Raw genomic sequence first — 69,121 nt, 5'->3', positions numbered from 1 at the left:
CTGAAGGGCACTGGGGACCCCCAAAAAGAGAACCAGGGGACCCCCCCAAATTGCATTGGGGACTCTGGTGTGGGGGGACACCCCTTAAGTCCATCAGGGACCCCAAAGTCCAAGGACTTCCCCCCAAATCACATCGGGGACACCCCTCAAACCACATCAGGGACCCCTGGAGTCTGGGGACCCCCCCAAAACCTTCCCAGGGACCCCAATACCTCCCCAGGGACCCCCAAAAAAGGGGACCCCGACATCTGGGCCCCATCTGGTGGCACCCAGCCCTGCGTGACAACAGCGGGGGGGCACAAAGGGGGGGTTCACGGGCAGCCCCCTGCCCTAGGGACACCCAATGTCACCCCAAAACCTCCCCAGGGACCCCAAAACCTCCCCAGGGACCCCCCAAGGTATCAGGGACCCCCCAAAAAAGGGGACCCCAGCACCTGAACCCCATCTGGTGGCACCCAGCCCTGCGTGACAACAGCGGGGGGGCACAAAGGGGGGGTTCACAGGCAGCCCCCTGCCCCAGGCAGACTCAATGTCACCCCAAAACCTCCCCAGGGACCCCAATACCACCCTGGGACCCCCCCAAAAAACAACACCCGGCATCCGGGCCCCACCTGGTTACGGGCAGAGCCCTGCGTGACAACAGTGAGGGGCACAAAGGGGGGGTTCACAGGCAGCCCCCTGCCCCAGGGAGACCCAACGTCACCCCAAAACCTCCCCAGGGACCCCAATACCTCCCCAGGGACCCCCCCAAAAAACAACACCCGGCATCCGGGCCCCACCTGGTTACGGGCAGAGCCCTGCATGACAACAGTGGGGGGCACAAAGGGGGGGTTCACAGGCAGCCCCCTGCCCCAGGCAGACTCAATGTCACCCCAAAACCTCCCCAGGGACCCCAATACCACCCTGGGACCCCCCCAAAAAACAACACCCGGCATCCGGGCCCCACCTGGTTACGGGCACAGCCCTGCGTGATGACAGTGGGGGGCACAAAGGGGGGGTTCACAGGCAGCCCCCTGCCCCAGGGAGACCCAACATCACCCCAAAACCTCCCCAGGGACCCCAATACCACCCTGGGACCCCCCCAAAAAACAACACCCGGCATCCGGGCCCCACCTGGTTACGGGCAGAGCCCTGCATGACGACAGCGGGACGGACGGAAAGAGGGGGTACGGGCAAAACGGTGCAGACCATCCACTCGGGGCGGGCGAATTTGGGGTCCATGCCCAGGACGAAGCATTCCTCGTCCGAGATGCGCTTGAAGATCTCGTGCACCCGCTCGGGGCTGAGCAGGATCTTCTTCTCCTGCGAATCCTCGTTAACGTGCTTCCACTCGGCGTAGAGCTCCAGACCCGAGCGACGGATGCGGGGCTGGTATCGCCCGCACCCTCCGTGGCCCTGCGGGGGTTAACGGGGAGATGGGGGCATTAACGGGGTGACGGGGGGCATTAATGGGGGAGATGGAGGCATTAATGGGGGAGATGGAGTCATTAATGGGGGAGATGGAGTCATTAATGGGGGAATAATGGGGTCACGGGGGCATTAATGGGGGGGTTGGATCCAGGGCTGGTACCGCCCGCACCCTCCGTGGCCCTGCGGGGGTTAACAGGGAGATGGGGGCATTAACGGGGTGACGGGGGGCATTAATGGGGGAGATGGAGGCATTAATGGGGGAATAACGGGGTCACGGGGGCATTAATGGGGGGGTTGGATGCAGGGCTGGCACCACCCGCACCCTCCGTGGCCCTGCGGGGGTTAACGGGGAGATGGGGGCATTAACGGGGTGACGGGGGGCATTAATGGGGGAGATGGAGGCATTAATGGGGGAATAACAGGGTCACAGGGGCATTAACGGGGGGGTTGGATCCAGGGCTGGTACCGCCCGCACCCTCCATGGCCCTGCAGGAGTTAACAGGGGGGTTAATGGGGACATGGGGGCATTAACGGGGTGACAAGAGCATTAATGGGGTATTAATAGAGAAGATAGAGTCATTAATGGGGGAATAACAGGGTCACGGGGGCATTAATGGGGGGGTTGGATCCGGGGCTGGTACCGCCCGCACCCTCCATGGCCCTGCGGGGGTTAAGGAGGGGGTTAATGGGGAGATGGGGGCATTAACGGGGTGACAAGAGCATTAATGGGGTATTAATAGGGGAGATAGACTCATTAATGGGGGAGTAACGGGGTCACAGGGGCATTAATGGGGGGGTTGGATCCAGGGCTGGTACCGCCCGCACCCTCCGTGGCCCTGCGGGGGTTAACGGGGAGATGGGGGCATTAACGGGGTGACGGGGGCATTAACGGGGGAGATGGAGTCATTAATGGGGGAATAACGGGGTCACGGGGGCATTAATGGGGGGGTTGGATGCAGGGCTGGTACCGCCCGCACCCTCTGTGGCCCTGCAGGGGTTAATGGGGGGGTTAATGGGGAGATGCGGGCATTAACGGGGGAGACAAAGTCATTAATGGGGGAATAATGGGGTCACGGGGGCATTAATTGGGGCATTAAGGTGGAAATGGGGGCATTAAGGGGGTATTAATGGGGTCACAAAGGCATTAAGGGGGTGACAGGAGCATTAAGGGGGTATTAACGGGGTCACAAAGGCATTAAAAGGGTGACAAGGGCATTAAGGGGGTATTAATGGGGGGCTGGATCCAGGGCTGATACCGCCCGCACCCCCGTGGCCCTGCGGAGGCATTAACAGGGGTGAGGGGGGCATTAATGAGAACGTGGGGGCATTAACGGGGACCTGGGGGCATTAACGGGGACCCAGGGGCATTAACGGGGGCATTAATGGGGGCCCAGGGGCATTAATGGGGGCATTAACAGGGACCCACTGGCATTAATGAGGACCCAGGGACATTAATGTGGGTGTTAACGGGCACCCACGAGCATTAACAGGGACCCAGGGGCATTAACGAAAGCATTAATTGGGACCCGGGGGCATTAATGAGGACCCAGAAGCATTAATGAGGGCATTAACAGGGACCCACGGGCATTAATGGGGGCATTAACGATAACCCAGGAGCATTAACGAAAGCATTAATTGGGACCCAGGGGCATTAACGAGGACCCAGGGGCATTAACGAGGACCCAGGGGCATTAATGGGGGGCATTAACAGGTACCCAGGGGCATTAATGAGAACCCAGGGGCATTAACGAAGGCATTAATTGGGACCCAGGGGCATTAATGAGGACCCAGGGGCATTAATTGTGGCGTTAACAGGAACCCAGAGGCATTAATTGGGACCCAGGCGCATTAATGAAGGTATTAATTGGGACTCAGGACCATTAATAAGGACCCAGGGGCATTAATGGGGGGCGTTAACAGGGACCCAGGGGCATTAATGAGAACCCAGGGGCATTAACGAAGGCATTAATTGGAACCCAGGGGCATTAATTGGGACCCAGGGGCATTAATTGGGGTGTTAACAGGGACCCAGGGGCATTAATTGGGACCCAGGGGCATTAATTGTGGCATTAACAGGGACCCAGGGGCATTAATTGGGACCCAGGGGCATTAACGAGGGTATTAATTGGGACCCAGGGGCATTAATGAGGACCCAGGAGCATTAACGAGGGTATTAATTGGGACCCAGGGGCATTAACGAGGGTATTAATTGGGACCCAGGGGCATTAATGAGGACCCAGAGGCATTAACGAGGGTATTAATTGGGACCCAGGGGCACTAATGAGGACCCAGGGGCATTAACAGGGGCTTTAATGGGGACATGGGGGCATTAACGGGGGACCCAAGCTCGTTAACGGGTATTAAGGGATACAGGGACATTATTGGGGGACACGGGGGTGCCACCACCCCCACACCCCAACTTGGGGGGCCACAAGCCGCTAAGAGGGACAGATGCCACCCCAGGCCACCTCTGAGGGGACATTCGGGTCCAGAGGGGGACACCCACACCCCGGGGGGGGGCGAGGGGAGATTTTGGGGTGCTGGAGAGGATTTTGGGGGGCAGCAGAGGATTTTGGGGGGCAGGGGGGGGGTTCCCCACCTTCTCCTTGGTGAGGTCCTCGTCACCCTCGGGCTGCTCCACCCCGAATTTGTGGTCCATCTCCTCGCCCCCCTCGCAGATGTTCTTCCCCTTGCAGAGGTCGTAGACGTGCGTCAGCCGCTTCTTGGGCTGCCCCTTCGATTTCCCCAAAATATCCTTGATTTTGGGGTTGTTCTGCTCCGAAAAAAGACAGTTTGGGGGTCACAAGAGATTGTTTTGGGGTCACAAAGGGCTATTTTGGGGTCACAAAGGGCTATTTTGGGGTCACAAAGGGCTACTTTGGGGTCACAAGGGGCTTGGAGCCATCCCAACGCGGTTCCCCCATCATCTCCAGGGTTCCAAGGACCACCCAGCAGGTGACAACCCCATGTCCCCCCGACTTTGTCACCTCCTCTTTGTGTCTCCCCCCAACTTTGTCACCTCCTCTTGGTGTCCCCCCAACTCTGTCACCTCCTCTTGGTGCTCCCCATCCTCTTTGTCACCTCCTCTTGGTGCTCCTCATCCTCTTTGTCACCTCCTCTTGATGTCCCCCATCTTTGTCACCTCCTCTTAGTGTCCCCCCCAACTTTGTCACCTCCTCTTGGCATCCCCTATCTTTGTCACCTCCTCTTAGTGTCCCCCCCAACTTTGTCACCTCCTCTTGGTGCCTCCCCCCAACTCTGTCACCTCCTCTTGGCGTCCCCCCACTTTGTCACCTCCTCTTGGTGCTCCCCATCCTCTTTGTCACCTCCTCTCGATGTGCCCCATCTTTGTCACCTCCTCTTGGCGCCTCCCCCCAATTTTGTCACCTCCTCTTCATGTCCCCCCCAACTCTGTCACCTCCTCTTCAGGTCCCCCAACTTTGTCACCTCCTTTTGGTGCCTCCCCCATCCCAGCAGACCCCAAACTGGTCCCAGTCCCCAACTGGGAACCCAAGACTGATCCTCCTGAGACACCACCCACCGCGGAGGGAAGGGACCGGCGTCACCACGCCTTCGGGGTGCCACCACGGAGCTTTTTTTGGGGGACAGAGAGGTGAGAGATGAACCCCGCCACCATCCCCAATTTGGGGGGGCCGTGGTGACCCCCCCCAACACCGGGGGGTTGGTTTTTTTGGGGGGGGTTCCTCACCGAGTCCACCAGCAGCTTGGAGCAGAAGAAGCAGACGCAACGCAAGATCTTCATGGTCTTGCCCAAGAAGCCCACGTGGAAGACGGGTTTGGCCAGCTCGATGTGACCGAAGTGGCCCGGGCACTCCGTCATGTTACCTAGAGGGGCACCCCGTTATTTTAGGGGGGGTCCTTGGGATTTGGGGAACCCCCCCCCATGGCATTTGGTGGGGGAGATCCCACCAGAAGCGTGGCCGGGAGTTGAGGTTGAGGTGAAGCCTGCGTGGGTGGGGGGTGGGGGGGGAATGGGGTGCTGGAAGATCACCCCCAAAAAGGGGATCCCCCCCCCCACAAAAGGGGCACCCCAAAAAAAATAAGACCCCCCAAAAAGAGAAGGACCCCCCCTCAAAGGCCCAGAGCGGGTCTATATTGAGGGAAGGTGGTCCTGCAACTTGGGGGGAGGGGAAATGGGGGGGCTGTTGGGGATCACCCCCTTTTCCAGTTGTAATATATGACCCGGACGATTCCCCTCCTCCAAAAAATGGGGCTCCCCTGAAAGAAAAGGGGGACCCCCAAAAGATGGGGACCCCAAAATGTCCCAGAGTGGATGTGGATGGAGGTGGGATGCTCTTGTGCGAGACTAAGAAATTTGGGGGGGGGAAAAAAGGGGTGCTCCAGGGTATCACCCCCTTTTTCCTCCCATAACACTGAGGAGACCCCCCCAAAAAAGAGCAGCCCCCCCCAAAAAGTCTCTCTACACAGACGCACCCCCAAATCCCACCCCCCTTCCCCAGGAACGCACCCCGATTTCTCCATGGGGTTTTGGGGGTTCGGGGGGGGGCCCCCCACTCACCGGCGCAGGTCTGGCAGCGCCCCGTCCTCTCGATGACGCCTTGACGGGGGTCCATGAGCCCCCCCAATTTGGGGCGTCCCCCCTCTGTCGTTTCGGGGTACTTGATGCCCCCCTCGGTCACCGACATCCGTTTCTGGGGACGGGGGGGAAGAGGGGGTGTGAGGGGAAACTGAGGCACATGGGGAGCCCCTGGCGCCCCCCAATTCATCTCCTAAGCACCCCAAAGGACCCCCAGGGCACCCCAAAAAACCCAAATACATGGGGGCACCCCAAGACACCCCCCCCAGGTGACCACAACCCACCTTCTAAGCACCACAGGGACCCCCAAAGGGCTCCCCGACACCGCTGGTCACCCCAAGTCACCCTCTGGGAACCCCAAGGCAGCTCCTGGGGACCCCCATGTCCCTTCCCAGGCTCCCTGGACACCCCCAGGGACCCCAATACCATCCTAGAGCACCCCAATGCTCTTCCAGAGCCCCCCGGGCACCCCCAGGGACCCCAATATCCCTCCAGAGCACCCCGGGTCAGCCCAGTGCCCCTCCAGAGCACCCCAATGCCCTCCTGTGGCTCCCTGGGCACCCCAATATCCCTCCGGGGCACCCCAATGCCCTTCCAGGAGCTCCCTGGGCACCCTCAAGGACCCCAATGTCCCTCCAGGGCACCGCAGGCCACCCCAGTGCCCCTCCAGGGCACCCCAATGCCCTTCCAGAGGCTCCCTGGGCACCCCCAGGGACCCCAATGTGCCTTCAGGGCACCCCTGGCCACCCCAGTGCCCCTCCAAGGCACCCCAATGCCCTTCCAGAGGCTCCCTGGGCACCCCAATATTCCTCCGGGGCACCCCAATGGCCTTCCAGAGGCTCCCTGGGCACCCCCAGGGACCCCAATGTCCCTCCGAGGCATCCCTGGACACCTGAGTACCCCTCCAAAGCACCCCAATGCCCTTCCAGAGGCCCCCTGGGCACCCCAATATCCCTCCAGGGCACCCCGAAGTCCCTCCAGGTGCTCCCTAGGCACCCCCAGGGACCCCAATGTCCCTCCAGGGCACCCCTGGACACCCCAGTGCCCCTCCAAGGAACCCCAATGCTCTTACAGAAGCTCCCTGGGCACCCCAATATCCCTCTGGGGCACCCCAATGCCCTTCCAGAGGCCTCTTGGGCACCCCCACGGACCCAGTGTCCCTCCAGGGCACCCCTGGACACCCCAGTGTCTCTCCAAGGCACCCCAATGCCCTTCCAGAGGCCCCCAGGGACCCCAATATGCCTGCAGGGCACCCCAATGCTCTTCAGAGGCCCCTGGAAACCACAGGGACGCCAACGTCCCCCCAGGGCACCCCTGGACACCCCAGTGCCCCTCCAAGGCACCCCAACGCTCTTCCAGAAGCTCCCTGGGCACCCCAATATCCCTCCAGGGCACCCCAATGCCCTTCCAGGGGCTCCCTGGGCACCCCCAGGGATCCCAGTGCCCCTCCAGGGCACCCCGGGCCACCCTAGTGTCTCTCCAGGGCACCCCAACGCCCTTCCAGAGGCCCCCGGGCACCCCCAGGGACTCCAAGGTCCCTTCAGGGCACCCCAACGGCCTTCCAGAGGCCCCCGGGCACCCCCAGGGACCCCAATATCCCTCCAAGGCACCCCTGGCCACCCCAGTGCCCCTCCAAGGCACCCCTGGACATCCCCAGGGACCCCAAGAGCCCTCCAAAGGCCTGTGGGTCCCTCCAAAGACCCCCTGGTGACCCCCAAAGCCCCTCTGGAACACCCCAACCTCCCCCTCTTCCCCCTGCCTCACAGCGCCGCCCCCGGCCTGCGGGGGGCGCTATACCCCGTCGGGCACCGCCCGCCCCCGGGGCCTCTCTGTCCCCCCCTCTCGGTGCCCCGGCGCCATTTCCCGCCGCCGTCCCCTCTTCCCCCCCCTCCCTCCCTCCCTCCCCGTTCCCGTCCCTCCGGTACCATCTCGTCGGGGCTGAGGATGCCGAACTGGACTCGTTTGATGGTGCGCAACGGGCAAGCGCTGTCGCCCGAAGGCGGCCCACCGTGCATGGCGCCGGTTGGACTTCACACACCGCTTCAGCTACTCAAAAAAACAAAACAAAAAAAAAAAACAAAAACAAAAAAAAAAACCACCCCCTCAGCCGCCTTAACGGCCACAACCCGCCGGGGGAACCGGCCCCGCGGCGAATCCTTCCCCAACAGCCCCGGCGCCCCGCCGGGAGCCCCCTCCCCTCGCCTCCGGCCGCTCCGCGCTCCCCGGCGCGACTGAACCTTGAAGCCGCCCGCGGCTCCTTATATAGACTCGCCCCCTGCGCGAGGCGGGCCGCGCGCAGCGGCAAGGGCGGGAAGGGGCGAGGTCGGAGCGTACCAAGCAAGTGAGGGGGGGTGAGCGGCGCGGGGGACGCCGGGAGAAAGGCGGTGGAGAAGGGAGGGGGCAGCGGACCCCGTTACCGTCCCCGGGGGAAGCGGAGGGGGGAGCGGGAGGGGCGGCTGCTCCGTGTAACCCCGGCGGGACGCGCCGCCGGCGGCCTCCCCCCTTCGCCGCGGTGGGACCGGTTCATGAATAATTCATGAGGCGGTGCCGTGGAAAGCCCCGCCCCCAGCGCCCGAGAGCGGCTCGTCCTGCCTCCGAGCGCCGCCGGAAGTGGCCGGAGATTGCCGAAGCACCGCCGGAAGTGGCCGGAGATTGCCGAAGCGCCGCCGGAAGTGGCCGGAGATTGCCGAAGCGCCGCCGGAAGTGGCCGGAGATTGCCGAAGAGGCCGGAGATTGCCGAAGCGTCGCTCCGGGCCGTGGCCTGCACCGCGACCTCGCCCGCTCTCCCTCCCCGCGCCGCCGCTCCCCGGCCCGGCCGCCGCCGCTGGGAAAGGCCGTGGCTTGGGCCTACCCCTGGGGGGGGTGGAGGGGGAACGAGCCCAAGAGCGGCGGGAGCGGCCTCAGGGACGGCGGGGAAGGGTTGGGGGGGGGCAATGGAGGGTCTGGGGGGGCAGGGAGGGGGGATTTAGGAGAGCAGGAGGGTTTGGGGAGCAGTTAGGGGCGAGAAAAAGGGGTGTTTGGGGGGAGCAAGAGGGTTTGGGGGCAGGGAGAGGCGAGAAAGGGGTATTTAAGGGGAGCAGGAGGGTTTGGGGCACGGAGGGGGGAAGTTTGGGGGAGCAGGAGGGTTTGGGGGGGCGGTTAGAGGCAGGGAGGGGGGATTTGGGGGGAGCAGAAGGTTTTGGGGGGCAGGGAGGTTATTTTGGGGGGGCAGGAGGGGTGGGGGGGGCAGCTGGGGGAGGAAAGGGGTATTTTGGGGGCAGGAAGAGGCCAGAAGGGTATTTTGGGGGGCGGGGGGGGGGATTTGGGGGGCAGTTAGGGGTGGGGGGGTGTTTTGGGGAGCAGGAGGGTTTGGGGGGGCAGTTAGGGGCAGGGAGGGGGAATTTGGGGGGCAGGGAGGGGGGATTTGGGGGGCAGTTAGGGGCAGGGGTGTGTTTTGGGGAGCAAGAGGGTTTGGGGGGCAGGGAGGGAGTATTGGGGGGCAGTTGAGTGCAGGGAGGGGGGATTTGGGGGAGCAGAAAGGTTTGGGGGGCAGTTAGGGGTGGGGAGGGGGGATTTGGGGGACAGTTTGGGGCTGGGGGGGTGTTTTGGGGGAGCAGGAGGGTTTGGGGGCCAGGGAGGGGGGATTTGGGGGAGCAGGAGGGTTTGGGGGCCAGGGAGGGGGGATTTGGGGGAGCAGGAGGGTTTGGGGGGCAGGGAGGGGGGATTTGGGGGAGCAGAAAGGTTTGGGGGGCAGGGAGGGGGGATTTGGGGGGCAGTTAAGGGCGGGGGGGTGTTTTGGGGGAGCAGGAGGGTTTGGGGGGCAGTTGAGGGCAGAGGGGGGATTTGGGGGAGCAGAAAGGTTTGGGGGGCAGTTAGGGGTGGGGAGGGGGGATTTGGGGGACAGTTTGGGGGTAGGGGGGTGTTTTGGGGGAGCAGGAGGGTTTGGGGGGCAGGGAGAGGGGATTTGGGGGTCTCTGACCTGTCCCCCCGCCCTGTCCCTGGTGGGATCCTGTCACCGTCACTGGTGGGGTCCCCAGTGGGGGTCCCCACAACCGCTCGTCCCAGAGGTGTGACACGGGGTGCACACCCGGGACGAGGACGGTGACGCTGTACAGCGAGGGGGGACACTTCTCCCTGGGGGGGGGGGGTACAGGCGCACGGTGCCGCCTGTGCGGCACGGCAGCACACAACGGCGTGTGCCACTGTGCGACACAACGCAACCCGCAACACGGCCTGACGCACAACGTGACGCACAACACAACCCGCGACACCGTGCAACGCGGCCTGACGCACAACGGGACGCACAACACAACCCGCAACACTGTGCAGCACAACCTGATGCACAGGACAACCCACGACACCGTGCAATACAGCCTGACACGCAACACAACCTCACGTACAACACAACCCACGACGCCGTGCGGCACAGTGTGACGCGCGACACAACCCGCAACACCGTGCAGCGCAGCCTGACGTACGCCGTGATGCATAATGCAACCTGCGACACAGCGCAGCACACCCTGACGCACAATACAACCCACAACACTGTGCAGCACAGCCTGATGCACAACGTGATGTACAACACAACCCGCAACGCGGTGCAACGTGGGCCTGACGCACAATGTGACGCATAACACAAGTGGCAGTGCCATGCGTTGTAGCTTGACATGCAACCCAACCTGCAACACCCGCGCAGCACAGCCTGACGCACCAGACAACCCACAACACCGTGTAGCGCACCCTGGTGCGCAACACAACCCACAACACCGTGCAACGCAGCCAGACACGCAACACAACCTGATGTACAACGCAACCCGCAACACCGCGCAGCACAGTGGGATGCACAACGTGACACTCAACGCGACCCACACCACCGTGCAATGCAGCCTGACGCACAACACAACCAGCAACGCCTGACGTGCAACACAACCTGATGTACAACACAGCCCACAACACCGTGCAGCACAGCCTGACGCACAACGTGATACACGACACAAGCGGCAGTGCCGTGCAGCGTAGCTTGACGCGCAACACAACCCGCAACACCGCGCAGCACACCCTGACACACCAGACAACCCGCAACACCGTGCAACACACCCTGATGCGCAACACAACCCGCAACACCGTGCAACACACCCTGATGCGCAACACAACCCACAACACCGTGCAACACAGCCTGATGCACAAGACAACCTGATGTACAACGCAACCCACAACACTGCGCAGCACAGCGTGATGCACAACGTGACATGCAACACCGTGCAACGCAGCCTGACATACAACGTGACGCACAACACGCCGGCAGTGCCGTGCAGCATAGCTTGGCATGCAACACAACCCGCAACACCGCGCCGCGCAGCCTGACGCACAACACAACCCACAATGCCACGCAACACAGCCTGACGCACAACACAACCTGATGTGTAGCACAACCTGATGTACAACACAACCCACAACGCTGCACAGCACAACCTGAGACGCGACACAACCCACAACCCCATGCGGCGCACCCTGGCGTACGACAACACACAACACCGTGCGCCACAGCCTGACACACAGCACAACCCACAACGTTATGCAGCACAACATGACGTACAACCCAACCCACAACACCATCCAGCACAGCGTGACACACAGCACAACTGGCCGCATGACACAACCTGCAACACCGTGCGCCACAAACGGCTGCACAACGCAACCTGCAACACCGTGCGCCACAAACGGCTGCACAACGCAACCCGCAACACCGTATACCACAACCGGCCACACAACACAAGCTGCAACACTGCACCACAACCGGCCACACAATGCAACCCGCAACACTGTGCGCCACAACCAGGCGCACAACGCAACCCGCAACACCATGTGGCACAGCCTGACGTACAACAGAACCCATGACACTGTGCAACGCAGCCTGACATGCAGCACAACACAACCCACTGCACCACACAACCCACAACGCTGTGTGGCACAGGCTGACATACAACGCAACCTGCACCACCGTGCAGCACACCCTGACACACAACACAACCTGCAACACTGTGCAACACAGCTTGACATGCAACACAACACTGCACAGCACAGCCTGACACACAGCACAACCCACAACACCGTGCAGCACAACGTGACGTACAACACAACCCGCAACACCGTGTGCCACAACCGGCTGCACAACACAACCTGCAACACTGAGCAGAACCGCCTGATGTACAATGTAGCCCACAACACCGTGCAGCACAGCGCAGCTGGCAACGTGGTGACAATGTGACACAACGCGACACAATGCAGCGCAACACCAGGAACGCAGCGCTACAACTCGGGCCCCAACACACACGCGCGCACACACACGGAGCTGTGGGCTGTGGTACGCCCAGCCGTGTACGTTGTGCCACTGGTTGTGTTTGCCATGTGTGCCGTTGTGTCCCCGGTTGTGTCCCGTTGTGTCCCCGGTTGTGTCCCCAGTTGTGTCCTGTCATACCCCAGTTGTGTGCTGTTGTACCCAGGTTGTGTCCCCGGCTGTGTGCCGCTGTACCCCCGGTTGTATCCCCATCTGTGTCCCCAGTTGTATCCCCCAATTGTGCCCGTGGCTGTGTGACGCTGTACCCCCAGCTGCGTCCCCCGGTTGTGTCCCACTGTACCCCTGGTTGTGTCCCCAGTTGTGTGCCCCCCATCCCCCCGCCTGTGTCCCCCGGTTGTGTGCCGCTGTACCCCCACCCCACCTGTGTCCCCCGGTTGTGTCCCACTGTACCCCTGGTTGTGTCCCCGGCTGTGTCCCTGGTTGTACCCCACTTTGTGCCCCCAGTTGTACCCCCCAGCTGTGTCCCCCTGTTGTGCCCCGATTGTGCCCCCCGCTTGTACCCCCCAGCTGTGTCCCCTGGTTGTGTCCCCAGTTGTGTCCCACTGTACCCCTGGTTGTGTCCCCGATTGTGTCCCCCCGTCCCCCCACCTGTGTCCCCCAGTTGTGTCCCTGGTTGTGTGCTGCTGTACCCCCCACCCCGACTGTGTCCCCGCCTGCGTCCCTGGTCGTGTCCCACTGTACCCCCGGTTGTGTCCCTGGTTGTGTCCCCCCGTCCCCCCACCTGTGTCCCCCGGTTGTGTCCCCCCGTCCCCCCGCCTGTGTCCCCGGTTGTGTCCCCCTGTCCCCCCGCCTGTGTCCCCCGCCTGTGTCCCCTGGTTGTGTCCCCCCGTCCCTCTGGTTGTGTCCCCGGTTGTGTCCCCCCGTCCCTCTGCCTGTGTCCCCCACCTGTGTCCCCGGTTGTGTCCCCCCGTCCCCCCGCCTGTGTGCCCCGGTTGTGTCCCCCCGTCCCTCTGGTTGTGTCCCCAGTTGTGTCCCCCTGTCCCCCCGCCTGTGTCCCCCGGTTGTGTCCCCCCGTCCCTCCGGTTGTGTCCCCGGTTGTGTCCCCCCGTCCCCCCACCTGTGTCCCCCGCCTGTGTCCCCGGTTGTGTCCCCCTGTCCCCCCGCCTGTGTCCCCCGCCTGTGTCCCCGGTTGTGTCCCACCGTCCCCCCGCCTGTGTCCCCCGGTTGTGTCCCCCCGTCCCTCCGGTTGTGTCCCCGGTTGTGTCCCCCTGTCCCCCCGCCTGTGTCCCCTCGTTGTGTCCCCCCGTCCCCCCGGTTGTGTCCCCGGTTGTGTCCCCCCATCCCCCCGGTTGTGTCCCCGCCTGTGTCCCCCCGTCCCCCCGGTTGTGTCCCCGGTTGTGTGTCCCCCGTCCCCCCGGTTGTGTCCCCCCGTCCCCCCGGTTGTGTCCCCGCCTGTCTGCTGCTGTACCCCCCCCCCCGCCTGTGTCCGGTTGTGTCCCCCCCCCGTCCCCCCGCCTGCGTCCCCTCGTCTCCCCGTTCCTCCGCCGTTACCCCCAATGGGGGGGACCCCCCCCCGCTTCCCCCCCTTCCCCGTCCCCCCCACCCCCCGTGTCCCCCCCGTGTCCCCCGTGGCGTGGGGCGGGGGGGGGGGGGGGGGGGGGGCTCCCTCCCACCCGGGGCCCAACGGGCGCCGCCTCCATCTTGTGCCGCCGCCGCCGCCACCGCCGCCGTCGCGACATCAACCGGCCCCGGGACAGGCCCCGGTAACGACCCCCCCCCCTCCCTCCCCGCCACCGGGACCCCCGGGGGGACCCGGGACCCTCCCCTGGACCGGGACCCCCGCCCCCCACCCCCGGGGGGCACCGGGACCCCCCCCCCCCCACCCCGGATCGGGCCCTGTCACGGGATCGGGACCCCCCCGGTACCGCCCCCCCCCCCCCCGGTGAACAGGGGGGTCCTTATGGGGCTGACGGCCCCCCCCAGCCCCCCCCCATTACCCTGGGTCCGCCCCCACCCCCGAAATCCCCCCCCCCGACCCCCAAAATGCCCCCCCCCGGGTCCTCCAAAGTGCCCTGGGACCCCCCAAAGTGCCCCACCCCCCCCGCAAACCCCTCCATGACCCCCCCCGCACCCCCAAAATGTCCCGACCCCCCCCCTCGGGACCCCCCCTTGGACCCCCCCAAATGCCGCTGGCCCCCCAAGACCCCCCTGCGCGCCCCCCAAGTGCTGCTGGGATGGGATGGGGGGCTCCGCACCCGGGGTTAGGGGGGGTTTGGGGGTGCAGCCGGGTGCGGTTGTGCGTGTGCGACTGTTGGGGGGCGGGAGGGGGGGGAACGGCTGCGTGTTTGTGCGGGCGGTTGCATGACTGTGCGTGGGCGTGTGTCCGTGTGCGGTTGTGCGTGTCAAGCGTCCACGGGCGGTTGTGCACCCGTGTGCGGTTGTGCATCCGTGTGCGGGTTGTTTATCCGTGTCCGGTTGTGTGTCCGTGCGTGGTTGTGCGTGTCAAGTATCCCTGTGCGGTTGTGCATCCGCCTGCAGTTGTGAGCGTGTCACGTCCGTGTGTGGTTGTGCGTCCGTGTGTTGCTGTGTGTTGTGTCCACGTGCAGTTGTGTGTTGCGTCCGTGTGCGGTTGTGTGCGTGTCAAGTGTCCACGGGCGGTTGTGCACCCGTGTGCGGTTGTGCATCCGCGGGTGGGTTGTTTATCTGTGTCTGGTTGTGTGTCCGTGCGTGGTTGTGTGTGTCAAGTATCTGTGTGCGGTTGTGCGTCTGTGTGCGGTTGTGTGTCTGCGTGTTGCTGTGTGTTGTGTCCGTGTGCGGTTGTGCATCTGTATGCGAGTGTGAGTGTCATGTCCACGCGCAGTTGTGTGTCCACGTGTGGTTGTGTGTGCCAGCTGTCCGTGTGCGGTTGTGCGTCTGCATGGCGTCACGTGTGGGTCGTGTGTCCACGTGCGGTTGTGTGTTGTGTCCGTGTGCGGTTGTACATCCACGCGTCGTTGTGTGTGTCAAGTGTCCGTGTGCGGTTGTAACATCTGTGTGTGATTGTGAGCGTCCTCTGTATGTGTGTAGTTGTGTGGTTGTGCATCTGCGTGTGGTTGTGAGTGTCGTGTGTCCGCGTGTGATTGTGCGTCCGCGTGTCATTGTGTACGTTAAGTGCCCGTGTGCGGTTGTGTCTGCATGTGCTTGTGTGTTGGGTCCGTGTGTGGTTGTGCGTCCATATGTGGTTGTGAGTGCTGTGTGTCCATGTGCGGTTGTGTGTTTTCGTGTGCTTGTGTGTGTCAAGTGTCCATGTGCGGTTGTGCGTCTGCGTGTGCTTGTATGTCGTGTCTGAGTGCGGTTGTGTGTGTCAAGTCTCTGTGTGCGGTTGTGCATCCATGTGCGGTTGTGCATCCACGTATGATTGTAAGCGTCGTGTTCACGTGCGGTTGTGTGTCCGTGTGTGTTGTGTCACGTTGTGCACACACGTGAGGGGTGTCAGGGTGTGGGTGTGAGTGCCGGTTGTACCGTTGCGTGTGTGTCAGTCTCCCGGCCCGGGCATGAGACACGCGTGTGCGATGGTTGTGCACTGCTTGTGCGCGCAGGGTGTGCGCACGCGGTTGTGTGCAGGTGCTGTGCGCCTGTAGCCCGTGCGCGCGCGTGTGAGCGTGGTCTTTGCTTGTGCGTGGTGGTTGTGTGGGTGTGCGTGTGCAAACACGGTGCACGTTTGCTCTGTGCAGGGTGTTTGTGTGCGCTGTGGGTGTTGCGTGTGGCGTGTACCTGCGTGCGCTGCGTGTGTGTGTGCAGTGCGGGTGTTGCGCGCGTTGCGCGTGTGCACGGCCTGTGCACGGTGCGCGCGCCGCGGACGTTGTGTGTGCGTGTTGTGTACGTGCGCGGACTGCGTGCGCTGTACGGGTGTTGCGTGCAGCGTGTACACGCGTGCACTCCGTGCGTGCGTGCGGTGCGGGTGTTGTGTGTGTTGTCTACACGCTGCGGCTGTTTGTGCGCAGGGCGGGTGTTGCGTGCTCTGTGTGCGTGTGTGTGTACTCTGTGCGGGTGTTGTGTGTGGTGTGTACACGTGTGCACACCGTGTGTGCACAGTCCGGGTGTTGTGTGCGTTGTGTGCACGGTGTGTGTGCGCCGTCCGGGTGTTACGCGCGTTGTATGCGTTGTGTATGTGCATGCACTGCGTATGCGCGTGCAGTGCAGGTGTTGCACGTGTTGCGTGTGTGCGCGGCCGGTGCCCGGTGTGCGCACACCGGAGGTGTTGTGTGTGTGTTGTGTACGTGCACGGACTGTGCACGCTGTGGCTGTTGCGTGTGTTGTGTATGTGCTGGCGCGTCCAGTGCAGGTGTTGCGCGTGTTGTATATGTGCCCACACTCCGTCTACGTGTGCGCTGTGGGTGTTGCGTGCACAGCGTGTGTGTGCAGCGCGGGTGTTGTGTGCTGTGTATGTCCGTGCGCTACGGCTGTTGTGCGCAGCGCGGGTGTTGTGTGTGTTGTACACGTGTACGTGCTCCGTCCGCGCGTGCGCGCTGCGGGTGTTGCACGCGTTGCGTGTGCGCACGGCCCGTGCACGCTGTGCGCATGCTGTAGGCGTTGTGGGTGTTGTGTACGTGCTGTTGCGTGCAGCGCGGGTGTTGCATACGTGTACGTGCTCCGTGGGCGTGTCCTGGGCGTGTTGCGCGTGTGCATGGCCTGTGCCCGGCGTGCACACGCTGCGGGTGTTGTGTGCGCTGCGGGTGTTCACGCACAGCGGGGGTGTCCTGTGCACAGTGCGGGTGTTGTGCGCGGTGTGCGTGCGTGTGCAATGCGGCTGTTGCGTGCGTTGTGCGTGTGCGCGGCCTGTGCACCGTGTGGGTGTCGTTGCCGCGACACCGCCTGTGCCCCCTCCCCCTGGGTGTGGGTGTCGTCCCCACCCCACCGCCTGTCGCACCCCCCTTTCCGCCTGTACACGCATGTGACTGTCCCCTGCGTCACCCCCGCCCCCGGGCCGGGGGGGTGTCCCCAGTCCCTTGCGCACACTCGGGTGACGCGGTGACACGTCCGTCACCCGCGTCCGCCTGTGCGTGTCACCCGCCTGACCCCACCCTCGCACCCCCCCCCCCAGCCTCCTCTGCCGCCGCCTGTTCCTTTAACAACACCCGACGCAAGGGCTTGTGGTAGGAAGGGGGCCTCGTGACATCACTCCCAGCCCAGCCAATGAGCATCCAGGTGAGCCCTGACGTCTGCATTCCCCGCTATTCCATTGGCCCACGGGGGGTGTGACATGGGGCGGGGTCCCCCTTTTTCTCTGCTCCCTCATTGGCTGCAGGTGAAAGGTCTTTCCCCTGGCAGGACCTTGGGGGGAGGGGGAGGGTTGTTGGGTGGGGGGAGGGGTGCTGGGGGGGGTTGTTTCCATGGCAACAGTTGGGTGACATCTTCTCCCCCCCCCCCCCCCCCATCACCACGGTGTCCTCCATCACCGGGGATGCCACCGCCTGTTGCCTCTCGGTGACGGTGACGTCCCCGTCATCGCCGGATGGAGGTTGTCAGGCAGCTCTGGTGGTACTTTTGGGGGGGGGGAGGGGTAAAAGAAGGGGGGAGGGGTTGGTCGTCCCCCCCCCGGTGACACTTGGGGTCCCCTCCCCGGTCACCCCTTGGGGTGGGTGGGGAAGGGGGACGGGGGAGTGTCCGGGTGTTTCCTTGCGGGGTTTTTCCGGTTGACGGAGGGTTTCCGGGGTGGGGGGTGGGGGAGGGGGGGTGTGCACGGGGGGAGGGGGTGTGTGCATGGGGGAGGGGGATCCCCTGAGCCTGTACCACCCCCCCGCCCCGGTCCCTGTAGGCCTCCGGCTGTAGCCGCTGCGTCAGGTTGTTCCCCTCCCCCTTGACCCCACCCCCGCTGTCATCGGTTGTACCCAGGGTGTCCCCTCCCCCGCCCCCGTCACCTCCTGTCCGACTGTACCCCCCCCCCCGCCGCTGCATCCCCTCCCCACTTGGCACAACCCCTCCCCCCACCCCGTGTCAGTCGGCGCCTCCCCCACCCCCACGACTGTACACCCCCCCTCCGGCTGCGTCTGCCTGTGCGGGACACATACACCTTCGTGACATCACTCTGACAACTGATGATATCATACCATAGCTGACACGCCCCCCCTCCCCCGCGCACCCCTGATGACATCACGCCTGCACGTCCCAGGAGAGCTTTACCCGGCTGTACCCGTCACCATGGGGCACAGGCGGCTCCCCTCCCCGTGACATCACGCCTGTCTCCTCTGTGGTGATGATGTCATCATACTGTACGCCATGTCCCCTGTCCCAACCTCCACATTCCCATGACATCATGTGACCCATGTCACGCGGTACCCAGAGACGCACACCCCCACTCCCATTTTGTCACCCGCTTCCATTTTGTCATCCACTGCCATTTTGTCACCCGCTGCCACTTTGTCACCCGCTTCCATTTGGTCACTCGCCACCATTTTGTCACCCGCTGCTATTTAGTCACCCACCACCAGTCACCCTCTATTTTGTCACCCGCTGACACTTTGTCACCCACTGCCATTTTTTCACCCGCTTCCATTTTGTCACCCGCTTCCATTTTGTCACCCACCACCATTTTGTCACCCACTGACACTTTGTCAGCCTCCACCCTTTTGTCACCCATTGCCATTTCGTCACCCTCTATTTTGTCACCCGCTGCCATTTTGTCACCCGCTGACACTTTGTCACCCTCTTCCATTTTGTCACTCGCTGCCATTTTGTCACCCACTGCCATTTTGTCACCTGCATGTACACGCATTGTACAACCAGGCTGTGACTCCCCCCATTGCCTCTGACTGTAGCTTCCCCCTCCACAACAACCGACTCTTCCCAGCACAACCGGAGGCAGGAGCCAGGACTGAGGTGCCCCTGCCTGTCCCTGCCTCGCTACAGCCGTGCCTGGCTGGTGCGGTGATTGCGCGCTGTAGTCACGTCACACCTCACACACCCGCGATTGTGATGTGACGTGGTTGGGACCTACCTGTGGGCAGCCTCCGGGAACTGCAGGCAGCCTGCTGGGTGTACTGGGGGGCACCGCTCCGCCTGTACCTGCCTTGCTTTATTGCCCCCTCGACTGTAACCAGGATGCACTGCTCTGCCTGTACCTGCCTTGCTTTATTGCCCCTCCGACTGTAGCCAGGATGCACTGCTCCGCCTGTACCTGCCTTGCTTTATTGCCCCTCCGACTGTAGCCACGATGCACTGCTCCGCCTGTACCTGCCTTGCTTTATTGCCCCCTCGACTGTAGCCAGGATACACTACTCCGCCTGTACCTGCCTTGCTTTATTGCCCCTCCGACTGTAGCTGGGTTACAGCGCTCTGCCTGTACCTGCCTTGCTTTATCACCTCTCCGACTGTAGCCAGGCTACACCCCTTTCCCATCTCTGCCTGGCAGGGGTCCTGAGTCTGCCTTCTGCCTGTTGCTGCCTGACAACAGTCGTACGGCTGGGTGTTTCCCAAGCACCCCAGCTCCCCTGCCCATCCTCAGCACCCCGGGTACCCCCATGTCCGGGTGTTCCTGCCTGGGCCCCCCCAGCACCCTGTGTACCCCCGTGTCCGGGTGTACTGACCCCGCTCCGTTCCCGCCCCTCCCCCCCCAGGAGGCCCTGCCGGCTGTGACCCCCCACCGAGGACCCCCGGAGCAGCAACACCTAGTCCATGAGGCCTCCGCTCACAGGTAGGGGACACCCCGCGCCGTTACCGTGGCAACCCTGCCTCGACCACCCCCATGTCTCCACGGCAACCCTGCCTGATCTAGAACAGCCCCCCCCCCATCGCCATGGCAACCGTGCGATCTAGAACCCCCCATGGCAACAGGCTGGATCCCGCCCCACGGCGCCGTGGGGGGGTGCTGAGGGGCCCGATCCTGCCCCACGGCGCTGAGGGGCCCGATCTTGCCCCAGGGCACCATGGGGGTGGTGCTGAGGGGCCCGATCCTGCCCCAGGGCACCATGGGGGGGTGCTGAGGGGCCCGATCCTGCCCCAGGGCGCCGTGGGGGGGTGCTGAGGGGCCCGATCCTGCCCCAGGGCACCATGGGGTGGTGCTGAGGGGCCCGATCCTGCCCCAGGGCGCCGTGGGGGGGTGCTGAGGGGCCCGATCCTGCCCCAGGGCGCCGTGGGGTGGTGCTGAGGGGCCCGATCCTGCCCCACGGCGCCGTGGGGGGGTGCTGAGGGGCCCGATCCTGCCCCAGGGCGCTGTGGGGTGGTGCTGAGGGGCCCGATCCTGCCCCAGGGTGCCGTGGGGTGGTGCTGAGGGGCCCGATCCTGCCCCAGGGCACCATGGGGGTGGTGCTGAGGGGCCCGATCCTGCCCCAGGGCGCCGTGGGGGGGTGCTGAGGGGCCCGATCCTGCCCCAGGGCGCCGTGGGGTGGTGCTGAGGGGCCCGATCCTGCCCCAGGGCGCCGTGGGGCACGGGGGCCGCATCCTGCCGGGAATGGGGGGGAGGGGGGGGCCCGGATCCGTCGTCGCCGTGGGGCGCGGGGGGCCGGATCCTGGCTCGGGCGGCGACGCTGGCCCCGGTCCCGGGTGGGCGAGCGGCCAAGGCGGCTCCAGCTCCTCCGACGAGCCGGGGCCTGGGGGGGGGGGGGGGGAAGGATCCGGCCGCTGCGCACATCCGGGATCTCCCGGGATCCGGGGGGGGCCGCGCCCTGCACCAGGTAGAGCCAGGCCCCCCCCCTCCCACCCCCTTCCTGCCTTCCCTCCCACTGGATCCCTGGGGATCCCCACGGCCGGGGGTGGATCACGGGTGGGGGAGGGGGGGGGTGGAGGCAGCCGGGCCGAGGGGGGATCCCACGGGAAATGGGGGGGGAGCGTGTGTGGATCCCAGCTGTGGGGTTGGGGGAGATCCCTGCCCGGATGGGATCTGGGATCTGGCAGGATCTGGGGGGCTGGAGGTGAGCTGGGATGGAGCTGGGATCTCCCAGGATCTGTGGGGCTGGATCCCAGCTGGGATGGAGCCGGGATCTCCCAGGATCTGTGGGGCTGGATCCCAGCTGGGATGGAGCTGGGATCTGCCAGGATCTATGGGGCTGGATCCCAGCTGGGATGGAGCTGGGATCTGCCAGGATCTATGGGACTGGATCCCAGCTGGGATGGTGCCGGGATCCCCTGGGATCTATGGGGCTGGATCCCAGCTGGGATGGGGCTGAGATGTGCCAGGATCCGTGGTGCTGGATCCCACTGCAATGGAGCTGGGATCTCCTGGGATCTGTGGGGCTGGAGCTGAGCCGGGATGGGGCTGGGATCCCCTGGGATCTATGGGGCTGGATCTCAGCTGGGATGGGGCTGGGATCTGCCTGGATCCGTGGTGCTGGATCCCACTGCAATGGAGCTGGGATCTCCTGGGATCTGTGGGGCTGGAGCTGAGCTGGGATGGGGCTGGGATCTGCCAGGATCTGGAGGGCTGGATCCCGGCTGGGATGGAGCTGGGGTGTCCCGGGATCTGTGAGGCTGGAGATAGGTGGGGATGGGTCTGGGATCTCCCAGGATCTGGGGGGCTGGATCCCAGCTGGGATGGAGTTGGGATCTCCTGGGATCAGTGGGGCTGGAGCTGAGCTGCGATGGAGCTGGGATCTCCTGGGATCTGGGGGGCTGGATATAGATGGGATGGGTCTGGGATCTCCTGGGATCTGGGGGGCTGCATATAGATGGGATGGGTCTGGGATCTCCTGGGATCTGGGGGGCTGGATATTGGCGGAGATGGAGCTGTGGGGCTGGAGCTGAACCAGGATGGAGCTGGGATCTCCCAGGATCTGTGGGGCTGGATCCCAGCTGGGGTGGAACTGGGATCCTCCAGGATCTGTGGGGCTGGATCTCAACTGGGATGGATCTGGGATCACCTGGGATCTGTGGGGCTGGATATTGGTGGAGATGGAGCTGGGATCTCCTGGGATCTGTGGGGCTGGATCCCAGCGGGGATAAGTCTGGGGTCTCCTGGGATCTGCGTGGCTGGATCTCAACTGGGATGGATCTGGGATCTCCCGGGGTCTGTGGGGCTGGAGCTGAGCTGGGATGGGTCTGGAGTCTCCTGGGATCTGGGATCTCCCAGATCTGGGGGGCTGGGCATTGGTTGGGCTGGATCCTGGATCACCTGGGGTCTATGGGGCTGGAGCTGAACTGGGATGGAGTTGGGATCTCCCGGGATCTGTGGGGCTGGGTGTAGGTGGGGCTGGAGCTGGGATCTCGTGGGATCTGGGGGGCCGGGTGGTCACGGGGGTGGGTTTGGGATCCCTGGGGACCTGGGGATCTGGTTGTTGCCGGCAAAGGAGCTGGGATCTGCCGGGATCTATGGGGCTGGATCTCGGCCGTGGCAGGGCTGGGATCTCGGGGGGGGATCCCCTGGCCTTTGGTGGGATCCCTTGGTGGGATCCCATGCACTTGGGGGGATCCCTTGACCCAAGGGGGATCTCATGACCCTCGGGGGGATCCCTTGGCCCCATGATCCCTTGACCCAAGGGGGACCCCATGACCCTTGGGGGGATCCCATGATCTTGGGGGGGATCCCATTTGGGGGATCCCTTGACCCCGGGACCCATCCCAGACCCCCCAGAGGTGCCGTGGGGCGGAGCAGGGAATGCTGGGAAGGGGGGGGGGGTCGGGGGGGGGGTGTCATTAAGAGGGAGCCAGTAACGACCTGGGGGGGTTCCGGGGGTGTGGGGCAGGTTGGGGGGCAGGAGGGGGGTCCTGGGGGGGTGTGGGGCAGGTTGGGGGGCAGGAGGGGGGTCCTGGGGGGGTGTGGGGCAGGTTGGGGGGCAGGAGGGGGGTTCTGGGGGGGTGTGGGGCAGGTTGGGGGGCAGGAGGGGGGTCCTGGGGGGGTGTGGGGCAGGTTGGGGGGCAGGAGGGGGGTCCTGGGGGGGTGTGGGGGAGGTTGGGGGGCTGGTGGGGGTTGGGGGGCAGGTTGGGGGGCAGGATGGGGGGCTGGTGGGGGTTGGGGGGCAGGTTGGGGGGCAGCCCTGGGGATAGCGGTACCGCGGGTGGCACTGTGGGTCACACCGTGGGGCAGCCCCACGGCTGTAGGTCACGCCGTGGATCACACCGTGGGGCAGCTGTTGCGCTGTAGGTCACGCCGTGGGTCAGGCCACGGGTGACACCGTGGGTCGCACCGTGGGTCACACCACGGGTGACACCGTGGGTCGCGCCGTGGGTCAGGCCACGGGTGACACCGCGCCGTGGGTCGGGCTGAGGGTGTCACCGTGGGTCGCGCCGTGGGGCAGCCCCAGGGTTGCGGGTGATGTGGGGGATGACGCCGTGGGTCGCGCCGTGGGTCGCAGCCGCCGCGGCTCCCGCAGCCATTTTAGCCGCCGGCCGAGGAGGCCCCGACGCAAAATGGCTCCTTGGTGCCGCGGGGGGGGGCGCGGGGGCTGGGACGCGCCGTGGGGCTGGGACGCCGTGGGGTAGGGACCCTCAGCCCCACGGCGCGGGGGGGACCCTACCCCACAGCCTGGGGATGCCCTGCCCCACGGCACAGGGGGGCCACCAGCCCCACGGCATGTGGGGGTCCCTGCCCCACGGCACGAGGGGGCCACCAGCCCCACGGCGTGGGGAGACCCTGCCCCACGGCACGGGGACCCTCGCCCAGCCCCACGGCACGGGGACACCCTGACCCACGGCGTGGGGGGGCACCAGGTAGCCATGGTGGGGAGGGGGATGTGTGGGGCTGGAGGGGGGGGGATATGTGGGGCTGGGGGTCCCATGAGCTGTGGGGCTGGGGACCCAGATATGTGGGGCTGAGGGAACCCTAAATTCAGGGCTTGGGGAACCCCAATATGTGGGGCAGGGGAACCCCTAAACTGTGGGGCAGGGGACCCTGATCCGTGGAGCTGATCTGTGGGGCTGGGGGACCCCGAGATCTGGGGCTGGAGGTGAAGGTGGGGGGGGGGAGCCCTGTGCCGTGGGGCTGGCTGGGCCATGGGGACCCCCAAACCCCCACAGACGGGACCCAGGCCTCTGGGTGACCCCATAGACAGGACCCCAGTGTCCAAGTGACCCCAAAATAGGGGACCCAGGCATCCGGGACCCCCCAAAATAGGGGTCCCAGGCATCCAGGTGACCCCGCAGAGTGGTGTCAGCCCCATAGCGAGGACCCAGCTGCCCAAATGTCCCCAAAGAGGGGTCCCAGGTGTCCAGGCACCCCATAGAATGGACCCAAACATCTGGGCACCCCATAGAAGACCCCTCAGTGCCCAAGTGACCCCAAAATGGGGGACCCAGGCATCCTGGCCCCCCAAAATAGGGGTCCCAGGCATCCAGGTGACCCCGTAGAGTGGTGTCAGCCCCATAGCGAGGACCCAGCTGCCCAAGTGTCCCCAAAGAGGGGTCCCAGGTGTCCAGGCACCCCATAGAAGACCCCTCGGTGCCCAAGTGACCCCAAAATGGGGGACCCAGGCATCCAGGTGACCCCGTAGAGTGGACCCAGGCGTCAGCTCAGCCCCATAGCGAGGACCCAACTGCCCAAGTGTCCCCAAAGTGGGGTCCCAGGTGTCCAGGCACCCCATAGAAGGGACCCAAACATCTGGGCACCCCATAGAAGACCCCTCGGTGCCCAAGTGACCCCAAAATGGGGGACCCAGGCATCCTGGCCCCCCAAAATAGGGGTCCCAGGCATCCAGGTGACCCCGTAGAGTGGTGTCAGCCCCATAGCGAGGACCCAACTGCCCAAGTGTCCCCAAAGAGGGGTCCCAGGTGTCCGGCCAGCCCCATAGAATGGACCCAAACATCTGGGCACCCCATAGAAGACCCCTCGGTGTCCAAGTGACCCCAAAATGGGGGACCCAGACATCTGGGCCCCCCAAAATAGGGGTCCCAGGCATCCAGGTGACCCCGTAGAGTGGTGTCAGCCCCATAGCGAGGACCCAGCTGCCCAAATGTCCCCAAAGAGGGGTCCCAGGTGTCCAGGCACCCCATAGAATGGACCCAAACATCTGGGCACCCCATAGAAGACCCCTTGGTGTCTAAGTGACCCCAAAATGGGGGACACAGACATCCGGGCCCCCCCAAAATAGGGGTCCCAGGCATCCAGGTGACCCCGTAGAGTGGACCCAGGTGTCAGCTCAGCCCCATAGCGAGGACCCAACTGCCCAAGTGTCCCCAAAGAGGGGTCCCAGGTGTCCAGGCACCCCATAGAAGACCCCTCGGTGCCCAAGTGACCCCAAAATGGGGGTGCCAGGCATCTGCCCCCCCCCTCCCCCCCGCTCCCCACTGATCCCCCCCCCCTCCCCCGTAATCTCGCAGGTGGGCGTCGCGGGGATGGCTCCGGTCGTGGAGGTGTCGGACGCCGGGCATTGCCGTTCGTTATTGGTGGAGTTAAACGAGCAACGGTTGAGGGGTCAATTCTGTGACGTCACCATCATCGCCGAGGACACCAAATTCCGTGCTCATAAAAACGTCTTGGCCGCTTCCAGCCCTTTTTTTAAACAAGCTTTGGCCGAAGAACCCACCTGCCCCACCCCCGCCCAAGTTTTAGAGCTTCCCGGCGTCCAAGCCGGCGTTTTTTCCGACGTCCTCAACTTCATCTACAATTCCCGCTTGGCCGTCCCGTCGCAGGCAGCTGCCCGCGAATTGGGGGCCGTTGGCCGACGGTTGGGTATCTCTTGCCTCCAAGGATTAGAAATGGGGACCCCTAAAGAGATGAACGGCTCTTGGACCCCCCCGGTAACGGGGGATCCCCGTTCTCCCGTCGCTCCGGTTGATTTAACCTGCCCGCCGCGTTCCAGCGATACGCCGACCGTCGCCGAACCGGTGACGGCGTCGGCGTCGTCGTCGTCATCGGCGGCGTCATCGTTGCGTTGCGGGTTGTGCGGGCGAGGGTTCAGCACGGCGGCGGCTTTGGGGTTCCACGCCAAACTTCACCGCGGGCGCCGGGGTTTGGCGTGCCGGCATTGCGGGAAAAGCTTCATCCACGTCAAGAGGTTGCAAACCCACGAGGTCCTCTGCAAAGACGGCCACGACGGCGACGCCCTCACCCCCGACCCGCCCCCGCCCCCTCCCCCGCCGCCCAAACAAGGTAAAAAAGCGTTGCTTTTACGTCACCGGGCCTTAGAATTAATCCCCGAACAGGAACCGGTGGTGAAAGTGGTCGACGGTCACGTGGTTTACCTGTGCGGGGTTTGTCAACGTTCCTACATGACGCTCTCCAGCCTCAAGCGTCACGCCAACGTCCACTCCTGGCGGCGCAAATACCCTTGCCGTTATTGCGACAAGGTCTTCGCTTTGGCCGAATATCGCACCAAACACGAGGTTTGGCACACCGGCGAACGCCGTTACCAGTGCATTTTCTGTTGGGAGACCTTCGTCACCTACTACAACCTCAAGACCCACCAGAAAGCCTTTCACGGCATCAACCCGGGGCTCATCTCCTCCGAGAAGACCCCCAACGGCGGCTACAAACCCAAACTCAACGCCCTCAAGCTCTACCGCCTCTTACCCATGCGGGCGCACAAGCGACCCTACAAAACCTACAGTCAAGGTTTGGTGACCGATGGAATCCTCTTACCGACGGCCAATCCGGTAGAGCCGTCGGCTACCGGCGGGGTTTTCCCATCGCCGAGACCCGAACCGGCTTCGGTTATCGCCTACGGGCGACCGTCGGCGTCGGTTATCGTTCATAGCGGACGGCGGCCGCTTCTGTTATCGCCTATAATGGGAGGGCGGGGGAGGCGGCGGCGGTGCCGGCGGTGCCGGCGACGCCGGCGGCGGCGCCGGCGGCGAGGCCGATGAAGAAACAGGTGCTGCGGGATTACATCGAGGCGCAGCGAGCGGCTGGGGAGGCGCCGGTGGGTGATAGCGGGACGGCACCGACGACCCAACCGTCGCCAGCCGCCGCCGGTACCGCTACCACCGCCGCCGCCGCCGCCGCCGCCGGTCGTACCATGACCTACGTGGCCAAACCGGCTTACGTGGGGACGGCGGGGGAGAGCCGGGCGGCGCCGCTTTGCCAAATCACCGTCCGCATCGGCGAGGAGGCCATCGTCAAGCGGCGCATCTCCGAGACCGACCTCCGGTTGGAGACCACCGGAACCGGCACCGGCACCGCCGCCTCCCCAACCACTCACCGTCGCGCCGCCGCCGTCGCCGCCGCCTGTTCCCGCCGGAGCGGTGACGATGACAGTGACGCCGAGGACCGTCTTTGGCGGCCGTATTACACCTACAAACCCAAACGGAAGACAAGCGGCGGCGGGACAAGCGGCGGCGGGACAAGCGGCGGCACAAGCGGCGCCGTCAAGGCGAAGAAATCCCGTTGGCGCCGCAAGTTGCGCTCGTTACGGTGGGCGGCGGGTGACGGCGAGGAAGGTGACGGTGACGCACGGGCGGGGGAGGGGCACCGGCGGCGGGATTGGCAACACCCTTGCCGGGTGTGCGGGAAAACTTTCACGGCTTTGAGGAAATTACGGAAACACCAACGGGGACACGAGGGGACGTCCGGCGGGGGTGGGGGAGCGGGGACAACCGGTCCCCCCACCCCCCGCGTGGGGCGGCGGCCATCTTTGCGCTTCGCCTGTAGCCGCTGCGCCAAGGTGTGCAAGACGGCGGCGGCGCTCAGCCGGCACGCCAAACGGCATCAGGCGGAGGCGGCGTCCCCGCCGCCGTCACCCGCCTCGCCGCCGACTGTCATCGCCTACACCCCGCCGGCGGCGGCGGGGGTGAAGGAGGAAGGGGGAGGGGAAAAAGGGGGTGTCCCCTTCCCCCGCCGCCCGGCGGCGATGATGTCACCGTCCCCCCGCCGCTCTCCGGTACCGGGGGTGACGCGGTGCCGGGTGACGAGGGGGTGTCACCGTCACCGGGTCCCAGCGGGGGTTACCCGGTTCAGGAACAACCTTTGGCTCTACTGAGGAGGGGGGGGGACGCCGAGATTGGGGGAGGGGGAGGAGGGGGGCAAAGGGGGGGACCCCCCCGCCCCCCTCCCCCGCCCCCCAGTTTCCCCCTCCCCTACGGCCCCCGGCTGGTGGCCGCGTACCCCTACCCCTTCCCCCTCCCCCTGGCCCTCAACGTGGTGCTCCCCGAAAACGAGGGGTTTTTGGGGGGGGGAGGGGGGGGAGTCCCCCCACCCCTCCCCCCCTCTGTACCCCCCACTTTTGGCTTCCCCGGAGGGGGAGGGGAGCGACCCCGTAAAGCGGGGGGGGGGACTTGAGGGGGGGGGGGAGGGGGAGGGGGGTCCTGCCCCATGGGGGGGGGGGGCCCATAGCATGTGGGGGGCCCTATAGGAGGTTTGGGGGCCCTATAATAGGAGATGGGGGGGCCCCGTAGCATGGGGGGGGCCCTATAGGAGGTATAGGGCTCTATAGGAGATGGGAGGGCCCTATAGGAGGTTTGGGGGCCCTATAGGAGGTATAGGGCCCTATAGGAGATGGGGGGGCCCCGTAGCATGGGGGGGGCCCTATAGGAGATGGGGGGACCCTGCCCCATAGGGGGAGGTGGGGGGGCCCCGTAGCATGGGGGGGGCCCTATAGGAGGTATAGGGCCCTATAGGAGATGGGGGGCCCCATAGCATGGGGGGGGGGCCCTATAGGAGGTATAGGGCCCTATAGGAGATGGGGGGGGCCCCATAGCATGGTGGGGGGCCCTATAGGAGATGGGGGGGCCCTGCCCCATAGGGGGAGGTGGGGGGGCCCCATAGCATGGGGGGGGGCCCTATAGGAGGTATAGGGCCCTATAGGAGATGGGGGGGCCCCATAGCATGGGGGGGGCCCTATAGGAGGTATAGGGCCCTATAGGAGATGGGGGGGGCCCCATAGCATGGTGGGGGGCCCTATAGGAGATGGGGGGGCCCTGCCCCATAGGGGGAGGTGGGGGGGCCCCATAGCATGGGGGGGGGCCCTATAGGAGGTATAGGGCCCTATAGGAGATGGGGGGGCCCCATAGCATGGGGGGGGGCCCTATAGGAGGTATAGGGCCCTATAGGAGATGGGGGGGGCCCCATAGCATGGTGGGGGGCCCTATAGGAGATGGGGGGGCCCTGCCCCATAGGGGGAGGTGGGGGGGGCCCCAAAGCATGGGGGAGGGGCCCATAGGAGGTTGGGGGGGCCCTATAGGAGATGGGGGGCCCCAAGCAGGGGGGGCTCCAGCCCCATAGGGGAAGTGGGGGGCCCTATAGGAGATAGTGGGGGGGCCCCGTGGGGGAGGGTGGGGGTCCCTCTCTCCCATAGGGGGACACTGGGGGGGACCCCCCCCCTCCATTGGGACTTGGGGGGCAGCGGGGCCCCCCCATAATGCCATGGGGTGGGGCTGGGGGGGGGGGGGGCAGGATCTGGGGGTGCCAGGGATCAGGGACCAGTATAGGACTGGGGGAGCGGGGCACTGGGTATACTGGGGGGGGCTCCCAGTCACCCCAAACTGGGGGGGGGGGATGGGATGGGGTCTGGGGCCCCCCCACTATAGGGGACACCCCCCCCCCCCAGTTTAGAGCAACCCTGCCAGTATAGGGGACCCCCCCCAGTATAGAGGACCCCCAGTATATTGGGGCCCCCCAGTATAGGGGAACCCTCCCGGTATAGGGGACCCCCCCCAGTATAGGGGACCCCCCCCAGTATAGGGGAACCCCAGTAGAGTGGGGCCCCCCCAATATAGGGGCCCCCCAATATCCTGGGACCCCCCCAGTATAGGGGAACCCCCCAGTATAGATGCCCCCAGTATAGTGGGGGCCCCCCCCAATATAGTGGGCCCCCCCCCCCCCAGTATAGTGGCACTCCCTGGGGCCCCCAAAATAGTGGGGACCCCCCCACCAGTATAGGGGGACCCCCCCCCAATATCTGGGGGGCTCCCCCCCCCAGCAGGATTTTGCACCCCCCAAAACGCCCCCCTCCCCCATAAGGGCCCCCCCTCCCCCAATAAATCAGGGCCCCTCCCCCAATAACGCGGGGTCCCCCCCCACTATCCCGGGGGCCCCCCCCCCCCCCCCCCCCAAAACCCGACACCCCTCCCCCCCTTCCCCTCCCCCCCTTGGCACCTTATGGCATCGCAGTGACATTCCAGCGCGTGTCCCCTCCCCCGGCGTGCGAGGGGCGTGCGAGGCCCCCGCGTCTTCCTATGGGGCGGGGGGGGGGGGGGGGAGGGGTCCTCGTGCGAGGGCCGGGCGTGCGAGGGTGGGGGGGGGAGGGGTCCTCGTGCGAGGGCCGGGCGCGCGAGACGCAGCCTCGTGCGCCGCACGACTGCGCCGGGCCCTGTCCTCGTGCGACGGCCGCCCTCGTGCGACGCCCGGCCGGGCAAGGTGGATCCTCGTGCGACGCCCGTCCTCGTGCGACGCACGACTGAGCAACACCCGTCCTCGTGCGACGCACGATTGCGCGAGGTGCGGCCTCGTGCGACGCACGGCCGGGCAAGGTGGATCCTCGTGCGACGGCCGCCCTCGTGCGACGCCCGGCGGCGCAACACGCATCCTCGTGCGACGCACGACGGCGCGAGGAACGCCCTCGTGCGACGCACGACCGAGCAACACCCGTCCTCGTGCGACGCACGACTGCGCGAGGTGCGGCCTCGTGCGACGCCCGACTGAGCAATGCGCATCCTCGTGCGTCGCACGGCCCCCCCCCCCCCCCGCCCGCCCCCGCGCGAGCCCCCGCCCTCGCGCCTCGCACGAGCGTGCACGGCCGGCACCGCCCTCCTCGTGCCACGCCCGTGCCACGCCCCGTCCCCGTGCAAGGCCCCGCCCCCGCCCCGTGCAAGGCCCGTCTTTATGCAATGCACACACAACCCCAACCCCCCCCCCCCCGTGCAAGGCCCAGCCTCGTGCGACGCACGCCCGCGCCAGGCCCCTCTCACGCCCCTCCCCCCCGCCCTCGTGCAAGGCCGCCCCCACGCTACGCCCGGCCGTGCGAGGCCGTCGCCACCCTCCCTCCCTCCCCCGCCCGCCGCGTGTGCGAGGGGCGGCCTCGTGCGAGCCTGGTCCTCGTGCGAGCCTGGTCCTCGTGCAAAGCCCACGGTCAAGCGAGCGGAGTCCTCGTGCAAGACTCGTCCTCGTGCAAGAGCCGTCCTCGTGCAAGGACGGGCCTTGCACGAGGCTGATGCTTGCGTGAGCCCAATCCTCGTGCGAGGCCGATCCTTGTGCAAGGCTCGTCCTCGTGCGAGTCTGATCCTCGTGCAAGGACCGTCCTCGTGCAAGGCTCGTCCTCGTGCAAGGCCCATCCCCGTGCGAGGCCGATCCTCGTGCGAGGACCATCCTCGTGCAAGGATGATCCTCGTGCGAGGCCGATCCTCGTGCAAGGACCATCCTCGTGCAAGGACCGTCCTCGTGCAAGGACCATCTTTGCACGAGCCCCATCCTCGTGCAAGGACCATCCTCGTGCAAGGCCGATCCTCGTGCAAGGCCCGCCCTCGTGCGAGGCTCCACCCCGCCCTCCCCCGTGCGAGCCCCCTCGTGCACCTCCCCCCGCCCCCCTCCCCCCCCCCCCCCCCGGCCGCGGCCCCCTCCTCCCGTTTGCACTTTCGTGGCCGCGTTTGCTACTGACTGTCCCCCAGCCCCGCCCCTCCCCCCACCCGTGTCCCCCACCCCCCCCACCCGTGTCCCCGCCCCCGACCGCACTTTAGGGGGGACCCGCCCGGAAGGAAAAAAAAAAAAAAAAAAAAAACAAAAAAAAAGGCAAAAAAAAACAAAAAAAAGGCAAAACCGAGCAAAAAAGGGGAAGAACGGAAAAAAAAAAAGAGATAAAAATAAGGGGGGGGAGGGGAGGGGAGGGGAGGGGGCCCCTGGGGACAGCGGGGACACCGGGGGGCACGAAGGGGGCGGGGCTTCATGGGGGACGGCCCCATGGGGGGGGGGCACCAATGGGGACGGCCCCGTGGGGTGCAACCAATGGGGTGGCCTCCATGGGGGACGTCCCCCTGGGGTGCAACCAATGGGGTGGCCTCCATGGGGGACGTCCCCCCTGGGGTGCAACCAATGGGGTGGCCTCAATGGGGGACGTCCCCCTGGGGTGCAACCAATGGGGTGGCCTCCATGGGGGACGTCCCCATGGGGTGCAACCAATGGGGTGGCCTCAATGGGGGACGGCCCCCTGGGGTGCAACCAATGGGGTGGCCTCAATGGGGTGGCTTCAAGGAGGTGGCCACCATGGGGACGTCCCCATGGGGTCTCACCAATGAGGTGGCCTCAAGGAGGTGGCCACCATGGGGACGTCCCCATGGGTTGTCACCAGTGGGGGTGGCCTCCATGAGGTGACCCCAATGAGGTGGCCTCAATGAGGTGACCTCCGTGGGGACGTCCCCATGGGGTGTCACCAATGGGGTGGCCTCCATGGGGGACGTCCCCCTGGGGTGACCCCAATGAGGTGGCCTCAATGAGGTGACCTCCGTGGGGACGTCCCCATGGGGTGTCACCAATGGGGTGGCCTCCATGAGGTGACCCCAATGAGGTGGCCTCAATGAGGTGGCCTCCATGGGGATGTCCCCATGGGGTGTCACCAATGGGGTGGCCTCCATGGGTGCTGTCTCCAATGAGGTGGCCTCCATGGGGACGTCCCCCTGGGATGTCACCAATGGGGTGGCCTCAATGGTGGTGACCTCAATGGTGGTGACCTCAATGAGATGTCCCCCCATGAGATGACCTCAATGGAGGATGTCCCCATGGGGTATCCTCGAGGAGGTGACATCCAATGAGGAATGTCCCCAATGAGGTGACCTCAATGGGGGATGTCACCAGTGGGGTGTCACCCATGGGGTGTCCCCAATGGAGTCCCTCAATGGGGAGGGGTCCCCTTGGGTGTCCCCCATGGGGGTTGGCCCCTCGGTGGTGGCCCCAGTGGGGAGGGGTCCCCTTGGGTGTCCCCCATGGGGGTTGTCCCCAAATGGGTGGCCCCGTTGGGGAGGGGTCCCCTTGGGTGTCCCCCATGGGGGTTGTCCCCAAATGGGTGGCCCCGTTGGGGAGGGGTCCCCTTGGGTGTCCCCAATGGGTTGGCCCCTCGGTGGTGGCCCCCAGCGGGGAGGGGTCCCCAGGGCGGTGGCCCCAGCGGGGAGGGGTCCCCGGGGGTGTGGCGGGGTGGCCCCGCGGTGGCCCCGCGGCGGCGGGCGGTGGCGGCGGTGACAAATGTCCACTATTTATCTGCATCAGTGAGTGTTAGAGACGCCAATAAACACCGTAGAGCTGAGGTGGCCTGCGCGGGGGCGGGGACACGGGGACACGGGGACATTGGGGACATTGGGGACATGGGGGGAGATGGGGACATGGGGGACATGGGGACATTGGGGACATTGGGGACATTGGGGACATGGGGGGAGATGGGGACATGGGGGACATGGGGACATTGGGGACATGGGGGGAGATGGGGACATGGGGACATGGGGACATGGGGACATTGGGGACATTGGGGACATTGGGGACATTGGGGACATGGGGGACATGGGGACATTGGGGACGTTGGGGACATGGGGGACATGGGGGACATGGGGACATGGGGGACATGGGGGAACATGGGGGACATTGGGGGACACTGGGACATTGGGGACATTGGGGACACGGGGACATGGGGGAGATGGGGACATTGGGGACATGGGGGACATGGGGACATGGGGACATTGGGGACGTGGGGACATGGGGGACACTGGGGACGTGGGGGGAGATGGGGACATTGGGGACATTGGGGACATTGGGGGAGATGGGGGGAGATGGGGACATTGGGGACATTGGGGACATTGGGGACATGGGGGGAGATGGGGACATTGGGGACATTGGGGACATGGGGGGAGATGGGGACATTGGGGACATGGGGACATTGGGGACATTGGGGACATTGGGGGAGATGGGGACATTGGGGACATGGGGGGAGATGGGGACATTGGGGACATGGGGGGACACGGGGACATTGGGGACATGGGGGACATTGGGGACATTGGGGACATGGGGGAGATGGGGACATGGGGACACTTGGGACATGGGGACATGGGGACACAGGGGATGGGGGGGACATGGGGGAGATGGAGACATTGGGGACATTGGGGACGTGGGGGACATTGGGGACACTGGGGGGACACTGGGGACGTGGGGGGTGTGGGGACACGGGGGGGCACAGGGTGGCATTGGGGACACTGGGGGGGTCTCGGGGACGCTGGGGGGGGGCACTGGGGGGTGGTGGCACCGTGGAGATGGGGGGACACGGGGGGGGGGGGTGACAGGGGGGGGGTCCCCAAAACCAACCCCCCCACACGGAGCAGCAACAACCACAATTTATTGTACACGGGGGGGGGGGGGCGGGGCGAGGGGGCGGGGCCTGGGGGGAGGGGCACGCCCAGACCCCTGGGTCCCCCATAGACCGAAAAAGGGGGGCCCCCCTTTTTTTGGGGGGGAGGCCAAAGGGTCTTGCTGAGTTGGGGGGGGGGGGCATGAGGTGAGTTTTGGGGGCCCCCCCCCCCCAGGGTGGCACCGAGCTGGGGGGGGGCCCCTGAGGTCTGGGGGGGGGGGGTGTGCCCCAATTTGGGGGGGGTTTGGGGGGAGCTCAGGTTTTGGGGTGTCCCCCCTCTTCCTTGGGGGGGGGGATTTGGGGGGAAGGTCGTTGGGTTTTGGGGTGTCCCCCCCGGGTGGTCCCAATTTTTGGGGGTGCAGCACAGGGACGCCCCAGTGGGACCCCAGTTTGGGGGGGGTCCCCTCTTTGGGGGTGCAGCATAGCGATACCCCAGGGGGCCCCCCAGTTTTGACCCCCCTATTCCAGATACCCCAGGGGAACCCCCCCACTTTTGAGCCCCCCCATACCCCAAGGAGGGGGACCCCCACTTTGAGCCGCCCCCCCATTCCATACACTCTAGGGGGGTCCCTACTTTCGACCCCCCCATACCCCAGGATGGGGGACCCCCCACTTTTGAGCCCCCCCCCATTCCATGCACTCTAGGGGGGTCCCTACTTTCGACTCCCCCCCATACCCCAGGGTGGGGGACCCCCACTTTTCAGCGCCCCCATACCCCAAAGAGGGGGACCCCCACTTTTGAGCCCCCCCCCATTCCATACACTCTAGCGGGGTCCCTACTTTCGACCCCCCCATACCCCAAAGAGGGGGACCCCCACTTTGAGCCGCCCCCCCATTCCATACACTCTAGGGGGGTCCCTACTTTCGACCCCCCCATACCCCAGGATGGGGGACCCCCCACTTTTCAGCGCCCCCATACCCCAAAGAGGGGGACCCCCACTTTTGAGCCCCCCCCCCATTCCGTACACTCTAGGGGGGTCCCTACTTTCGACTCCCCCCCATACCCCAAAGAGGGGGACCCCCACTTTTGAGCCCCCCCCCATTCCATACACTCTAGGGGGGTCCCTACTTTCGACCCCCCCATACCCCAAAGAGGGGGACCCCCACTTTTGAGCCCCCCCCCATTCCGTACACTCTAGGGGGGTCCCTACTTTCGACTCCCCCCCATACCCCAAAGAGGGGGACCCCCACTTTTGAGCCCTCCCCATTCCATACACTCTAGGGGGGTCCCTACTTTCGACCCCCCCCATACCCCAAAGAGGGGGACCCCCACTTTGAGCCGCCCCCCCATTCCATACACTCTAGGGGGGTCCCTACTTTCGACCTCCCCCCCATACCCCAGGGTGGGGGACCCCCCACTTTTCAGCCCCCCTTATACCCCAAGATAGGATCCCCCCCCCCCCCCCACCTTTTACCCACCCCCCCCCCCCCAAAATTTAGGGGACCCCATCACAGCAAACAGCAGGTAGCGGAGCGTACCCCTCCCCCGCCTGCATTCCCCGGATCTAAATCGGGGGGTAAAGTCCCGGGGGGTCCCCAAAGATTCAGTTCCTGGAAGACCCCCGTTTCGATCAGCTCCTCCTGCCAGGGGATGGGGACGGTCCCCGAGGCGAAGGTGGCAAAAAGCTCCGCGTCCCCCTCGTCCAGCTCCACCCCCGCACCGAGGAGAAGGCCCCCACGTCCCCCAGGTCCTTGGCGTAAACCCGACGGGGTCCGGGACGAAAGGGGGGGGCACCAGACCTGGGCAAGAAAGTTGGGGGGGGGGGGAAAAAGGGGAGGGGGGGGGGGGGATTCCCCCTCGTTAATGGTAACCCCGTAATTCCTGGGAACCCTTCTGCTACCCCACCCCCACCCCCCTCCTCATCCACCCCCCTCCCATAATTCCTGGTAACACGCCAGTAGCACCCAATAGCCCCCCAGTAGCACCCAGTAGCCCCCCAGTACTGGGTACCCCCCCAATAGCCCCCAATAATTCCTCATAACCCCCCAGTACTACCCAATAGTCCCCCAGTACTGTGACCCCCCCCAGAATTCCTGGTAACCCCCCAGTATCACCCAATAGCCACCCAGTATCACCGAGTAGACCCCAGTACTGGGTCCCCCCCCAATAGCCCCCCAATAATTCCTCGTAACCCCCCAGTATCACCCAATAGCCCCCCAGTATCACCCAAGAGCCCCCAGTACTGCGACCCCCCCCCAGAATTCCTGGTAACCCCCCAGTATCACCCAATAACCCCCCAGTACTGCGAACCCCCCCAATAATTCCTGGTAACCCCCCAGTACCACCCAGTAGCCCCCCAGTATCACCCAAAAGCCCCCCAGTACTGGGTACCCCCCCAATAGCCCCCAATAATTCCTCATAAACCCCCAGTACCACCCAATAGCCCCCCAGTACTGCGACCCCCCCCATAATTCCTGGTAACCCCCCAGTATCACCCAATAACCCCCCAGTACTGCGAACCCCCCCCAGAATTCCTGGTAACCCCCCAGTACCACCCAATAGCCCCCCAGTACTGCAACCCCCCCAATAATTCCCGGTAACCCCCCAGTATCACCCAATAGCCCCCCAGTACTGCGACCCCCCCCCATAATTCCTGGTAACCCCCCAGTATCACCCAGTAGCCCCCCAGTACTGCGAACACCCCCCGAATTCCTGGTAACCCCCCACTATCACCCAATAGCCCCCCAGTATCACCCAGTAGACCCCAGTACTGGGTCCCCCCCCAATAGCCCCCCAATAATTCCTGGTAACCCCCCAGTATCACCCAATAGCCCCCCAGTACTGCGACCCCCCCCATAATTCCTGGTAACCCCCCAGTATCACCCAGTAGCCCCCCCAGTACCACCCAAAAGCCCCCCAGTACTGGGTACCCCCCCAATAGCCCCCCAATAATTCCTCGTAACCCCCCAGTATCACCCAATAGCCCCCCAGTACTGGGCCCCCCCAATAATTCCCGGTAACCCCCCAGTATCACCCAATAGCCCCCCAGTACTGCGACCCCCCCCAGAATTCCTGGTAACCCCCCAGTACCACCCAATAGCCCCCCAGTATCACCCAGTAGCCCCCCAGTACTGGGTACCCCCCCAATAGCCCCCCAATAATTCCTCGTAACCCCCCAGTACCACCCAGTAGCCCCCCAGTACTGCGAACCCCCCCCCCGAATTCCTGGTAACCCCCCAGTATCACCCAGTAACCCCCCAGTATCACCCAATAGCCCCCCAGTACTGCGAAACCCCCCCCAGAATTCCTGGTAACCCCCCAGTATCACCCAGTAGCCCCCCAGTACCACCCAATAGCCCCCCAGTACTGCGAAGCCCCCCAATAGCCCCCCAGTAATTCCTGGTACCCCCCCAGTACCACCCAGTAGCCCCCCAGTACTGGGTACCCCTTGGTACCTCCCCCATAGCCACCCCATAATTCCTGGTGCCCCCCCAGTAGCACCCAGTAGCCCCCCCATCACCTCAGGTACCCCCTGGTACCCCCCAATAGACACCACCCCCCCCCCCCCATGATCCCAGGGACCCCCAGGGACCCAGTTCTGGAGCACCCAAAGGTCACTGGAGACCCCAGTTCTGGAGCACCCAACGCTCAATGGAGACCCCAGTTCTGGAGCACCCAAAGGTCACTGGAGACCCCATCGTTGGCCACCCAACACCCAATGGGACCCACTCCCAGGAGCACCCAATGGAGACCCCAGTTCTGGAGCACCCAAAGGTCACTGGAGACCCCAATTCTGGAGCACCCAAAGGTCATTGGAGACCCCAGTTCTGGAGCACCCAAAGGTCACTGGAGACCCCATCGTTGGCCACCCAACACCCATTGGGACCCACTGCCAGGAGCACCCAACGGAGACCCCAATTCTGGAGCACCCAAAGGTCATTGGAGACCCCATTTGTGGAGCACCCAACACCCATTGGGACCCACTCCCAGGAGCACCCAACGGAGACCCCAATTCTGGAGCACCCAAAGGTCATTGGAGACCCCATTTGAGGAGCACCCAACGCCCAACGGAGACCCCAGTTCTGGAGCACCCAACGCTCAATGGAGACCCATTTCCATGAGCACCCAACACCCAGTGGAGACCCCAATTCTGGAGCACCCATCACTCGATGGAGACCCATTTCTACGAGCACCCAAAGGTCATTGGAGACCCCATTTGTGGAGCACCCAACACCCATAGGAGACCCCATTGCTGGAGCACCCAAAGGTCGTTGGAGACCACAGTTCTGGAGCACCCAACGCTCAATGGAGACCCATTTCCATGAGCACCCAACACCAGTGGAGACCCCATTGCTGGAGCACCCAACACCTATTGTAGACCCCAGTTCCAGAGCACCCAACACCCAGTGGAGACCCATTTCTGGAGCACCCAAAGGTCATTGGAGACCCCAATTCTGGAGCACCCAACGCTCAATGGAGACCCATTTCCATGAGCACCCAACACCCATTGGAGACCCATTTCTGGAGCACCCAAAGGTCATTGGAGACCCCACCGCTGGAGCACCCAACACTCAATAGAGACCCATTTCTGGAGCACCCAACACCCATTGGAGACCCCATTTCTGGAGCACCCAACACCCACTGGAGACCCATTTCCATGAGCACCCAAAGGTCATTGGAGCCCCCACTTCTGGAGCACCCAAAGGTCATTGGAGCCCCCACTGCTGGAGCACCCAACACTCAATAGAGACCCATTTCTGGAGCACCCAACACCCATTGGAGACCCATTTCCATGAGCACCCAACACCCATTGGGGACCCATTTCTGGAGCACCCAAAGGTCATTGGAGACCCCATTTCTGGAGCACCCAAAGGTCATTGGAGACCCCACTGCTGGAGCACCCAACACTCAATAGAGACCCATTTCTGGAGCACCCAACACCCATTGGAGACCCATTTCTGGAGCACCCAAAGGTCATTGGAGCCCCCACCGCTGGAGCACCCAACACTCAATAGAGACCCATTTCTGGAGCACCCAACACCCATTGGAGACCCCATTTCTGGAGCACCCAACACCCACTGGAGACCCATTTCCATGAGCACCCAACACCCATTGGAGACCCATTTCTGGAGCACCCAAAGGTCATTGGAGCCCCCACCGCTGGAGCACCCAACACTCAATAGAGACCCATTTCTGTAGCACCCAACACCCATTGGAGACCCCATTTCTGGAGCACCCAACACCCATCGGAGACCCATTTCCATGAGCACCCAACACCCATTGGAGACCCATTTCTGGAGCACCCAAAGGTCATTGGAGACCCCACTGCTGGAGCACCCAACACTCAATAGAGACCCATTTGTGTAGCACCCAACACCCATTGGAGACCCCATTTCTGGAGCACCCAACACCCATCGGAGACCCATTTCCATGAGCACCCAACACCCATTGGAGACCCATTTCTGGAGCACCCAAAGGTCATTGGAGACCCCACTGCTGGAGCACCCAACACTCAATAGAGACCCATTTCTGGAGCACCCACCACCCATTGTAGACCCCACCTCTAGACACCCAACACCCATCAGGACCCATTTCCTGACCACCCAACTCCCACCACCCATTCCCAGAACACCCCCCACCCCCCATCACCCATTTTCTCCCTGGGGGGGGGGGTTACCTGCCTCGAGGCGTCCCCAGTTGACGCTGACAAAGAGGGGGTGCGCCTTAAGTTGGGCGCAGTCGTTCCCCTGGAAGCCGAGGCGGGTGCTGGGGTCCTTGGCCAGGAGACCCTCGCAGGCGGCTCGCGCCGCCGGGCTGAACTTCTCCGAGTAGGTGACGGGGTCGTGTAGGATGCGTCGGGTCACCTCCTTGTTCTCCACCTGGGGGGGGACGGGGGGTTCTTGGGGGGTTCCTGGAAGGTTCTTGGGGGTCCCTGGAGGTCCTTGGGGTCCCTGGAGGTCCTTGGGGGTCGTTGGGAGGTTCTTGGGGGGTTCTTAGGGGTTCCTGGGAGGTTCTTGGGGGTTCTTGGGGGTCCCTGGAGGTCCTTGGGGGCCCCTGGGAGGTTCTTGGGGGGTTCCTGGGAGGTTCTTGGGGTTCCTGGAGGTCCTTGGGGTCCCTGGAAGTCCTTGGGGGTCCCTGGGAGGTTCTTGGGGGGTTCTTAGGGATTCCTGGGAGGTCCTTGGGGGTTCCTGGGAGGTTCTTGGGGGTCCCTGGAGGTCCTTGGGGTCCCTGGAGGTCCTTGGGGGTCCCTGGGAGGTTCTTGGGGGTCGCTGGGAGGTTCTTGGGAGGTTCTTGGGGTTCCTGGGAGGTCCTTGGGGTCCCTGGAGGTCCTTGGGGTCCCTGGAGGTCCTTGGGGGTCCCTGGGAGGATCTTGGGAGGTTCTTAGGGGTTCCTGGGAGGTTCTTGGGGGTCCCTGGAGGTCCTTGGGGTCCCTGGAAGTCATTGGGGGTCCCTGGGAGGTTCTTGGGAGGTTCTTAGGGGTTCCTGGGAGGTTCTTGGGGGTCCCTGGAGGTCCTTGGGGTCCCTGGAAGTCCTTGGGGGTCCCTGGGAGGTTCTTGGGGGGTTCTTAGGGGTTCCTGGGAGGTTCTTGGGGGTCCCTGGAGGTCCTTGGGGTCCCTGGAAGTCCTTGGGGGTCCCTGGGAGGTTCTTGGGGGGTTCTTAGGGGTTCCTGGGAGGTTCTTGGGGGTTCTTGGGGGTCCCTGGAGGTCCTTGGGGGCCCCTGGGAGGTTCTTGGGGGGTTCCTGGGAGGTTCTTGGGGTTCCTGGAGGTCCTTGGGGTCCCTGGAAGTCCTTGGGGGTCCCTGGGAGGTTCTTGGGGGGTTCTTAGGGATTCCTGGGAGGTCCTTGGGGGTTCCTGGGAGGTTCTTGGGGGTCCCTGGAGGTCCTTGGGGTCCCTGGAGGTCCTTGGGGGTCCCTGGGAGGTTCTTGGGGGGTTCTTAGGGGTTTCTGGGGGGTTCTTGGGGGTTCTTGGGGGTCCCTGGAGGTCCTTGGGGGTCCCTGGGAGGTTCTTGGGGTTCCTGGGAGGTTCTTGGGAGGTTCTTAGGGGTTTCTGGGAGGTTCTTGGGGGTCCCTGGAGGTCCTTGGGGTCCCTGGAGGTCCTTGGGGGTCCCTGGGAGGTTCTTGGGAGGTTCTTAGGGGTTTCTGGGAGGTTCTTGGGGGTCCCTGGAGGTCCTTGGGGTCCCTGGAGGTCCTTGGGGGTCCCTGGGAGGTTCTTGGGAGGCTCTTGGGGGTCCCTGGAGGTCCTTGGGGTCCCTGGAAGTCCTTGGGGGTCCCTGGGAGGTTCTTGGGAGGTTCTTAGGGGTTCCTGGGAGGTTCTTGGAGGGTTCTGGGAGGTCCTTGGGGGTTCCTGGGAGGTTCTTGGGGGTCCCTGGAGGTCCTTGGGGTCCCTGGAGGTCCTTGGGGGTCCCTGGGAGGTTCTTGGGGGGTTCTTAGGGGTTTCTGGGGGGTTCTTGGGGGTTCTTGGGGGTCCCTGGAGGTCCTTGGGGGCCCCTGGGAGGTTCTTGGGGGGTTCCTGGGAGGTTCTTGGGGGTCCCTGGAGGTCCTTGGGGGCCCCTGGGAGGTTCTTGGGGATCGCTGGGAGGTTCTTGGGGGTCCTTGGGGGTTCCTGGGAGGTTCTTGGGGTTCCTGGGAGGTTCTTGGGGGTCGCTGGGAGGTTCCTGGGGGGTTCTTAGGGGTTCCTGGGAGGTTCTTGGGGTTCCTGGGAGGTTCTTGGGGGTTCCTGGGAGGTTCTTGGGGGTCGCTGGGAGGTTCTTGGGGGGTTCTTGGGGTTCCTGGGAGGTTCTTGGGGGTCGCTGGGAGGTTCTTGGGGGGTTCTTAGGGGTTCCTGGGAGGTTCTTGGGGTTCCTGGGAGGTCCTTGGGGGTCCCTGGAGGTCCTTGGGGGTTCCTGGGAGGTTCTTGTGGGTCGCTGGGAGGTTCTTGGGGGGTTCTTAGGGGTTCCTGGGAGGTTCTTGGGGTTCCTGGGAGGTCCTTGGGGGTCCCTGGAGGTCCTTGGGGGTTCCTGGGGGGTTCTTAGGGGTTCCTGGGAGGTTCTTGGGGGCCCCTGGGAGGTTCTTGGGGGTTTCTGGGAGGTTCTTGGAGGGTTCTGGGAGGTTCTTGGGGGTTTCTGGGAGGTCCTTGGGGGTCTCTGGAGGTCCTTGGGGGTCCCTGGGAGGTTCTTGGGGTTCTTGGGAGGTTCTTGGGGGTCCCTGGGAGGTTCTTGGGGGTTCCTGGGAGGTTCTTGGAGGGTTCTGGGAGGTTCTTGGGGGTCCCTGGGAGGTTCTTGGGGGTTCCTGGGAGGTTCTTGGAGGTTCTTGGGGGTTTCTGGGAGGTTCTTGGGGTTCCTGGGAGGTCCTTGGGGGTCCCTGGGAGGTTCTTGGGGGTTCTTGGGGGTTTCTGGCGGTTCCTGGGAGGTTCTTGGGGGTTGCTGGGAGGTTCTTGGGGGTTCCTGAGCGTTCTGGAGGTTACTGGGAGCCCTGGGATGTCACTTGGGGGAGTTTCTGGGGGTTTCTGCGGGTCCCTGGGACGTTCTTGGGGATTCCTGAGGGTTCTGGGGGCTACTGGGAGCCCTGGGATGTCACTTGGGGGAGTTTCTGGTGGTTCCTGGTGGCCCTTGAGAGGTTCTGGGGGCTACTGGGAGCCTTGGGATATTACTTGTGGAGTTCTTGGAGGTTCCTGGTGGTCCTTGAGGGGTTCTGGGTGCTACTGGGAGACCTGGGGTGTTAGTTAGTGAGTTTCTGGGGGTTCCTGGGGTTCCTGGGAGTTACTGGGGTTACTGGGCACCTTCTCCCCCCGGTGACGGAAGGGTCCCTTGGCCTCCAGCATCTCGTAGAGGGTCACCCCCAACGTGAAGTAGTCGACGGCCCAATCGTACTCCTCGTCCCGCAGTAACTCCGGCGCCATGAACCCTGCGGGACCCAGGTGTCCGGGGGGGTCCCAGGTGACACCCAGGTGTCCGGGGGGGTCCCAGGTGACCGGGGGGACCCAGGTGACCGGGGGGCACCCAGTTGACCAAGGAGGACCCAGACATCCAGGAGAGGAGCAGGGATGAGGGACCCACACCCTCCTGCCTGTGTCCCTGTCCCTCCCCAGATGTCCCCTCCCCACCCCATACCCAAGGTCCCCCCCATGTCCCTGTGTCCCCCCCGTGTCCCCGTGTCCCCCCCATACCTGGGGTCCCCCCCATGTCCCCCCATGTCTCTGTGCCACCTCCCATGTCCCCTCCCTGTCCCCAAGGTCCATGGCCCCCCCATGGCCCCCCCATACCCAAGGTCCCCCCCGTGTCCCCCCCATACCCGGGGTCCCCCCCACGTCCCCCCATGTCTCTTGCCCCTCCCATGTCCCCCCGTGTCCCCTACCCGGGGTCCCGGCGTAGCCGCGGGTTTTGGTCTGTCCCTCCTTGAGCTCCACAGCCAAACCCATGTCGGACAGACGGACGTGGCCTGCCCGCACCAGTAACCACCAGTAACCACCAGTAACCACCAGTAACCACCAGTAACCACCACCAACACCTTCCCAGGAACCCATCCCAGTGCCCTGCCTGCACCAGTAACCACCAGTAACAGCCCCCAGCAACCCTCCCAGTGCCCTGCTCACACCAGTACCATCACGAACCCTCCCAGTGCCTCCCAGTAACCCCCTCCCAGGCTCCCAGTAACACCCGTGTACCTCCACATCCTTCCATGTCCTCCTCTGTCCCTCCAAGTCCCCAGTGTCCCCCCCCAATGACTCCACATCCCCCACGTCCCCCAATGTCCCCAATGTCCCCGATGTCCCCTCATCCCCTGATGTCCCCAATGTCCCCTCATCCCCCAATGTCCCCCCATCCCTCAACGTCCCCACGTCCCCCAATGTCCCCAATGTCCCCTCATCCCCCAATGTCCCCCCATCCCTCAACGCCCCCACATCCCCCCATGTCCCCGATGTCCCCAATGTCCCCTCATCCCCCGATGTCCCCAATGTCCCCTCATCCCCCAATGTCCCCCCATCCCTCAACGTCCCCACGTCCCCCGATGTCCCCAATGTCCCCAAATCCCCCACATCCCCACAATGTCCCCATGACCCCACATCCCTGTGATGTCCCTTCACCCCCCAATGTCCCCGATGTCCCCAATGTCCCCCACATCCCCCAATGTCCCCATGTCCCCCAATGTCCCTGATGTCCCCAATGTCCCCCACATCCCCCAATGTCCCCATATCCCCCAATGTCCCCATGACCCAATGTCCCCAATGTCCCCAATGTCCCCATGCCCCCCAATGTCCCCAATGTCCCCCAATGTCCCCATGCCCCCCAATGTCCCCACATCCCCCAATGTCCCCATGCCCCCCAATGTCCCCAATGTCCCCCAATGTCCCTGATGTCCCCAATGTCCCCATGCCCCCCAATGTCCCCATGCCCCCCAATGTCCCCACATCCCCCAATGTCCCCATGCCCCCCAATGTCCCCAATGTCCCCCAATGTCCCTGATGTCCCCAATGTCCCCATGCCCCCCAATGTCCCCATGCCTCCCAATGTCCCCAATATCCCCAATGTCCCCATGCCCCCCAATGTCCCCAATGTCCCCAATGTCCCCATGCCCCCCAATGTCCCCATATCCCCCAATGTCCCCATGCCCCCCAATGTCCCTGATATCCCCCAATGTCCCCAATGTCCCCAATGTCCCCCAATGTCCCCAGTGTCCCCATGCCCCCCAATGTCCCCATGCCCCCCAATGTCCCCAATGACCCCAATGTCCCCATGCCCCCCAATGTCCCCAATGCCCCCAATGTCCCCAATGTCCCCCAATGTCCCCATATCCCCCAACATCCCCATGCCCCCCAATGTCCCCCACATCTCCCAATGTCCCCATATCCCCCAATGTCCCCATGCCCCGCAATGTCCCTGATGTCCCCAATGTCCCCAATATCCCCCACATCCCCCAATGTCCCCAATGTCCCCAATGTCCCCATACCCCCCAATGTCCCCAATGTCCCCCAATGTCCCCATATCCCCCAATGTCCCCATGCCCCCCAATGTCCCTGATGTCCCCAATGTCCCCAATATCCCCCACATCCCCCAATGTCCCCAATGTCCCCAATGTCCCCATACCCCCCAATGTCCCCAATGTCCCCCAATGTCCCCATATCCCCCAATGTCCCCATGCCCCCCAATGTCCCCGATGTCCCCGATGTCCCCATATCCCCTAATGTCCCCATATCCCCCAATGTCCCTGATGTCCCCAATGTCCCCATGCCCCCCAATGTCCCCGATGTCCCCACCTGCCTCAATGTCCCCAACGTCCCCCCCCCCCCCCCGCCCCATCCCAACGTCACCGGCATCATCGAGGAGGACGTTCTCGGGCTTGAGGTCGCGGTAGACGATGCGGTGCTGGTGCAGGTGCTCCAGCCCCAGCAGGATCTGGGCAGTGTAGAACACGGCCCGCGGCTCCAGGAACCCGGGGTTGTCCTCGTCCACGTTGTATATGTGGTACCTGACATGCCAAGAACACGCTAAGCACACGCCAGCACCTGGGGACACGCTGGGGACGCGGTATGGAGAACCCAGGGTTGGCCTCATCCTCGTTGCATGCATGTGGCACCTCCACACGCTAAGGAGACGCTAAGGACACGCCAGACGCTGCTGGGAGGCATCTCCAGCAGGAACACGCGTGGCACACGCCAAGCACACGCTTACCGCAGGTCGCCGCCGTTCATGAGGGTCATGACGAGGCAGAGGTCAGTCTTGGTCTGGAAGGCGCAGGCCAGCGAGACGATGAAGCGGCTGTGCACCCGCGCCAGGATCCGCTTCTCCACCAGCGCCGCCTGCACACGCCAAGCACACGCCAAGGGCACGCAGCTGGTGATGGTCCAGCCCACGCCAAGGACACAGCAAGGAGGTGCAGGTGGCACACACCGGGGGAAACATGGGTGGCACATGCCAAGGGCATGCAGGTGGCACACGCCAAGGAAAACATGTGCGGAACACGCCAAGGACATGCAGGTGGCACACGCCAAGGAAAACATGTGAGGAACACGCCAAGGACATGCAGGTGGCACATGCCAAGGACAAGAAGGTGGCACACGCCAAGGAAAACACGGGAGGAACACGCCAAGGACATGCAGGTGGCACATGTCAAGGAAAACACGGGAGGAACATGCCAAGGATATGAAGGCAGCACACGCCGAGGACACGAAGGTGGCACACACCAAGGGAAACATGGGTGACACATGCCAAGGGCATGTAGATGACACATGTCATGGAAAACATGGATGATACATGCCAAGGGCATGCAGGTGGCACATGCCAAGGACACGAAGGTGGCACACGCCAAGGAAAACACGGGAGGAACACGCCAAGGACATGCAGGTGGCACATCCCAAGGACACGAAGGTGGCACACGCCAAGGAAAACACGGGAGGAACACGCCAAGGACATGCAGGTGGCACATCCCAAGGACACGAAGGTGGCACACGCCAAGGAAAACACGGGAGGAACACGCCAAGGACATGCAGGTGGCACACCCCAAGCGCACGTGGGTGGCACACGCCAAGCAGAGGGGACAGAAGGACGGCCAAGGGGACGGATGGCCACCATCCCCACCCCGTACCCCACGGGGGTCCCCACCGGGGCCCCACCTCGTAGCCCTGGCGCTTCTTGAGGCGCTTCTTGTTGAGGCGCTTGTTGGCGTACATCTTGCCGGTGGCGCGGCGCTGGCAGGCGCAGACCTCGCCGAAGCCGCCCTTGCCCAGCACCCTGAAGTCGGCGAAGGCTTCGGCGCCCACCGCCTGCCCCTCCAACCACTTGAACTGCACGAAGCGCCCGAACTCCGGTGAAGCTCGATACGGGGTCCAAGCCACCGCTTCCAGGTGGGCCAGCAACTCCCGTCGCGCTTGCCCGAAGTCTTCCGCGGAGGCGGTGGCACCTGTGGGGGAAGAAGGTGGCGTGGTCGCTGTTGGGGGAGGTTGTAGAGCCCGTTGGGAGGCAGCATGGCCGCCTTTGGGGGTGTCATGGAACTATCGTGGCCACCGTTGGCGTGTCATGGCCACCAACAGGGGAGTCATGGCTAGCAATAGGGGTGTTAAGACCACCATCGGGGGTATCATGGCCACCGTTGGGTGTGTCATGACTCCTATGACTGTCATGGCCACCATTGGGGTATCATGACCTCCATTGGAGGTATCATGGCCACCACTGGAGGTATCATGGCCTTCATTGGCAGTATCGTGGCTGCCGTTGGAGGTGTCATGGCCACCATTGCAGGTATCATGGCCCCCATTGGAGCTGCCATGGCCATTATCACTACCATGGCCACCATTGGGGTATCATGACCTCCATTGGAGGTATCATGGCTGCCGTTGGAGGTATCATGGCTGCCATTGGAGGTATCATGACCTCCATTGGAGGTATCATGGCCGCCGTTGGAGGTATCATGGCTGCCATTGGAGATATCATGGCTGCCATTGGAGGTGTCATGGCCGCCACTGGAGGTGTCATGGCCAGCATTGGAAGTATCAGGGCCACCATTGGAGCTGCCATGGCCGTTATCACCATCATGGCTGCCACTGGAGGTATCATGGCTGCCATGGAGGTATCATGGCCTCTGCTGGAGGTATCATGGCTGCCATTGGAGGTATCATGGCCGCCATTGGAGGTATCATGGCTGCCATCACTATCATGGCCACCACTGGGGTATCATGACCTCCATTGGAGGTGTCATGGCCACCATTGGGAGTGTCATGGCCACCACTGGGGCTGCCATGGCCATTATCACTATCATGGCTGCCGTTAGAGGTATCATGGCCGCCATTGGAGGTATCATGGCCTCTGCTGGAGGTATCATGGCTGCCATTGGAGGTATCATGGCCTCCGCTGGAGGTATCATGGCCTCCGCTGGAGGTATCATGGCCGCCATTGGAGGTATCATGGCCTCCGCTGGAGGTATCATGGCCGCCATTGGAGGTATCATGGCCTCCGCTGGAGGTATCATGGCTGCCATTGGAGGTATCATGGTTGCTGTTGGAGGTATCATGGCTGCCATTGGCAGTATCATGGCTGCCATTGGAGGTATCATGGCCTCTGCTGGAGGTATCATGGCCGCCATTGGAGGTATCATGGCTGCCGTTGGAGGTATCATGGCTGCCATTGGAGGTATCATGGCCGCCGTTGGAGGTATCATGGCCGCCCTTGGAGGTATCATGGCCTCCGCTGGAGGTATCATGGCTGCCCTTGGAGGTATCACGGCCTCCACTGAAGGGTGTCATGGCCGCCACCGTGGGCGGAGCCTCACCTGTGGGCGGCGCCGTGGCGGCAGCGCTGAGGAAGCTGCAGTGCTCGGCCCCGCCCGGGGTGAAGAACCGCCCCCGCAGGGCGGCGGCTGCCCCGCCTCGCTCCACCTCCTCGCACCGCTCGTAGGCCTCCAGCTCCGCCCACAACGCCCCCGCCGCAGCCAATCCCGGCGCCCCTTCCAAGAACCGCTGAAACAGCAGCTTCCCGATTGGCTGCTCCACGCACTGCCACCGGAAGGAAGTATCCTCCCCAAGATGGCCGCCCCCACGCGTGCCGCCATTTTGTCCCCCTCCGACGCCATTTTGTCCCCCGCGGCCGCCATTTTGTCCCCCGCGGCCGCCATTTTCGCCCCCGCGGCCGCCATTTTCTCCCCCTCCGCCGCCATTTTCTCCCCCTCCGCCGCCATTTTGTCCCCCTCCGACGCCATTTTGTCCCCCTCCTCCGCCGCTGGGCGCGTCCCCCCCGGCCAGGCGAGCGCGCAGAGCCTCGCACTGGGAGATGTGGGGTAGGCGGAGCCGGGCTCGTTGCCGTCGGTCCCGTCCCGAGGCTCCCGGGCCGCCGCCGCCGCCGCGGGCCGAGACGTAAGCGGAATTGGCCACCACCGTCTCCAGGCCGCCGATATCCATGGCTGCGGGGAGGAGGGGGGGGTGGGGGTGTGAACGCTCGTGCGACGCACGAGGATGGGGAGGGGCCCCCACCCTGAGGGATTAACCCCGCCCCGGGTGAGGTCACAGCTCTTAAAGGGCCGGCGCGCTATAATTAGCGGGTAAGCGGCTCAGCGGGGCTCGTGCCTAAGCCGCTTTCGTGACCCCTCGTGCGAGACCTTCCCCCCCCCCCCCCGGTATCCCACAATGCACCGGGGCCGCAGGGCATGATGGGAAGGGGGGGTGTGTCGTACCACCCCCCCCCAAACTACACACATAGGCCGAGAATGGGGCTGCAAAGGATTCTGGGAGACGCCCCCCCCCCCCCAAAGTGTGGCGGCTCCCACAGTCCTTTGCAGCAAAGGATGCTGGGAAGGAGGGGGTGGGAGGGGGAGGAGAATGGGAGGAGGGGGGCCCAGGCATCTGGGGAACACCCCCCCCCCCCCCCAAAAAAGGGGACCCAGGTGTCCGGGACCCCCACCCCAAGGGGAACCAGGTGTCTGGGAGACCCCTCACCCCTGACCCAGGGGGACCCAGGCATTTGGGACCCCCACCCCAAGGGGACCCAGGTGTTTGGGACCCCCCACCTCTCTGGGGACCCAGGCACCCGGGAGACCCCTCACCCCTGATCCCAGGGAATCCAGGCATTTGGGACCCCCACCCTCAGGGGACCCAGGCATTTGGGACCCCCACCCTCAGGGGACCCAGGTTTCCGGGACCCCCTACCCCAAGGGGACCCAGCTGTTTGGGACCCCCACCCCCAGGGGACCCAGGTGTCTGGGACCCCCACCCTGAGGGAACCCAGGCGTCCGGAACCCCTCACCCCCAGGGCACCCAGGCATCTGGGAGACCCCTGACCCCAGGGGATCCAGGTGTCCGGGACCCCCACCCCAAGGGGACCCAGGTGTCTGGGAGACCCCCCACTCCTAACCCTAGGGGACCCAGGCATTTGGGACCCCCACCCCCAGGGCACCCACGTGTCCGGGACCCCCAACCCCTGACCCCAGGGGACCCAAGTATCTGGGACCCCCACCCCCAGGGCACCCACGTGTCCGGGACCCCCAGCCCCTGACCCCAGGGGACCCAAGTATCTGGGACCCCCACCGCCAGGGCACCCACGTGTCCGGGACCCCCAACCCCTGACCCCAGGGGACCCAAGTATCTGGCACCCCCCACCCCAAGGGAACTCAGGCATCCGGGACCCCCCACCCCCAGGAGACCCAGGCATCTGGAACCCCCCCACCCAGGGGCGTCCAGGACACCCCTCACCCCTGACCCCAAGGGACCCAGGCATTTGGGACCCCCCACCCCAGGGATCCGGGACCCCCCACCCCCAGGGCACCCAAGCATCCAGGACACCCCTCACCCCTGACCGCGGGGGACCAAGGCGCCCAGGACCCCCAGCCCCAAGGGGACCCAAGCACCCAGGAACCCCCAACCCCTCGGGGATCCCCCCCCACCAGCAGGACCCCCCCCCACCCTCGGGACCCCCCACCCACCGGGCCCACCTGCGCAGCTCCCGTTGCCCGCGGCGGATCCCGGTGGCCCCGGGGTGGGATTAGCCCCGCCCGGGGATTAATCAAATCCCCCGGAGGCGGTCGGCACTGGGGGGACCCAGGCGTCCGCCCCCCCACCCCCCCGCCAAGGGGCTTCTCACCCCGGGGGGACCCAGGCGTCCGGGGACCCCCCCCAGTGTCCCCAAGGCACCCAGGAGGCCGGAGACACCCCTCCCCCCCATTGTCCCCAGGGGACCCAGGAGTCCGGGGACCCCCCCTCCAATGTCCCCAGGGGACCCAGACACCTGGGGACCCCCCCATTGTCCCCAAGGGACCCAGGCACTCGGGGACCCCCCCTCAATGTCCCCAAGGGACCCAGGAGTCCGGGGACCCCACCCCATTGTTCCCAGGGGACCCAGGAGTCCGGGGACCCCCCCCATTGTCCCCAAGGGACCCAGGAATCCGAAGACCCCCCCCCAATGTCCCCAGGGGACCCAGGAGTCCGGGGACCCCCCACAAGGTCCCCAAGGGACCCAGGAGGCCGGGGTCCCCCCCCCATTGTCCCCAAGGCACCCAGGAATCTGAAGACCCCCCCCCAATGTCCCCAGGGGACCCGGGGACCCAGGCACTCGGGGACCCCCCCTCAATGTCCCCAAGGGACCCAGGAGTCCGGGGACCCCCCCCATTGTCCCCAGGGGACCCAGGAGTCCGGGGACCCCCCCCCATTGTCCCCAAGGGACCCAGGAATCCGAAGACCCCCCCCAATGTCCCCAGGGGACCCAGGCACTCGGGGACCCCCCTCAATGTCCCCAAGGGACCCAGGAGTCCAGGGACCCCCCCCATTGTCCCCAGGGGACCCAGGAGTCTGGGGACCCCCCCCATTGTCCCCAAGGGACCCAGGAATCCGAAGACCCCCCCCCGCAATGTCCCCAGGGGACCCAGGAGTCCGGGGACCCCCCACAAGGTCCCCAAGGGACCCAGGAGTCCAGGGACCCCCCCCCCTCCATTGTCCCCAAGGCACCCAGGAATCTGAAGACCCCCTCCCAATGTCCCCAGGGGACCCGGGGACCCAGGCACTCGGGGACCCCCCCTCAATGTCCCCAAGGGACCCAGGAGTCCAGGGACCCCCCCCATTGTCCCCAGGGGACCCAGGAGACCGGGGACCCCCCCCCGTGTCCCCAAGGCACCCAGGTGCCCGGGGACCCCCCCCCCCTCAATGTCCCCAGGGGACCCGGGAGTCCGGGGACCCCCCCCAGTGTCCCCAAGGCACCCAGGCGCCTGGGACACCCTCCCCCAATGTCCCCAGGGGACCCAGGAGTCCGGGGACCCCCCCCCAATGTCCTCAGGGGACCCCCCAACATCCGGGGATCCCCCCAATATCTGGGGACCCCCCCAATGTCCCCAAGTGACCCCCCCAATGCCCGGGGACCCCCCCAATGTCCCCAAGTGACCCCCCCCAATGCCCGGGGACCCCCCCCAATGTCCCCAGGGGACCCCCCCCAATGTCGGGGGACCCCCCCCAATGTCCCCAGGAGACCCCCCCCCAAAAGTCCCCAGGGGACCGCCCCCAATATCCGGGGACCCCCCCAATGTCCCCAAGTGACCCCCCAATGCCCGGGGACCCCCCCAATGTCCCCAAGTGACCCCCCCCAATGCCCGGGGACCCCCCCCAATGTCCCCAGGGGACCCCCCCCAATGTCGGGGGACCCCCCCCAATGCCCTGAGACCCCCCCCAAATGTCCCCAGGGGACCCCCCCCAATATCCGGGGACCCCCCCAATGTCCCCAAGCGACCCCCCCCAATGCCCGGGGACCCCCCCAATGTCCCCAAGCGACCCCCCCCAATGCCCGCGGACCCCCCCCAATGTCCCCAAGTGACTCCCCCAATGTCCGGGGACCCCCCCAACATCCGGGGACCCCCCCCAATGTCCCCAGGGGACCCCCCCCAATATCCGGGGACCCCCCCCAATGTCGGGGGACCCCCCCCAATGCCCTGGGACCCCCCCCAATGTCCCCAGGGGACCCCCCCCAATATCCGGGGACCCCCCCAATGTCCCCAAGTGACCCCCCAACATCCGGGGACCCCCCCCCAATGTCCCCAAGTGACTCCCCCAATGTCCGGGGACCCCCCCACTGTCGGGGGACCCCCCCCAATGTCCCCAGGGGACCCCCCCCAATATCCGGGGACCCCCCCCAATGTCGGGGCACCCCCCCCAATGCCCTGAGACCCCCCCCAAATGTCCCCAGGGGACCCTCCCCAATATCCGGGGACCCCCCCAATGTCCCCAAGCGACCCCCCCCAATGCCCGGGGACCCCCCCAAAGTCCCCAGGGGACCCCCCAATGCCCGGGGACCCCCCCCAATGTCCCCAGGGGACCCCCCCCAACATCCGAGGACCCCCCCAATATCCGGGGACCCCCCCCAATATCCGGGGACCCCCCCCAATGTCCCCAGGGGCCCGGGGGGGGGCGGCGTTGGCTGCCGCTGCCCGGCGGGACGAGCCGTTACCGGGGAGCCCGGAGCGCTCGGCCGGGCACGCGTGGGTGCCCCCCCGCCCCCCCCACGGGTGGGGGATGGGATGGGGGGGGGGTGGGGGTGTCCCCAGGCATCTGTGTGAACCCCCCCCCCGCCTCCGGTTCTGGCTGGACCAGTCCGACCAGTTTGGGACTGGGGAAACTGGGAGCGGGGCCGGGGCTGCTGCATTCCGCGGGGCCCCGTCGTGCGTGGGTCCCCCTGCGGGGGGGGGGGTGCGGGGGTGGGGGGGGGGGCTTCTCCCCACATCCTTGACCCCGGGTGACCTCCCCCCTCAGGCCCCGCCCCTCTCTTTAGCCCCGCCCCTTCGTTAATAAGCAGGCGAGGAGAGATGAGCCCGGGTGGTCCAAGGGCACCCAGTCACCCCTCCCAGTGCTCCCAGTAACCGCTCCCCAGCGCTGCCAGTAACCTCCCAGTGATTCCCCAGTACTCCCAGTAACTCCCCAGGGCTCCCAGTAACCCCCCACCAGGACTCCCAGTAACTTCCCAGGGCTCCCAGTAATCCCCTAGTGCTCCCAGTAACCCTCCAGGGCTCCCAGTTATCCCCCCAGTAACCCCCTCCAGGGCTCCCAGTTATCCCCCCAGTAACCCCCTAGTCCTCCCAGTAACCCCCTCCAGGGCTCCCAGTTATCCCCCAGTAATCCCCTAGTACTCCCAGTAACCCCCCAGTGCCGCCAGTAACCCTTCCAGGCTCCCAGTTATCCCCCAGTAACCCTCTCCAGGGCTCCCAATAACCCTCCAGGGCTCCCAGTTATTCCCCAGTAATCCCCTAGTACTCCCAGTAACCCCCCAGTGCTGCCAGTAACCCTCCAGGGCTCCCAGTCATCTCCCAATAACTCCCTGGTGCTCTCAGTAACCCCCCACCAGGGCTCCCAGTAACCCTCCAGGACTCCCAGTTATCCTCCAGTAATCCCCTAGTACTCCCAGTAACCCTCCAGGGCTCCCAGTTATCCCCCAGTAACCCCCTGGTGCCGCCAGTAACCCTTCAGGGCTCCCAGTTATCCCCCAGTAACCCCCTAGTGCTCCCAGAACTCCCCCCCAGGGCTCCCAGTAACCCTCCAGGGCTCCCAGTTATCCCCCAGTAACCCCCTAGTGCTCCCAGAACTCCCCCCCAGGGCTCCCAGTAACCCTCCAGGGCTCCCAGTTATCCCCTAGTAACTCCCTAGTCCTCCCAGTAACCCTCCCCAGTACCTCCTGTGACCCCACAGTGCCCCCAATAACCCCCCAGGGTTCCCAGTAAACCCCCCCTGTAACACCCCAGTGCTCCCAGTTACCCCACACCGAATTCCCTGTTATCCCCCAGTGCTCCCAGTTACCCCAGACCGAATTCCCCGTTATCCCCCAGTGCTCCCAGTAACCTTCCTCGAGAGCTCCCAGTTATCCCCCAAGGCTCCAAATACCTCCCAGTTACACCCCAGTGCTCCCAGTATCCCCCACTGTCCCTCTAGCTCCCCCTCTGACCACGCTCCTCTGCGCGGGCCCTTTAAGACCCCCCCCCAAACCCCCCCCCCCCCGTCCCAAATCTCTCAATGGGGGACGGTGGGAACCGCCGCAGGACGCTCCGCCCTCCCTCATTAGCATAGGGGCGGGGCGAGGTGGATTCAGAATGTTCTATTCGCGTAGGGGGCGTGGCGCGGGGCGGGGGCGTGGCACAGGGGGTCTTTAGAACGCGCTATTAGCATAAGGGGCGTGGCGCGGCGGCTTTAGGAGGCGTGGCGCAGCCCCGGAGGGGCGGAGCTCCGAGGGGATATAAGGCAGCGCGGCGGGCAGTAGCGGAGAGTCGCGGGTTCGAGTCCCGGGGCGGGCGGAGCGGAGCGGAGCGATAACGGGGAGCAGCGGGGTGGGGGGGGTGGGAAGCGCGGCGGAGCCCCCCACATGGCTCGCGACAAGGAGAAGCGGAGCTGCGGGCAGATGTTGGCGGAGTGGCGGGCCTTCGTGTGGGACCCGCGGAGCCGCCAGTTCCTGGGCAGAACAGGCACCAGTTGGGGTAAGTCTGGGGGCAGGGGGGCTGCTGGGGACATACACCCCCCACCCCCCCCCAGTTTGGGGGTTGCAATGGGGGGAAGCATCCCTAGGGTGCAATGGGGAGGTTGCATAGGGACCCCCGTAATTGGGGGTGCCGTGAGAGGTTGCAGAGCACCCCCCTTATGGGGGTGCTTTTGGGGGAACCCCCCCTAACAGCATGTAACTGAAGGTCCCCCCCATATGGGTGCAATTGGGGGGGTATTGGGACCCCCCCCATAGAGGTGCAAAGGGGAGGGGTTGCATGGGGACCCCCCCCATATGGGTGCAATGGAGTTGGGGGGGGTTGCATAGGGACCCCCTATATGGGTGCAATAGGAGGGTGAGTTTCATAGGGGACCCCCCCCAAAAAGGATACAATTGAGGGGGGGCTTATATAGGGGCCCCCAATATGGATGCGGTATCCATAGGTTTCCATAGGGGACCCCCCCCCAATAGGGGTGCAGCGGCAGGGGGTTCTATAGGAACCCCCCCACCCAGGGGTGCAACAGGAGGGAGTTGTATAGGGACCTCCCCCTATGGGTGCAATGGGGTTGCATTGGGGACCCCCACCCCAATATGGGTGCGATGGGGAGGGGGGATTATATAGGGACCCCCCCCATATGGGTGCAATCGGGGGGGGGGCTGCATAAAGACCCCCCTCAAAAAGGGCATTTGCTTAGAGCCCCCCCATATGGGTGCAACTTGGGGGGGGGGGCTGCATAGGGACCCCCCTATTGGGTTGCAATTGGGGACCCCCCCAATTTTAAGGCTGCTTTTGGGGGGGGACGACGGTGCAATGGGAGGGGGCTGCATAGAAAACCCCCCCCTTTTCGGGGTGCAGTTGAGGATGGGGCTACAGGCTCCCTCAAATGAGGCTGCAATGGGGGGGGGGGGGACAATTTGGGGGTGCCAAGTGGGCAGCTTGAGGGGGGGCAGGTTGTGCCCCCCCCCCCCCATCTGTCGCGCTGTGGCTGCAAAAGTAGGTCACGGTCTGGGTTGGGGGATGGGAGAGACGGGGGACACCCCCCCCCCCCCGGGGGGGGGGCCATGACCAGATGGACACCCCCCCCCCATACCCAGGGGACCCCCCCCCAATTTGCAGACAGGCAGATGGGGACCCCCATAGCCCAGGGACCCCCCTGCTTAGCAGGGACAGATGGCTCTGGTAGGGATTTGGGGGGGGCTCGGGGGGATTTAGGGGGTTGGGGGGGGGATTTGGGGAGATCTGGGGACATTTGGAGGGCAGGTGGGGGCATTTGAGGGGTACAGAAGGGATTTGGGGGTGTCTGGAAGGTTTGGGGGGGGGGGGAGATCCAGGAGTGGGTTTGGTATTGGGGGGAGCGAAGGAGATTTGGGGACTGGTGCAGGGGGAGGGTTTGGGGGGGTCCAGGGGAGGATTTGGGGGGGGTTCAGGGCTGGTTTGGAGGATATTTTGGGGGGCTTTGTAGTTTTGAGGGGGGACATTTGGAGCTGGTGGGGCCGGTTTGGGGGGTGTTTCTGCTTTTGGGGGTGGTTTTGGGGGGCTATTTGATGTTATTGGGGCAATTTCATGGGTATTTGGGGGACTCTGAGAGGATATTTGGGGGGTTCAGGGCAGTTTGAGGGGGTATTTGATGTCATCGGGGCACTTTTGGGGGGTCTTTAGGGCTCGGGGGCACTTTTGGGGGGCATTTGAATTGTTCAGGGCAATTCTTGAGGGTATTTGGTGTCATCGGGGCCATTTCATGGGTATTTGGGGGTTCAGGGCAATTTTAGGGGGTATTTGATTATATTTGAGCAGTTTTGGGGGACATTTAGAGGCTTCGGGGCAGTTTTGGGGGGCTGTTAGATGTCAGCGGGGCAGTTTGGGGGATTTTTAGTTGTTTTGGGGGGTATTTAATGTCATCGGGGCACTTTTGGGGGGTCTTTAGGGCTCGGGGGGCAGTTTTGGGGGATATTCGAGGTGTTCAGGGCAGTTTTGGGGGGTCTTTAATGTTAATGGGGCACTTTTGGGGGGTCTTTAGGGCTCGGGGGGCAGTTTTGGGGGATATTTGAGGTGTTCAGGGCAGTTTTGGGGGGTCTTTAATGTTAATGGGGCACTTTTGGGGGGTATTTGGGGGTTCAGGGCAGTTTTAGGGGGTATTTGATATTGGAGCAGTTTGGGGGGGGCATTTGGGGTTGGGGGGCAATTTGGGGGGGCATTTAGAGGCTTCGGGGCAGTTTTGGGGGGGCTCTTAGATGTCATCGGGGCAGTTTTGGGGATTTTTAGTTGTTTTGGGGGGTATTTAATGTCATCAGGGCACTTTTGGGGGGTCTTTAGGGCTCGGGGGGGCACTTTTAGGGGGCATTTAGAGGGTTCAGGGCAGTTTTGGGGGGTATTTAATATAATTGGGGCCATTTCGTGGGTATTTGGGGGGGCTCTGAGAGCAGATTTGGGGGGTTCAGGGCAGTTTGAGGGGATATTTGATGTCATCGGGGCACTTTTGGGGGGATTTGGGGGTTCGGGGTAGTTTTAGGGGGTATTTGATGATATTGGAGCAGTTTTGGGGGGGGCATTTGGGGCTGTGGGGCAGTTTTGGGGGGTATTTGATGTCATCGGGGCAGTTTTGGGGGGTATTTGGGGGGTTCAGGGCAGTTTTGGGGGGTATTTAATGTCATCGGAGCAGTTTTGGGGGGTCTTTAGGGCTGGGGGGGCACTTTTGGGGGGGCATTTAGAGGGTTCAGGGCACTTTTGGGGGTATTTAATGTCATCGAGGCACTTTTGGGGGGTCTTTAAGGCTTGGGGGGGCAGTTTTGGGGGGCATTTGATGTCATGGGGGCAGTTTTGGGGGGGAGGTATTAACCCCCCCCCCCATATTTACCCCCCTATGGATCCTCCTTTTCTAAAGGGGTTTATTTGGGGGGACACCGACATTTTTGGGGGTGCTTGACCGTGGGGGGGGGGGGGGCAATTTTGGGGGGGTCTTTGACCTTGGGGGGGTATTTACCCCCTGGGGGGGGCATTTTGGGGAGTAATGAACCCCTTTTTACCCCCCCCGACCCAATCCTCCTTTTCTAAAGGGGTTTATTTGGGGGGATATGGGCATTTTTGGGGGTGCTTGACCTGGGGGGAGGGGGGGGGCAATTTTGGGGGGGTCTTTGACCCTGGGGGGGGGTATTTACCCCCTGGGGGGGGCATTTTGGGGGGTAATGAACCCCTTTTTACCCCCCCTCGACCCAATCCTCCTTTTCTAAAGGGGTTTATTTGGGGGGATATGGGCATTTTTGGGGGTTACTTGACCTGGGGGGAGGGGGGGGGCAATTTTGGGGGGGTCTTTGACCCTGGGGGGGGTATTTACCCCCTGGGGGGGGCATTTTGGGGGGTAATGAACCCCTTTTTACCCCCCCCCCAGGCCTGATCCTGCTCTTCTACTTGGTTTTCTACGGGTTCCTGGCCGGGCTCTTTGCCCTCACCATGTGGGTGATGCTGCAGAGCGTCGACCCCCACGTCCCCAAGTACCAGGACCGGCTCGTCACCCCCGGTGCGCACGAGGGTTTGCACGAGGGTTTGCACGAGGGGTCCCTCGCACGAGGGTTTGCACGAGGGGCTTCGGGTGGGGGCTGGTGGGGGAGGTGATGAAGGGGGTGGGTGGGCGATGGGCGGCCTTGTCACCCTTGGGGTGAACTGGGCATTGCAGGAGGGGTCCCTCGCACGAGGGTTTGCACGAGGGGTCCCTCGCACGAGGGTTTGCACGAGGGTTTGCACAAGGGGTCGCTTGTACGAGGGGCTTCGGGTGGGGGCTGGTGGGGGGGGTGATGAAGGGGGTGGGTGGGCGATGGGCGGCCTCGTCACCCTTGGGGTGCACTGGGCATTGCACGAGGGGTCCCTTGCACGAGGGTTTGCACGAGGGGTCCCTCGCACGAGGGTTTGCACGAGGGACCTTGGGTGGGGGCTGGTGGTGGGGGGTGATGAAGGGGGTGGGTGGGCGATGGGCGGCCTCGTCGCCCCTGGAGTGAACTGGGCATTGCACGAGGGGTCCCTCACATGAGGGTTTGCACGAGGGTTTGCACGAGAGGTCCCTCGCACGAGGGTTTGCACGAGGGGCTTTGGGTGGGGGCTGGTGGGGGGGGTGATGAAGGGGGTGGGTGGGCGATGGGCGGCCTCGTCACCCTTGGGGTGAACTGGGCCTCGCACGAGGGGTCCCTTGCACGAGGGTTTGCACGAGGGGTCCCTCGCACGAGGGTTTGCACGAGGGGCTTTGGGTGGGGGCTGGTGAGGGGGGTGACAAAGGGGGTGGGTGGGCGATGGGCGGCCTCGTCACCCTTGGAGTGCACTGGGCATTGCAGGAGGGGTCCCTCGCACGAGGGTTTGCACGAGGGTTTGCACGAGGGGTCGCTTGTACGAGGGACTTTGGGTGGGGGCTGGTGGGGGGGGGTGATGAAGGGGGTGGGTGGGCGATGGGCGGCCTTGTCACCCTTGGGGTGAACTGGGCCTCGCACGAGGGGTCTCTTGCACGAGGGTTTGCACGAGGGGTCCCTCGCACGAGGGTTTGCACAAGGGACCTTGGGTGGGGGCTGGTGGGGGGGGGTGATGAAGGGGGTGGGTGGGCAATGGGCGGCCTCGTCACCCTTGGAGTGCACTGGGCATTGCACGAGGGGTCCCTCGCACGAGGGTTTGCACGAGGGGTCCCTCGCACGAGGGTTTGCACGAGGGGCTTCGGGTGGGGGCTGGTGGGGGAGGTGATGAAGGGGGTGGGTGGGCGATGGGCGGCCTCGTCACCCTTGGAGTGCACTGGGCATTGCAGGAGGGGTCCCTCGCACAAGGGTTTGCACGAGGGTTTGCACGAGGGGTCGCTTGTACGAGGGGCTTTGGGTGGGGGCTGGTGGGGGGGGTAATGAAGGGGGTGGGTGGGCGATGGGCGGCCTTGTCACCCTTGGGGTGAACTGGGCCTCGCACGAGGGGTCCCTTGCACGAGGATTTGCACGAGGGGTCCCTTGCACGAGGGTTTGCACAAGGGACCTTGGGTGGGGGCTGGTGGTGGGGGATGATGAAGGGGGTGGGTGGGCAATGGGCGGCCTCGTCACCCTTGGAGTGCACTGGGCATTGCAGGAGGGGTCCCTCGCAGGAGGGTTTGCACGAGGGGTCCCTCGCACGAGGGTTTGCACGAGGGTTTGCACGAGGGATCGCTTGTACGAGGGGCTTTGGGTGGGGGCTGGTGGTGGGGGGTGATGAAGGGGGTGGGTGGGCGATGGGCGGCCTTGTCACCCTTGGGGTGAACTGGGCCTCGCACAAGGGGTCCCTCGCACGAAGGTTTGCACGAGGGGTCCCTCGCACGAGGGTTTGCACGAGGGGCTTCGGGTGGGGGCTGGTGGGGGAGGTGATGAAGGGGGTGGGTGGGCGATGGGTGGCCTCGTCACCCTTGGAGTGCACTGGGCATTGCACGAGGGGTCCCTCGCACGAGGGTTTGCACGAGGGTTTGCACAAGGGGTCGCTTGTACGAGGGACTTTGGGTGGGGGCTGGTGGGGGGGGTGATGAAGGGGGTGGGTGGGCGATGGGCGGCCTCGTCACCCTTGGGGTGCACTGGGCATTGCAGGAGGGGTCCCTCGCACGAGGGTTTGCACGAGGAGCCCCTTGCACGAGGGCTTGCACAAGGGTCCTCACTGCGGCATTGCACAGCGGAGGGCGTGTAACGGGCGGCCTCCCCCACCCCCTACACCCCCTTGCACGAGGGCTTGCACGAGGGCCCGCTGTTGTGTTGCACGGCTGGCGCGCCTTGCACGGCTGCTACACGTCGTGTGAGGGGCGCGAGCCCAGTGCAACCCTCGTGCAACTGGGAGGGCGGGGGGCGTGCAAGGGGTGCACAAGCAGCGTGCGAAGCTCGGAGGGGGCGTGCAAGCCCCTCGTGCGAGGCGAGCCGCCCCCGTGCAAGTAGCGTGTTCCCCATGCCAGGCGTGTCCTCGTGCGAGGCCCTCGTGCGAGGCGTGTAGCCCCCGTGCAAGCAGCATGCAGGGGCCACGCAAGGCGTGTCCTCGTGCGAGGCCCTCGTGCAAGCAGCATGTTCCTCATGTGAGGCGTGTCCTCGTCCCAGGCGTGTCCTCGTGCGAGGCCCTCGTGCGAGGCATACAGCCCCCGTGCAAGCAGCATGTTCCTCGTGCCAGGCGTGTCCTCGTGCCAGGCGTGTCCTCGTCCCAGGCGTGTCCTCGTGCGAGGCCCTCGTGCGAGGCGAGCAGCCCCCATGCAAGCCGCATGCAGGGGCCGTGCGAGGCGTGTCCCTCGTGCGAGGCGAGGCCCCCGTGCGAGGTCCCTCGTGCGAGGCGAGGCCCCCGTGCGAGGTCCCTCGTGCGAGGCGTGTCCCTCGTGCGAGGCGAGGCCCCCGTGCGAGGTCCCTCGTGCGAGGCGTGTCCCTCGTGTGAGGTGAGGCCCCCGTGCGTGGCCCCCGTGCGAGGTTCCCGTGCGAGGCGTGGCCCCCGTGCGTGTCCCTCGTGCGAGGCGTGGCCCCCGTGCGTGTCCCTCGTGCGAGGCGTGGCCCCCGTGCGAGGTTCCCGTGCGAGGCGTGGCCCCCGTGCGAGGCGAGGCCCCCGTGCGAGGCATGGCCCCCGTGCGAGGAGAGGCCCCCGTGCGAGGCGAGGCCCCCCCCGTGCGTGTCCCCGTGCGAGGCCCCCGTGCGTGTCCTCGTGCGAGGCCCCCGTGCGAGGTTCCCGTGCGAGGTGTGTCCTCGTGCGAGGTGAGGCCCCCCCCGTGCGAGGCCCCCCCCGTGCGAGGCCCCCCCCGTGCGTGTCCCCGTGCGAGGCCCCCGTGCGTGTCCTCGTGCGAGGCCCCCGTGCGAGGCCCCCGTGCGAGGCCCCCGTGCGAGGCGTGTCCTCGTGCGCAGGGATGATGATCCGCCCGCGCGCCGAGGGGCTGGACGTCACCTTCAACGTCACCCAGAGCCAGACCTGGCGTCACTACGTCCGCGCCCTGCACCAGTTCCTGGAGGGTGAGTGGACTGGGAGGGAACTGGGAGGGGTTGGGGGGGCACTGGGGTAAACTGGGAGAGAGCTGGAAGGGGACTGGGAGGGCACTGGGAAGGGATCAGAGGGTGCTGGGGTAGACTGAGGGGGCACTGGAATGGACTGGGTTGTACTGGGAGGGACCTTGTCCATACTGGGAGGCACTAGGAGGGCCCTAGTCCATACTGGGAGGCACTGGGCAGCACTGGGAGAGCCCTAGTCCATACTGGGAGGTACTGGACAGCCTTGGGATGACTGTAGTCCATACTGGGAGGCCCCTGAGTGACCCTGGGATGCCCTGGCAGGGCCCTAGTCCTTAATGGGAGGGCCCTAATCCATACTGGGAGGCCCCTGAGTGGCACTGGGATGCCCTGGGAGGGCCCTAATCCATACTGGGAGGGATCTAATCCATACTGGGAGGCCCCTGGGTAGTCCTGGGATGCCCTGGGAGGACCCTAATCCATACTGGGAAGGACCTAATCCATACTGGGATGCCCTGGGAGGCCCCTGGGTGGCACTGGGAGGCCCCTGGGTGGCACTGGGATGCCCTGGGAGGACCCTAATCCATACTGGAAAGGACCTAATCCATACTGGGATGCCCTGGGAGGCCCCTGGGTGGCACTGGGATGTTCTGGGAGGGCCCTAATCCGTACTGGGCGGCCCCTGGGTGGCACTGGGATGCCCTGGGAAGACCCTAATCCATACTGGGAAGGACCTAATCCATACTGGGATGCCCTGGGAGGCCCCTGGGTGGCACTGGGATGTTCTGGGAGGGCCCTAATCCGTACTGGGCGGCCCCTGGGTGGCACTGGGATGCCCTGGGAAGACCCTAATCCATACTGGGAAGAACCTAATCCATACTGGGAGGCCCTGAGAGGGCTCTAGTCCATACTGGGAGGGCCCTAATCCTTACTGGGAGGCCCCTGGGTGGCACTGGGATGTCCTGGGAGGACCCTAATCCATACTGGGAAGGACCTAATCCATACTGGGATGCCCTGGGAGGCCCCTGGGTGGCACTGGGATGCCCTGGGAAGACCCTAATCCATACTGGGAAGAACCTAATCCATACTGGGAGGCCCTGAGAGGGCTCTAGTCCATACTGGGAGGGCCCTAATCCTTACTGGGAGGCCCCTGGGTGGCACTGGGATGCCCTGGGAGGACCCTAATCCATACTGGGAAGGACCTAATCCATACTGGGATGCCCTGGGAGGCCCCTGGGTGGCACTGGGATGCCCTGGGAAGACCCTAATCCATACTGGGAAGAACCTAATCCATACTGGGAGGCCCTGAGAGGGCTCTAGTCCATACTGGGAGGGCCCTAATCCTTACTGGGAGGCCCCTGGGTGGCACTGGGATGTCCTGGGAGGACCCTAATCCATACTGGGAAGGACCTAATCCATACTGGGATGCCCTGGGAGGCCCCTGGGTGGCACTGGGATGCCCTGGGAAGACCCTAATCCATACTGGGAAGAACCTAATCCATACTGGGAGGCCCTGAGAGGGCTCTAGTCCATACTGGGAGGGCCCTAATCCTTACTGGGAGGCCCCTGGGTGGCACTGGGATGCCCTGGGAGGACCCTAATCCATACTGGGAAGGACCTAATCCATACTGGGATGCCCTGGGAGGCCCCTGGGTGGCACTGGGATGCCCTGGGAAGACCCTAATCCATACTGGGAAGAACCTAATCCATACTGGGAGGCCCTGAGAGGGCTCTAGTCCATACTGGGAGGGCCCTAATCCTTACTGGGAGGCCCCTGGGTGGCACTGGGATGCCCTGGGAGGACCCTAATCCATACTGGGAAGGACCTAATCCATACTGGGATGCCCTGGGTGAGCCCTAGTCCATATTGGGAGGCCCCTGGGTGGCACTGGGATGTTCTGGGAGGGCCCTAATCCGTACTGGGAGGCCCCTGGGTGGCACTGGGATGCCCTGGGAGGACCCTAATCCATACTGGGAAGGACCTAATCCATACTGGGATGCCCTGAGAGGGCTCTAGTCCATACTGGGAGGGCCCTAATCCTTACTGGGAGGCCCCTGGGTGGCACTGGGAGGCACTGGTTGGGCCCCAGTCCTTCCTGGGCGGGCACTGGGCGGGCACTGGTGCCGGTGCCGGTGCGAGCGGGTGCTGGGCGCAGCGTACAACGACAGCGTGCAGGCCGCCCGCAACGCCGCCTGCGTCCCCGGCCGCTACAACGAGCAGCCGGACGACAGCGTCCCCAACTACCCCAAACGCGCCTGTCGCTTCAACCGCTCCCTGCTGGGGCCCTGCGCCGGGCTGGCGCCCGCTGACGACTACGGCTACGGCGCCGGCCAACCCTGCGTCCTCATCAAGGTCAACCGGGTGAGCTGGGAGGCACTGGGAGGCACTGGGAGGCGGGTATTGCCATGCATTGCATTGGAATGTCGTGTTGAATGGGACTGGGAGGCACTGGGAGGGGGGCTATTGCCATGCATTGCATTGGAATGTCGTGTTGAATGGGACTGGGAGGCACTGGGAGGCACTGGGAGGGGGGCTATTGCCATGCTTTGCGTTGCAATGTCGTGTTGAATGGGACTGGGAGGCACTGGGAGGCACTGGGAGGGGGCTATTGCCGTGCATTGCGTTGCAATGTCGTGTTGAATGGGACTGGGAGGCACTGGGAGGAACTGGGAGGCACTGGGAGGGGGGTATTGCCGTGCATTGCGTTGGAATGTCGCGTTGAATGGCACTGGGAGGCACTGGGAGGCACTGGGAGGCAGGTATTGCCGTGCATTGCGTTGCAATGTCACGTTGAATGGGGCTGGGAGGCACTGGGAGGAACTGGGAGGGGGGCTATTGCCATGCATTCCGTTGGAGTGTCACATTGAATGGCACTGGGAGGCACTGGGAGGAGGGTATTACCATGCATTGTGTTGGAATGTCGCGTTGAATGGGACTGGGAGGCACTGGGAGGCACTGGGAGGGGGCTATTGCCGTGCATTGCGTTGCAATGTCATGTTGAATGGCACTGGGAGGCACTGGGAGGGGGCTATTGCCGTGCATTGTGTTGCAATGTCGCGTTGTATGGCACTGGGAGGCACTGGGAGGCACTGGGAGGGGGCTATTGCCGTGCATTGCGTTGCAATGTCGCGTTGTATGGCACTGGGAGGCACTGGGAGGCACTGGGAGGGGGCTATTGCCGTGCATTGCGTTGCAATGTCGCGTTGAATGGGACTGGGAGGCACTGGGAGGAACTGGGAGGGGGCTGTTGCTGTGCATTGCGTTGCAATGTCGCGTTGGATGGCACTGGGAGGCACTGGGAGGCACTGGGAGGCACTGGGAGAGGGCTATTGCCATGCATTGCGTTGGAATGTCATGTTGAATGGCACTGGGAGGCACTGGGAGGCACTGGGAGGCACTGGGAGGCACTGGGAGGGGGCTATTGCCATGCATTGCATTGGAATGTCATGCTGAATGGGACTGGGAGGCACTGGGAGGCACTGGGAGGGGGCTATTGCCATGCATTGCGTTGCAATGTCACGTTGAATGGGACTGGGAGGCACTGGGAGGCACTGGGAGGGGGCTATTGCCATGCATTGTGTTGGAATGTCGTGTTGAATGGGACTGGGAGGCACTGGGAGGCACTGGGAGGGGGCTATTGCCGTGCATTGCGTTGCAATGTCGTGTTGAATGGGACTGGGAGGCACTGGGAGGAACTGGGAGGCGCTGGGAGGGGGGTATTGCCGTGCATTGCGTTGGAATGTCGCGTTGAATGGCACTGGGAGGCACTGGGAGGCACTGGGAGGCAGGTATTGCCGTGCATTGCGTTGCAATGTCGCGTTGAATGGGGCTGGGAGGCACTGGGAGGAACTGGGAGGGGGGCTATTGCCATGCATTCCGTTGGAGTGTCACATTGAATGGCACTGGGAGGCACTGGGAGGGGGCTATTGCCGTGCATTGTGTTGCAATGTCGCGTTGTATGGCACTGGGAGGCACTGGGAGGCACTGGGAGGGGGCTATTGCCGTGCATTGCGTTGCAATGTCGCGTTGTATGGCACTGGGAGGCACTGGGAGGCACTGGGAGGGGGCTATTGCCGTGCATTGTGTTGCAATGTCGCGTTGAATGGGACTGGGAGGCACTGGGAGGAACTGGGAGGGGGCTATTGCTGTGCATTGCGTTGCAATGTCGCGTTGGATGGCACTGGGAGGCACTGGGAGGCACTGGGAGGCACTGGGAGAGGGCTATTGCCATGCATTGCGTTGGAATGTCATGTTGAATGGCACTGGGAGGCACTGGGAGGCACTGGGAGGCACTGGGAGGCACTGGGAGGGGGCTATTGCCATGCATTGCATTGGAATGTCACATTGAATGGGACTGGGAGGCACTGGGAGGCACTGGGAGGGGGCTATTGCCATGCATTGCGTTGCAATGTCACGTTGAATGGGACTGGGAGGCACTGGGAGGCACTGGGAGAGGGGCTATTGCCGTGCATTGCGTTGGAATGTCACGTTGAATGGGACTGGGAGGCACTGGGAGACACTGGGAGGGGGCTATTGCCATGCATTGCGTTGCAATGTCACGTTGAATGGGACTGGGAGGCACTGGGAGCACTGGGACAGCGCCTGCTGCCATACATTGCCATGCACTGGTCTGCACTGAATCGTACTGGGAGGCACTGGGCTAGACTGGGGATACTGGGATGCCCCAGGGCATTGCTTATTCAACGCCTGACTTTGCACTGGGCCATACTGGGCTGTACTGGGAGCACTGGGACAGCGCCTGCTGCAATGCATTGCCACGCACTGGGCTGCACTGAATCCTACTGGGAGGCACTGGTCTAGACTGGGGATACTGGGATGCCCCAGGGCATTGCTTATTCAACGCCTGGCTTTGCACTGGGCCATACTGGTCTGTACTGGGAGCACTGGGACAGCGCCTGCTGCAATGCATTGCCATGCACTGGGCTGCACTGAATCCTACTGGGAGGCACTGGGCTAGACTGGGGATACTGGGATGCCCCAGGGCATTGCTTATTCAACGCCTGACTTTGCACGGGGCCATACTGGGCCATACTGGTCTGTACTGGGAGCACTGGGACAGCGCCTGCTGCAATGCATTGCCACGCACTGGGCTGCACTGAATCGTACTGGGAGGCACTGGGCTAGACTGGGGGTACTGGGAGGCCCCAGGGCATTGCTTATTCAACGCCTGGCTTTGCACGGGGCCGTACTGGGCCATACTGGTCTGTACTGGGAGCACTGGGACAGCGCCTGCTGCAATGCATTGCCACGCACTGGGCTGCACTGAATCGTACTGGGAGGCACTGGGCTAGACTGGGGATACTGGGAGGCCCCAGGGCATTGCTTATTCAGCGCCTGGCTTTGCACTGGGCCGTACTGGGCCATACTGGGCTGTACTGGGAGGCCCCGGTAACCCTTCGCCTCCCGCAGGTCATCAACTTCTTCCCGGGGAGGAACAAGAGCATCAACGTGGTCTGCGCCGCTAAGGTGACACCCGTGTCCCCTCCCCCCCCGTGTCCCCTCCCCCCCCGTGTCCCCTCCCCCCCCGTGTCCCCTCCCCCCCCGTGTCCCCTCCCCCCCCGTGTCACTCCCCCGTGTCCCCTCCCCCCCATGTCCCCTCCCCCCCGTGTCACCCCCATGTCCCCCCGTCACCTCCAGTGTCCCCAGGTGTCCCCCCGTGTCCCCATCTGTCACCCAGGTGTCCCCTTGTCACCTCCAGTGTCCCCAGTGTCCCCCCGTCACCTCCAGTGTCCCCAGTGTCCCCCCAGTGTCATCTGTGTCCCCGGTGTCCCCATGTCACCCCTCGTGTCCTCCACATGTCCCCAGTGTCCCCCCAGTGTCCCCCCAGTGTCCCCCCAGTGTCCCTGTGTCCCCATGTCACCCCTCGTGTCCCCCACATGTCCCCAGTGTCCCCCCAGTGTCCCCAGTGTCCCCCCAGTGTCCCCGGTGTCCCCATGCCACCCCTCGTGTCCCCCCCAGTGTCCCCCCAGTGTCCCCCCCAGTGTCCCCATGTCACCCCTCGTGTCCCCCCAGTGTCCCCCCAGTGTCCCCATGTCACCCCTCATGTCCCCATCTGTGTCCCCCCAGTGTCCCCATGTCCCCCCAGTGTCCCCAGTGTCCCCATGTCACCCCTCGTGTCACCCCTCGTGTCACCCCTCGTGTCACCCCTCGTGTCCCCCCAGTGTCCCCCCAGTGTCCCCCCAGTGTCCCCATGTCACCCCGCGTGTCCCCATCTCTATCCCCCACATGTCCCCAGGTCACCCCTCGTGTCCCCCCAGTGTCCCCAGTGTCGCCCCAGTGTCCCCATCCCTCCCCCCCCAGTGTCCCCAGTGTCCCCATCCCAGTGTCCCCATCCCTCCCCCCCAGTGTCCCCCGTGTCACTTGGGGGTGTCCCCCCCATGCCCCCCCCATGTCATCGGGGTCCCCAAATGTCCCCAACGTCCCCCTCGCTCTCTCTTGTCTCTCCCCAGCGGCCCCGGGCGAAGGGCAACCCGGTAAGGGGGGGTGGCACCCCCAAAACCTGCTGGATTCACCCCAAAATCCTGCTGGGTACCCCAAAACCTGCTGGTTTCACCCCAAAATCCTGCTGGGTACCCCAAAATGTGCTCGTTTCACCCCAAAATCCTGCTGGGTGCCCCAAAATGTGCTGGATTCACCCCAAAATCCTGCTGGGTACCCCAAAATAGAACAGATTCACCCCAAAATCCTGCTGGGTACCCCAAAACCTGCTGGATTCACCCCAAAATCCTGCTGGGTACCCCAAAATGTGCTCGTTTCACCCCAAAATCCTGCTGGGTACCCCAAAATGTGCTGGTTTCACCCCAAAACCCTCCTAGGTGCCCCAAAATGTGCTCGTTTCACCCCAAAATCCTGCTGGGTGCCCCAAAATATGCTGGTTTCACCCCAAAATCCTGCTGGGTACCCCAAAATGTG

At 64.4% G+C, this 69,121-nt stretch overlaps 4 protein-coding genes across 4 annotated transcripts in view; 2 read left to right on the top strand and 2 right to left on the bottom strand.

The window, feature by feature from the left end:
- POLR2A (RNA polymerase II subunit A) overlaps positions 1 to 8,193 on the bottom strand; it is a 57,156-nt gene extending 48,963 nt beyond the window's left edge. Inside the window, 5 exon segments of the mRNA XM_075135064.1 lie at positions 1,114 to 1,395; positions 4,010 to 4,183; positions 5,120 to 5,256; positions 5,951 to 6,083; positions 7,894 to 8,193. Of these exon segments, the coding sequence (XP_074991165.1) occupies positions 1,114 to 1,395; positions 4,010 to 4,183; positions 5,120 to 5,256; positions 5,951 to 6,083; positions 7,894 to 7,983 (816 nt within the window). The 5' untranslated portion in view covers positions 7,984 to 8,193.
- Positions 8,194 to 13,918: 5,725 nt separating this feature from the next.
- ZBTB4 (zinc finger and BTB domain containing 4) lies at positions 13,919 to 27,045 on the top strand. The gene is made up of 4 exons (XM_075135046.1): positions 13,919 to 14,008; positions 17,329 to 17,432; positions 19,841 to 19,917; positions 25,470 to 27,045. The coding sequence occupies exon 4, from the start codon at positions 25,485 to 25,487 to the stop codon at positions 26,952 to 26,954; it is 1,470 nt and encodes a 489-aa protein (XP_074991147.1). The 5' UTR covers positions 13,919 to 14,008; positions 17,329 to 17,432; positions 19,841 to 19,917; positions 25,470 to 25,484; the 3' UTR covers positions 26,955 to 27,045.
- An 8,806-nt stretch (positions 27,046 to 35,851) lies between these two features.
- Positions 35,852 to 49,208, bottom strand: LOC142074425 (rhodopsin kinase GRK1-like). The gene is given in 10 exon segments (XM_075135044.1): positions 35,852 to 36,054; positions 36,057 to 36,110; positions 36,113 to 36,142; positions 40,021 to 40,222; positions 43,101 to 43,225; positions 43,676 to 43,759; positions 45,630 to 45,787; positions 45,991 to 46,118; positions 46,932 to 47,218; positions 48,584 to 49,208. Coding segments are annotated over 10 exon segments (1,896 nt in total).
- A 5,825-nt stretch (positions 49,209 to 55,033) lies between these two features.
- ATP1B2 (ATPase Na+/K+ transporting subunit beta 2) lies at positions 55,034 to 68,686 on the top strand. The gene is made up of 6 exons (XM_075135063.1): positions 55,034 to 55,240; positions 58,629 to 58,757; positions 62,089 to 62,193; positions 64,344 to 64,549; positions 67,619 to 67,701; positions 68,659 to 68,686. The coding sequence occupies exons 1-6, from the start codon at positions 55,129 to 55,131 to the stop codon at positions 68,684 to 68,686; spliced, it is 663 nt and encodes a 220-aa protein (XP_074991164.1). The 5' UTR covers positions 55,034 to 55,128.
- Positions 68,687 to 69,121: the final 435 nt, after the last annotated feature.

This window comes from Calonectris borealis, chromosome 36 (assembly GCF_964195595.1).
Source record: "Calonectris borealis chromosome 36, bCalBor7.hap1.2, whole genome shotgun sequence".
NCBI classification, from domain to species: domain Eukaryota; kingdom Metazoa; phylum Chordata; class Aves; order Procellariiformes; family Procellariidae; genus Calonectris; species Calonectris borealis.
This window is presented reverse-complemented; position numbering and strand designations above follow the sequence as displayed.

Excerpts from the sequence above, each read along its gene's own strand:
- ZBTB4 (XM_075135046.1), top strand. The coding sequence starts at position 25,485 with ATGGCTCCGGTCGTGGAGGTGTCGGACGCCGGGCATTGCCGTTCGTTA.
- ATP1B2 (XM_075135063.1), top strand. The coding sequence starts at position 55,129 with ATGGCTCGCGACAAGGAGAAGCGGAGCTGCGGGCAGATGTTGGCGGAG. Across the intron at positions 55,241-58,628 it reads CAGAACAGGCACCAGTTGGG|GCCTGATCCTGCTCTTCTAC; the intron begins GTAAGTCTGGGG and ends CCCCCCCCCCAG. Across the intron at positions 64,550-67,618 it reads TCCTCATCAAGGTCAACCGG|GTCATCAACTTCTTCCCGGG; the intron begins GTGAGCTGGGAG and ends CGCCTCCCGCAG.